The sequence below is a fragment of the Arachis stenosperma genome, chromosome 7 (assembly GCF_014773155.1).
Source record: "Arachis stenosperma cultivar V10309 chromosome 7, arast.V10309.gnm1.PFL2, whole genome shotgun sequence".
Classification (NCBI taxonomy): Eukaryota; Viridiplantae; Streptophyta; class Magnoliopsida; order Fabales; family Fabaceae; genus Arachis; species Arachis stenosperma.
In genome coordinates this window covers 82,523,261-82,595,349 of record NC_080383.1, presented here as the reverse complement: position 1 = coordinate 82,595,349, position 72,089 = coordinate 82,523,261, and the positions used below count along the sequence as shown (strand labels likewise).

General features: G+C 36.1%; 2 protein-coding genes across 3 annotated transcripts; one reads left to right on the top strand and one right to left on the bottom strand.

The window, feature by feature from the left end:
- The first annotated feature begins 40,345 nt into the window (after positions 1-40,345).
- Positions 40,346-48,210, top strand: LOC130940740 (uncharacterized). The gene is made up of 7 exons (XM_057868973.1): positions 40,346-40,516; positions 40,658-40,859; positions 41,628-41,748; positions 42,273-42,616; positions 42,736-44,455; positions 46,918-47,168; positions 47,780-48,210. The coding sequence occupies exons 1-7, from the start codon at positions 40,434-40,436 to the stop codon at positions 47,849-47,851; spliced, it is 2,793 nt and encodes a 930-aa protein (XP_057724956.1). The 5' UTR covers positions 40,346-40,433; the 3' UTR covers positions 47,852-48,210.
- An 11,240-nt stretch (positions 48,211-59,450) lies between these two features.
- Positions 59,451-68,839, bottom strand: LOC130940825 (uncharacterized). 2 transcript variants are annotated; one of them, XM_057869074.1, is made up of 8 exons: positions 68,523-68,839; positions 67,397-67,472; positions 67,020-67,132; positions 66,362-66,424; positions 66,171-66,218; positions 66,036-66,089; positions 59,795-59,849; positions 59,451-59,677 (listed from the first exon to the last, which is right to left on the bottom strand). In XM_057869074.1, the coding sequence occupies exons 3-8, from the start codon at positions 67,107-67,109 to the stop codon at positions 59,634-59,636; spliced, it is 354 nt and encodes a 117-aa protein (XP_057725057.1). In that variant the 5' UTR covers positions 67,110-67,132; positions 67,397-67,472; positions 68,523-68,839; the 3' UTR covers positions 59,451-59,633. The 2 variants fall into 2 exon arrangements, with proteins under 2 accessions (XP_057725057.1, XP_057725056.1); XM_057869073.1 differs by lacking the exon at positions 67,397-67,472 and having other exon boundaries at positions 68,523-68,813.
- Positions 68,840-72,089: the final 3,250 nt, after the last annotated feature.

Here is a 72,089-nt window from a genome sequence, read left to right as displayed (position 1 = left end):
AGATTCACTTATTAGCTCACTTAGCCTTATACATATACCCTTACCTCTACCTTGGCCCTATTACAACCTTGAAAAGACCTCATGATTTTTGTATGTCTATATTCTATAATTGTTGATTGGTTAGATGAAGAACAAAGTTATAGAAAGCAAGGATAAAAAGAAGATTAAAGTGGTTAACCCAATAAACACTGAGTGACTAGAGAGTAAACACAAAATCTAGTGAGGGTTCAATAGCTCATCACCATATATCTCTGCCTCAATTGTTGATTGTCTTGCAAGTTTGAAAAATATTTTATTTTCTCAATTGTAAAAGTGCTTTAACATTATCTAAGGTTGGCTATGCATGTATGATTCCTTGAGAATGTGAATTAATTTAACTACATGTAAAGCTTTATATATAGGTGAATAATAACTAGATTTGCATGACTCATTTAGGTAGTTGCATTTAGGATAGATTGCATTGCATGAGATTCCACCACTTTACCTTACTCTTTATCTTGGATTTAGCATGAGGACATGCTATTATTTAAGTGTGGAGAGGTTGATAAACCCATATTTTATGATGTATATTGTGCTCAATCTAAGTGATTTATTCAACCCTTCACATACTTATTCATAGAAATTGCATAAGTTTTGCTTTCCCTTCCCTATTATGTGATATATATGAAACACATGTTTTCTATGCTTTAAAAGTAATTATTTTAATTATCCTTTATTACCATTCGATGCCGTGATTTGTGTGTTGAGTACTTTCAGGTTTTATAGGGCAGGAATGATTTAAAGGATGGAAAGGAAACATACAAAAATAGAAGGAAAGCACAAATTAGAATTTTGGAGCAACCGACAGTGACGCGTCCGCATGGACGACGCGAACGCATGATTCGCACGAAAGAGAACCGACGCGAGCGCATGGATGAGGCGAACGCGTGACTTGCGAAATATAACTGACGCGGGCGCATGACTGACGCGACCGCGTAGAAGAGCAACACTCCAGATGACGCGACCGCGTGACCCACGCGGACGCGTGACGTGCGCGATCTGCAGAATTTGCAGAAGTCATCCTCAGCGATTTTTGGGCCCTTTTTGGCCCAGATCCAAGCCCAAAGAACACAAATTGAAGGATTGTAAATGGAGGAATCCACCCATTCATAAGGCGGATAGAGAATACACACTTTTTAGGATTTAGATGTAGTTTTTAGTGAGAGAGGTTCCCTCCTCTCTCTTAGGATTAGGATTAGGATTTTTAGAACTTAGGAATATTTTTATCTCATCTTTCTATCAGGTTCAATATCTTTTTATTTCGACTTCTCTTAATTGTTGATTATTGATGTTGCCTATTTGGCTTATGACTCTTCATGTTTGGATTGATTTTATTTTATTAATGCAATTGAGGTATTTCAGATTTATGATTTTTCATTTAGCTTTTTATATTCTTGGCTTTAATTGATTAATTGGTAACTCTTGAGTTGTCAAACTTATTGTTGACTGAAAATTGGAATTCTTCAAGAATTAATTCGAGTTCCACTAACTCTAGCCTTTCCCAAGGAAAGACTAGGACTTGAGAAACCAAACTTATTCCATCCACTTGACTTACCTTCATAGTTAGAGGTTAACTTAGTGGTAGAAAAATCCACCACAATTGATAAGGATACCTGGGATAGGACTTCCAGTTTTCATACATTGTCAAGAGTTTTATTAGTTATTCATTTATTAATTCTTGCAATCTATTTCTCTTGCTTAAAACCTTTTTCAAACTCAAACACTGTTTTTTCATTACCAATAATAAATCATACTTCCCTGCAATTCCTTGAGAAGACGACCCGAGGTTTAAATACTCGGTTATCAATTTTAAAGGGGTTTGTTACTTGTGACAACCAAAACGTTTGTACGAAGAGATTTTCTGTTGGTTTAGAATCTATACTCACAACGCGACCATATTTTAACAAAATTCTTTACTAGCAAAAATCCTATCGTCAAGCACCAATAAGCTCCAAACTCACAATAATCATGCTATATACATGTAAATCACCACAAATCAACCTAGGGCTCAACATAAATCAAAAGTTCATAAGAGATCAAATCCTCTTACCTTTTCCAACCGATTTGGATGGCAAAACCCAAAGCTAAGCAAGGATTAGAGTGAACCTAAACATCAAGAATCACAAAAACTCACTTACTCAAAAACCCTAAATACCCGAAATTTAGAGGAGAGGAACTGGGAGGACTTCGAAATTTACTTACCAATTTCTTATATGAGTTTTGTAGAGCTCTTCACAAGAAACGCGTAACCACTGACGGCACGCAAATCGGAACTCTATAGCTCAAGATATTAGCTTGTGAAGATGATGATGAATAGTGGAATGAAGGTTCTCTTCTTCTCCTTCTCAGCTGGGTGTGTGTGTGTGTTTGAGTGTGTTATGAGGTTAGGGTTTATTAAATGAACCTTTATATATGTTGGACTTGGGCCCAACTTGAGTCCAGTTCAACCCGTTAGCATTTTTAGCCCGTTTGGCCCAACTTCGAGCCAAACCTTTAACACTAATGCCCGGTTTTCTATTTCTAATATTTTTCTAAGGTCTTGAACTGTTTTCACTTTTTCTCGCACAGCACCGGATAGACTTGAACCGGTTCAACCAGTTCAATTGCTGGTTCGTGGTTTTTTGGGTTTTTCGCAGAAACACATTTTCTGACTTGAAAAGACCCACTGAGTCTAAAAATTATATTTAAATCCCCAAATTCTCATCATAAATTTCTGGAGTTTAATTTTGGCATTTAAATGATTTTATTCGTGAAAAATCCGGTTCTTATATTGGATTTTACGACGCTTTGAAACTATTGTTAAATTACTAACTCCTGTGAGAGTTTTTTTCTTATATTTCAGGATTTTTTAAAGCATCATGAAATTTTTAGTGACGACTTAAAACCGTTACTATATTACTACTAAAGAAAGCTTTTAAGTATATTTAGTTACTATTTAAACCGTTATAATATTTTAATGACGGTTTTTTAATTTAAAACCGTCACTAAATTACTAATTCTTGTAACAGTTTTTTCTATATTTAGTGACTATTTTAAAATGTCATAATCTCTTTAACATTAAAGCTTTCTTTTATTAATTATTACAAAAATTATTTCTATTATAAATAATAATTTATATGTGTCTACCAACAAAATAATAGATGGCATTATATTTCAACAAATCTAAACTCAATTCCATAAGTTGTACAAAAATAGTAACAATGTATTTCAAAAATTAAATTTTACAAGTTTTACATAGAGATAATCCATAAAAATAGCTCTACTTGATGTTTCTCATTGTTTCTTGTAACGACTATTCATTAGCCATCTTGTCCTTTTGATACTTTCTACTTTATTCTCTTCTGCCTAGATTAACAACAATTAAAGAACTGGTAGACATTAGCATTGTCACAATTTTTGCTAAAAAAAGTTAAACTGGTAGCACCCCATAAATCATAAATATCTTAAAAGTTATGGTTGTTAAAAAACTACATGGAATAAGATAGGACTTCATTTAGATTAATTATATCATAGAGGAAACATTTGGCAAAGGGACGAACAACTAGAAGAACTAAGCTCAAATAGTAAAGCTTAAGGAATCAGTTCTATACTATAGATATAATGCATGAAATTTGTATCTCTAGAATTGCTTGCTTATTGAATCATTACAAAGGTAATAAAAATTTTAATAAAATATTTCATCGTTCAATTACCTGAAGTTAGGGGTGGCAAAATGGGTCGAACCCGTCGGGTCGATCCGCTAAACCCACTAAAAAAGGCGGGTCGGGTTAGAATTTGGAGCCCGCCAAATTAAAAAAACTCGCTAAATTCGCACCGCCAAATTGGCGGGTTTTGGCGGGGCAGGGCTGGCCGGTCCGCCGGGTCGAAGATTTTTATTTTTTATTTATTTAATTAAATAAAAGAGTGATTACTATTATAAAATTAATAATTATGGAATCTTTAAACACTTTTTTTTTCATTTTTTGTTTTTATTCTTCTTTTAGTTATTAACTTTATTTATTTTATTTTACAATTTCGTATATATACTCAAATTATGTGACTTATTTTTTAAAATAAAGATGATTCTATTGACAAATATTATTTTGAACAATTTTATTGAAGTTAAAAATAAAAAAATAGTAAAAAAATTTATATTATAATTTGACTATTTTTTATTTGTATTTGATTTTTTAATTATTATTTTTTAGTTAATTTTAATGAATTTTATTTAAAAAAAAAAGAGTCAAGCGGGCTAACCCGCCAACCTGCCAATCCGCCATAAAGCGGGGCGGACTAGCATTTTGAACCCATTTTAGTTGACGAGACGGGCTGGTCTGCCCAGTTTATGGAGCGTGCCTAAGCGGAGCGGGACGGGTTGGGGCGTGCCGGCCCGTTTTGCCACCCTTACCTGAAGTTTAGCAGCCAAATCTTTCTTCTCCTCCTTAAGTTATCTAATCTATTTTTTAAAATAAAAAAATAAATGAAACATTGATTAGTAGATATAAGAACAACAAAATATAAATTTTTAAAAAAACAAATGCAGCAAGTAGGCTACATACCTGAGCCCTTAATTTTTTAATTGTCGATTCTTGAATAGCCTGCTTTTGGGAAATCTCTTCACCTAAGATGAGATATATTCTAACATAAAAAGGGACCTCTATGATATCCAATTGTAACTATAATAGCAATGCCACTCAAATATATTATTCATTTGTCAACACAAGATAAAAAAATAATACACTGCATATGAAAATTTTAACTAGATTTATTTATTTATTTATTATAGTGGAAGGCCCAAAAGAAAAAGAAGACCAAACATATCAAATTTTAATTGGATTTAATTTGATCTTAATGATTGAAAGTATCAAGAATTTACAATGCCATCAAACAAGGCAGTGCCACTTATTTCAAACAATTAAATAGCTTCATAACATGAAAAAACTTGAACACAAAATATGTTATCAAGTTATTTTCCATATTTTTCCCCTAATAAGTTCAACTCAACAGAGCCAAAATACAATGAGCAAGATTGATGAGCGGATAATTTATACGTTTTTTGGCATTGTTTTTAGGTAGTTTTTAGTAAGTTCAAGCTACTTTTAGGGATGTTTTCATTAGTTTTTATGTTAAATTTACATTTCTGGACTTTACTATGAGTTTGTGTGTTTTTCCGTAATTTCAGGTAATTTCTGGCTGAAATTGAGGGACTTGAGCAAAACTCTGAAAAAGGCTGACAAAAGGACTGCTGATGCTGTTGGAATCTGACCTCCCTGCACTCAAAATGAATTTTCTGAAGCTACAGAACTCCAAATGGCACGCTCTCAATGGCGTTGGAAAGTAGACATCCAGAGCTTTCCAGCAATATATAATAGTTCATACTTTATTCGGAAATTGACGACGTAAATTGGCGTTGAACGCCAAGTACATGCTGCTGTCTGGAGTTAAACGCCAGAAACACGTCATGATCCGGAGTTGAACGCCCAAAACACGTTATAACTTGGAGTTCAACTCCAAGAGAAGCCTCAGCTCGTGGATAGATCAAGCTCAGCCCAAGCATACACCAAGTGGGCCCCAGAAGTGGATTTATGCATCAATTACTTACTCATGTAAACCCTAGTAGCTAGTCTAGTATAAATAGGATAATTTACTATTGTATTAGACATCTTTTGACAGTTTAATCTTTTGACTGTTTAGTCTTTGATCATTCGGTCTGTTGATCATTCAGGGGGCTGGCCATTCGGCCATGCCTGAACCTTTCACTTATGTATTTTCAACGGTGGAGTTTCTGCACACCATAGATTAAGGGTGTGGAGCTCTGCTGTACCTCAAGTTTCAATACAATCACTATTACTTTCTATTCAATTCTCTTTTATTCTTATTCCAAGATATACGTTGCACAACACTTTGATGAATGTGATGATCTGTGACACTCATCATCATTCTCACCTATGAACGCGCGTGACTGACAACCACTTCCGTTCTACCTTAGGCCGGGCGCATATCTCTTAGATTCCCCAATAGAATCTTCGTGGTATAAGCTAGATAGATGGCGGCATTCATGGGAATCCGGAAAGTCTAACCTTGTCTGTGGTATTCCGAGTAGGATCCCGGAAATCCGGAAAGTCTAACCTTGTCTGTGGTATTCCGAGTAGGATTCTGGTATTGAATGACTGTGACGGGCTTCAAACTCCTGAAGGCTGGCGTTAGTGACAGACGCAAAAGAATCAACGGATTCTACTCCAACCTGATTGAGAACCGACAGATGATTAGCCGTGCTGTGACAGAGCATTTGGATCATTTTCACTGAGAGGATGGGATGTAGCCATCAACAAGGGTGATGCCTCCAGACGATTAGCCGTGCAGTGACAGCGCATAGGACCATTTTCCCGAGAGGATTAAAAGTAGCCATTGATGATGGTGATGCCCTACATACAGCTTGCCATGGAAAGGAGTAAGAAGGATTGGATGAAAGCAATAAGAAAATAGAGATTCGAAAGGATTCTAGCATCTCCACACGCCTATCTGAAATTCCCACGTTTGATTTACATAAGTATTTCTATCCCTTTTTATTTTCTATTTATTATTAATTTTCGAAACCCATAACCATTTAATCTGCCTAAGTGAGATTTACAAGGTGACCATAGCTTGCTTCATACCAACAATCTCTGTGGGATCGACCCTTACTCACGTAAGGTATTACTTGGATGACCCAGTACACTTGCTGGTTAAGTTAAACGGAGTTGTGTCAACACATAGTTGAAAAAGCAATGAATTTTACAAAATACAATAACAAAGGAATCACAATTTCGTCCACCAAAGATCAATTTCACAAAGTACATCCAAAGGGAAACTGATATAGAAAAATAACATAAGCTAAAATAACCAAGAAAGAATTGTTACATTAGGATACCTGATGAGCGGATAATTTATACGCTTTTTGGCATTGTTTTTAGGTAGTTTTTAGTAAGTTCAAGCTACTTTTAGGGATGTTTTCATTAGTTTTTATGTTAAATTCACATTTCTGGACTTTACTATGAGTTTGTGTGTTTTTTGTAATTTCAGGTAATTTCTGGCTGAAATTGAGGGACTTGAGCAAAACTCTGAAAAAGACTGACAAAAGGACTGCTGATGCTGTTGGAATCTGACCTCCCTGTACTCGAAATGGATTTTCTGGAGCTTCAAAACTCCAAATGGCGCGCTCTCAACGGCGTTGGAAAGTAGACATCCAGAGCTTTCCAGCAATATATAATAGTCCATACTTTATTTGGAAATTGACGACGTAACTGTGCGTTGATTGCCAAGTACATGCTGCTGTTTGGAGTTAAACGCCAGAAACACGTCATGATCCGGAGTTGAACGCCCAAAACACGTTATAACTCGGCGTTCAACTCCAAGAGAAGCCTCAGGTCGTGGATAGATCAAGCTCAGCCCAAGCATACACCAAGTGGGCTCCGGAAGTGGATTTATGCATCAATTACTTAATCATGTAAACCCTAGTAGCTAGTCTAGTATATATAGGACATTTAACTATTGTATTAGACGTCTTTTGACCACGTTTCATCTTTGGTCTCAGTTTTGTTTTATTCTTCATCTTAGGAGGCCATTGAGCACGTTTTAGGGGGCTGGCCATTCGGCCATGCCTGAACCTTTCACTTATGTATTTTCAACGGTGGAGTTTCTGCACACCATAGATTAAGGGTGTGGAGCTCTGCTGTACCTCAAGTTTCAATACAATTATTATCACTTTCTATTCAATTCTCTTTTATTCTTATTCCAAGATATACGTTGCACAATACTTTGATGAATGTGATGATCCGTGACAATCATCATCATTCTCACCTATGAACGTGCGTGATTGACAACCACTTCTGTTCTACCATAGGCCGGGCGCATATCTCTTAGATTCTCCAACAGAATCTTCGTGGTATAAGTTAGATAGATGGCGGCATTCATGAGGATCCGGAAAGTCTAAACCTTGTCTATGGTATTCCGAGTAGGATTCTGGGATTGAATGACTGTGACGAGCTTCAAACTCCTGAAGGCTGGGCGTAATGACAAATGCAAAAGAATCAAGGGATTCTATTCCAACCTGATTGAGAACCGACAGATGATTAGCCGTGCTGTGACAGAGTATAGGAACGTTTTCACTGAGAGGATGTGATGTAGCCATTGACAACAGTGATGCCCTACATACATCTTGCCATGGAAAGGAGTAAGAAGGACTGGATGAAAGCAATGAGAAAGTAGAGATTCAAGAGGAGCACAGCATCTCCATACACCTATCTGAAACTCCCACTATTAATTTACATAAGTATTTCTATCCCTTTTATTTTCCTTTTATTATTAATTTTCGAAACCCAAAACCATTTAATCTACCTAACTGAGATTTACAAGGTGACCATAGCTTGCTTCATACCAACAATCTCTGTGGGATCGACCCTTACTCACGTAAGGTATTACTTGGATGACCCAGTACACTTGCTGGTTAAGTTGAATGGAGTTGTGATCATAAATTCCAATAGAGCCAATTTTTAAATCTCATGCAAATACAAAGAGGATCACAATTTCGTCCACCAATACCTAAACAAACTATTCATACAACAAATAACCACCTACCATGACATTAAGACCCTAACCACAAGCAATCATAGAGTTGCAACCTCTAAATTATCTAATCACTACTCACCTACCCCTTGCCAGCAAACTTCGTGTCCATTTCTATTATACATTCAAACATGATGACATGAGACCCAGTTGAGTTATTTTATATCCTAATTTACCATTAATCAAAAGAGAAATTCTTGGGGCCAGCACTTTTATCAAAATCTGGCCAGCACTTAGCCAGCAAAAAAAATGAGTAATTTTTTACTATTAGATGAAATCTCACACCACTAAAAATACTATTGATGGCTAATTGATGGCTATAAATCACAAAATCTGTTGGCTCCCTAGCATTCCTCTAATCAAAATTTGTACCAGTTTCTACAAGTAGTCTGAATTACTTGCTCAAACAAAGATGAAGCCTTTTTCAGATCATTACACAGTTCCCACACAACCCTTGCCTGTATAAGTTTGAAAACTCAATTATTCTAAAATATATGGATACAAAGATATAAAAAATAATAAATTAAAAAGCACACATGAGAATTGAGAATTCAAATTCACGGAATTGTTAAAAAGGAGCAGGAAATAATCCAAAACCAATATTTTTAGCTTTTTATTTTAAAAGCAAACACTTATTTTTGTGGAGTCCAAGCCACTTTGAAATTTTCTAAAGTTTTCACTCATAGTGCCTTCAAATTTGGCTTAATCGAAGAGCTGATTAGATGAAAATTGAAACCATAGTAACACATAGTGAGAATGTCTATACCTGAACTACAATCCCAATAAATCCATAATTTCCCCATATGACCCAAACGCAATTTGAGTTTCAATTTTCAAATGCTTGAGATCTGTCTCCCAAACATCATACTCAACAGATCAGATTCTCGTTTTATCCTTGCTGCTTCATCTTATCCAACAGAAAATACTGATGGTTGACTGGATATTGCCCTCCTCTGAAAGAAATGATCAGACAAAACTTCAATTAATAAAGGTAGTGGAATTGACTATAATAGTCATTTATATACATAGTTAAGTGCCATGCTTACCTTAATCTTTATGACCTCTTATTTTGAAAAAAGAAATAGTAGATTACTCACCAATTCTCATACAAAGTATTTAAAAATAAATAGTTCAAACGATGCAACCTTGAGAGTGAGTTCTAAATAGCACCATCTTTAGAAGAGTAGAAAATTTATTTACGAATTGAGGATAAGTTGCATTTTTATTATTTCATCTAACAACCAATCTCATATGAGTAGAAATAAGCTAAGCAAGCATACCAAATAATGAGTAGTCTAAGATGAGTGCATATTAAAGTAATATAACTAATCAATTTTTAAAGTAAATTAAGGCACTAATCCTAATCTCATACTTAACAAAGAGCAAATTAGCTCTAAGTTTCTCCATATTTGCCTTAGCATTCATTCTCTCAACCTTCCCTTGCAGCTCTACCTCCCTTCAGAGACACTGACTGTGTTTCCTTCATCTCAGCTCACTTAACCACCTTCAACCACTCCACTGAATTTGCCCATTCTGCATTTGCCTACGTTAATATGCAGAACTCTAAAGCTTACGCCTTAATTTGAGTTTGCAAAATTGAACTTCAAAATCACTAAAACTACTTAATTCACAAATGCAGTTTAAAGCTTATAATAGAATAATTTGAAGTCCTTAATACTAAATAGATATCCTTTTATTCCACGAAACATGTTAAGGAATGAAAACATACACACATATTAAAACTAAATAAAGTAATACCTCATCTAAATCCCTAAAGAAGCCACCTTAAAGCAAGTATTATCTTGGATCTTGGGTTTTAAGAATACGGGTAGTATCACTTTGTGAGCCTCACTTTTTCTTGTCAATTTATGAGAAGCAAAAAGTGAATCCGAAAACAAATTTAAAGAAATCAAAAAGCAAAAAATTAGAAAAACTAAAATAAAAATAGATGATATATTTATGATAAGACTATAGATGGAACAAATGGTTATTACCTTTATAGATGGAACCATAGCAATAGCCTCCTTCACAGTTTTTTTGGGCAAAGATTACTAAGGACACACAGCTGCAACAAATTCAAGTAAACACATACTTCATATATCTTAATGTGCAAAATGTGAAACTTCGTTCCTAAACATAATTTATTAAGGGAATAGATATATTAACCCAAACTCAGCCAATTGATATGGTGTAAGAATTTTACACTTTTTTTTAAGATAAAAATTTCACAATTTTCATGCATGATGTCACAATACCACAATCCACACACACATCATATCACAAATTCACAATCCTCAACTCTAATGTTTTTAAAGTTTCAAGCTTCTTAATTCTCAACTCCACATAATGAATTATATATTAAACTCTTTGATAAGATGTACGAACTAAATTGATAATTGCATAACTAAACTACATATCACAAATTAGTAGTCACAATAATAAAATCTAGTCATGATTTGAGTAACTTATTTTTAGTAAGATAGAGTTATGAAGTTCAAACAATGTCATAGTGAAAAAATGATGGGAGAAAGTAAACAATAAACCTAAGAAATTTCAGCAACATATTGCCTTTTTATCAAATATAATATACTAAAATTTATAAGAGATACAAAGAGAGAAGAAATGACTAACCTCTCTTGCTTCATCCATCAAGACAATAAAAACTAAACAAAAGTACAATGTTTGAGTATGTAAATTTGTCATGAGAATAACAATAGCTATATGGCCAACAGCAACATAAAAGTTGTTAACCTTACTCTTTTAATTTGGTCAGAGTGATTAAAATATCTAACATAGGAAATAAGAATGAATTGATAATGAGACATAAGTGATGGTGGATTTAATGAGTCAAGAATGAGAATATACTTTAAAAAAGATTATTTAATTTTTTTATTGCAACAGCAAACAAAATGCATCTTTAATCAAATAATTAGATACTTTTTAAAAATACAACAAATATAATAAAATATTATAAAATTTGATGTAAAGAGTAATTTAAAAAAACAACAAAATACAATAAAATATTATAAAATATGATGTAAAGAACAATTTTCAAAAGCTTTTTCTACTTAAAATGTGAGTACATGAAATACATTTTTTATTTCTTTTGAAACAATTCCGATCATGTAGTGTAGTGTAAATGAGAAGAACAACTTTATCTTCAATTATTAGACATAATTGTTGTAACCAACCCAGAATAAGTAATAACAACATAAATTGTCTACTCTACCCAAAATGAGTACACTTTTTGAATATTTTCAACTAAAAATTGTAGCTAATTATCAATATAAAATTTGGTCAAGTCATCAGATTTAGTTAATTTTCATGTGAGGTCTTTCCAAGTTCGAAAGCATTCAGAGTTATTTTATGCCATTGGACAAGAATTGTGTTTCTTAAAGTGTACCAAATAAGGTACCAATCCACTAAATAAATAGCATACATTGTACATTAGTATAATTTCTATATACATATAGAAATATTTTAGATTGTTAATTAATTATATAACGTTGTTACCTGACGCGAATCTTTGGTCTAAGAGGTGAAATTTTTTTAACTTGGTAACTTGAAAGTTCACCAATACGGCCGAACGAAGTTCTTACTTGGCATCCAGATTTCGTGTTGCAATTACAGTTTTTAACCACCATTTGGGAGTGACTAAATTCTAGCTCAGATAATTAAGTTGAGTTGCAAGATAACAAAAAAAATACCCAGATTGTAACACCCCATTACTCTAAACCTTACCTCTAGCCGTAAGGAAAAGAATAACAAAGTTTCACGACAGTTCTAAAGCTCCAATAATATATATATATATATATATATATATATATATATATATATATATATATATATATAGAAGAAAATAGTAACACTAGAAACCCGATGAAAGAGTAAAAGCTCAATTTGCGTAAAGCAGAATTCACCAAGCGTGAAGTGTTCACACACAAAAACTAAGCGTATAGGTACGAACAGACAAGATATAATATATATAAAACCTTGTAGATAGCTCCAGGGTACACAAGGTAATAATTAAAATAAACAAGATATATATAAGTATAATACAAATGAGAACTAATCACAGCCTGCAGAGTTTAGGCCGGCTAGTCAAACTTAATACAACAGAGTTTTGGAGTTCAAAACAGCAACAACCTATCTCTCAAAGTTCTCAGAAAATAAAGCCTCTAAGGTAACAAAGTTAAATATACAAAAGGTGAGAGAATACTACGACAAAAGTAAAACAAAAATAAACAAGGAAAGAATCATACGCCGCGCTGTCACCATGTCCGCAATTTTACCGAGGTGAATTACGACCTACATCTGAAAATAACAACAAAATATGGAATGAGAACCGAAGGTTCTCAATATGGTAAAAGTACCCAATAATGTAAGATGTAAGGTTTCGAGACGCCGAAGGCAATCCTAGAACTTCACACCAAATAGATATTCAAGCTTAACGTAAATAAATAAATTAAATCATAAACCATAAGTAGGGTTATCTAAACTTAGAGGGTCTCTAACTAGAACTAGTCAAACCGCTGTATCCCACATCCTTCACCAACCTAACCTCTGTGTGATCCTATCGCCACCGCCTACCTAACCTCCTCAGCACCAGACAATCACAGATAATGCACGCAAGTAAAACACAAGTAGTATTCATATATCACAATTAATTCAAGAAGCAAGTAGGCATATTATACAATTAGGCAAACTCAAGTAATCAAAGCAAACAAGCACATAAAAGATGCATATGACAAATGCCTGTCCTATTGGCTCGTGATAACACATGTCGGTCCGTAAATGCCAACCCGACACATCATTCTAGATGTAGCCTTTTCTGCCACGGCAGAGATATAGTGCGCTGCACACACATGCAGCAACGAATCTGCTACGCCTAATGCCCCGCACACTCATGCAATAGGGAGTCTACTACGTCAGGAATATAGGCCCCGCACACTTCATGCAGCAGAGAAGAAAACAGCAACAACTATTCATGTAGCAGAAAAATTTGCCACGCTGGAGATATAGGCTCTGCACACTCTCAACAACTACTACTCATGTAGCAGAGAAATCTGCCACGTCGGAGATATAGACTCCGTACACTCTTAACAACAACTACTCATACAGCAAAAAAATCTGTCACGCCGGAAATATAGGCTCCGCACACTCCCATATAATCTAACAATTTCTTCATTATTCCTTTCCAAGTTCTCAACTCATCATAACCATCACATCACCGGTTTCCAACTTTTCAAATTCATCATAAGCATTCCCATTCCTTATAAATTTATTCAACCATACACTTCACAACTCAACATTCACCAATTCAGGCTAGAAATTACATAAACATTCCAAACCTGTGTCATTGTCTCTAAACTCATAACTAACAATACCCCTATTTATTCCTTTATTATTTTCCCTTGATTTAAACCCTAAAACTGGTAAAAAGGTTTTAAGTAAGTGTTATGGAAGTTTACAAGCTTGCCAGAAAGGTGAAACAGTTAAAAGCAAGGTTTTTATTGAAAACAGGTCAGTGTGCATATGCACAGGGGTGTGCGTGCGCACGCCCAAGAGAATTTTCAAGATGAGTGCATACGCATAGAGGTGTGCCTACGCACAGGAGTAAAAATTTCCAACTCTGCTCATTCGCACAATGCATGCGAACACCCTCAACAGAGTACACCTTCCAACATGTGCGTGTGCACAAGACTGTGCGTGCGCACAACTTGAAAAACTCCATTGGTTGTGTGCACGCACAGAGCGTGCTAGCGCTCCCAACAGTAGCCATATCCCCGTGTGTGCATACGCACAAGAGTGTGCGTGCGCACAGTTTCAAAAATACACAGGGTGTGTGTGCGCACAAGGCTGTGCGCGCACAAGGCTGTGCGTGCGCACACAAACCAGAAATCACAATTTCTGCAGCATTCACAAAATTCAGATTTCGGACACCAACTTTCAACGATCATATCTTTCACTACAAAATTCAGATTTCCACAAAATTGATACCGTTTTAAAGCTCTTTAAATTATCTTTATTTTGATACAAAAAGCATCAAATTTCAAAAACGGGAGCTCAGGATATGATCCGTCAAAGTTCACCAAAAATCCTTTTTTTATCAAAACCTTAAAAATTCAAATTACCACCACTCTCAACTTAAAACCAAATAAAAGCCTACTCAACACAATACCAAATTCACTCAAGAATCCATACCAAACTTTTCTCAACCATATCATCTATTCAATCATCCAAACCATTTAATACTCACATCAACTAATGCTAAATTCAACCTAATCTTCACATCAAAATTTATAAATTCCATCATTATTCAACTATACTACATCCAACATTTAATATCTCAATTTATCAACTCATTCAACACTCATCAATCCAAGCATCAATTTATCATTATCCTAACTTCATAATCCACATCATTTATCAACAATCTCAACACTTACCTTCAATTACCAACAACATCAATATTCATCATCAATCATCAACCATACCAACAAACCCTCATCAACAATAATAAGTCACAACTTTCATCATCAACCTTTATAATCATTAAATGCCAACAATCATCATCAAATTCATATATTTCTCATCCCAAAACTCCATATCATCATCACCATCATACAATTTATCTTCAAACATCAAAATCACATACAATTAAACATACACCCAAACATTCAATCCTATCTTAAGGTCAACTAGCCTAAGGTTCATGAAACATTACATATTACATAAAGGAAACCGAAACCATATCTTGGCCGATTCTCAAAATGTGCAAACACCAAAAACTTGGCTCCAACAAGCTTCCATCAAGCTCCAAACCACCAAAGCCAAACCAAAAGCCACAACCAACTCCAAAAACAAGCTTCATACATACAACATAACCATGCATTAACAACTAAAGCTTACACTACACCAAACCACAAGGATATAGAGGTTCCTTACCTTATCCAACAGTGATTGGGACAAAGCTCGACAATTACCCGCTTCTAGAGATCACCTAAACAACCAAAACTACAAAATCTACTAAAAAACTATAACCTAAAAACGTAGAAATCTAGGGCTGGAAACTGGAGCTTGAGTTTCGATCTTACCAGCAAAACATATATAGAAATGAAGAGCTTGTCAAAAGCTTCGCAGAATGTGGTGATGAATAATGTCACCTCCTTTCTTCTCCTTTCTCTCTTAATCTGCGCCTCTCTCTCTCTCTCTCTCTCTTTGAGGTGAAAAATGAGCTGAAAGCTCATTAGTTAGCCTTATATATATTGGGCCTTGGGCCCAGGTCCAACCCGTTAGTGTTTTTGGCCCATTTGGCCCACTTTGGGCCAAAACCTTTAAGATTAGTGCCCGATTTTCAATTCTAAATTATTTTTGTCCTTTTAAAATAATAAATCAATTTTCAAAATCTTATTTTCCAAAATACACGGTACTGGAAAGATTAGAGATGGTACTACCGGCTTAAACTCCGATACACATTTTTACAAAATTCTTTCGCAAGAGATACATTTTCCAACTTAAAAAATTTATTAAAATCAAATTTCACCTTTATATTTTCAAATTAAAACTTCTAATTTTTTAATTTAATCCAGGCACTTAAAATTTATCATTTTATTAAAATACTTATACCGATTCTTACAAAGATGCTTTAAAACAACCACCACTGATTTTTAGACGAAGCAAGAATCAGTAATTAAAAGCATGAAGTAGTGTTTCTGATTGAGAATTTCAGCAGAATATTTTTAAGTAGCTGTTAAGTCACTAACCTCGATACTGGGCGATACTGGACCTCGTTTATGTCGACTTCGAAGCTGATCCGTGCTCCTTTACCTTTTCTCTTCCACTAAATCTTCTTGCCATCTCTTTTCTTATGCTGGACGCAGCTCTTGCTGTCATGGCTTTCAGAGGGTGATCATGAGAATAGAATAGGGGAATGGTTTAGATAGAAGAAGGTGGTCATGAGAGTAAAAAGAAGAGGAAGAGAGACTCACAAAGGGGGGAGAGATAAATGAGTACTAATATTTGATTTCTAGAGTCAAATTTGGCAGAAAAATTTCCTCTCAAATTTGGGATTGCTAAAATGTGAGAACTGAAGGAAATAGAGATTCTTTTGGAAGGGTTCAACACAACTGAAACACAGGCAATACAACCATGAATTTGAAAATCGAATTACGGCGCCAAAACCAAACCCCTATTTACCAGGAAAGAACGTGGCTGGCAATCCATTGTTAACCTTAATCCACCAATCAGAAGTTAGCATTTCTGACTTCTTTCGCTAAATTGTGGTTTTGGGATTGCTGCAACATTGCCTCCCTTTAACTCACTGGACAAACCTCTCCCTCCCCCCTCATCGGATGTGTATTCACTCAATTCACTCAGTGTTTAGGGCTTAATTATTCAATTCACCTTTAATTATGTTTCTCAAAGATTTGCAAGTCATCTAACAATCAACAATTATTTAGTGCATGCATACAAATATCAGGAGGATTTATCCATGGGTTATAATGGGGCTAGGGTCAAGGTAGGATGCATGTGGTCAAGTGGACTTGAAATTTGAATCTTTGATTAACCTAAGCTTCCCACCTAACCTATGACATCCTATACAATTCAAAGCAAACCTAACTACTCATTCTTCACTTTTTCACACACTCATGTATTCTCTTTTTTATCACCACACATATGCATTGACTCTTATTGACTTTACTTTGGGGCATTTTGCCCCTCTTTTTATTACTTTTCTTTTTCTTTTCTTTTCTATATATATTTTTTCTTTTATCAATTTTTTTTACTAAAATATATACAAGAACATCTGCATATAGTTTAACATAATTCATACATGAGTATGTACCTAATTTCTAATATTTTGACAAAAAATATAAAAACACCCTTTTATCCCAACCAATGTTCCAAAACTTCCCAAACTTAAATGATAAACACACTCACTAGCCTAAGCTAATCAAAGATCCAAACAAGGGACATTTATTATTTTTCGCTTAAGGCTTATGATGTGCTAAAATTAAGAATAAATGGGTTTAGCATAGTGGTGCACGAAATTGTGATTCATTCTTTTCACAACTCAAACAGTCCCCGGTAATGGCTCCAAAAACTTGGTGCTCAATACCATGGTCTAAATATAATTTCACAACTTCGCACAACTAACTAGCAAGTGCACTGGGTCGTCCAAGTAATAAACCTTACGCGAGTAAGGGTCGATCCCACGGAGATTGTTGGTATGAAGCAAGCTATGGTCACCTTGTAAATCTCAGTCAGGCAGATTCAAATGGTCATGAATGATATATGAATAAAGCATAAAGATAGAGATACTTATGTAATTCATTGGTGAGAATTTCAGATAAGCATATGGAGATGCTTTGTCCCTTCCGTCTCTCTGCTTTTCTACTGTCTTCATCCAATCCTTCTTACTCCTTTCCATGGCAAGTTGTATGTTGGGCATCACCATTGTCAGTGGCTACAGTCCCGTCCTCTCAGTGAAAATGTTCAACGCACCCTGTCACGGCACGGCTAATCATCTGTCGGTTCTCAATCAGGTTGGAATAGAATCCATTGATTCTTTTGCGTCTGTCACTAACGCCCAGCCTTCAGGAGTTTGAAGCTCGTCACAGTCATTCAATCCTTGAATCCTACTCAGAATACCACAGACAAGGTTTAGACCTTCCGGATTCTCTTGAATGCCGCCATCAATTCTAGCTTATTCCACAAAGATTCCGATTAAGGGATCCAAGAGATATCCACTCAATCTAAGGTAGAACGGAGGTGGTTGTCAGGCATACGTTCATAGGTGAGAATGATGATGAGTGTCACGGATCATCACATTCATCAAGTTGAGGAACAAGTGATATCTTAGAACAAGAACAAGCTGAATTGAATAGAAGAACAATAGTAATTGCATTAATACTCGAGGTACAGTAGAGCTCCACACCTTAATCTATGGTGTGTAGAAACTCCACCGTTGAAAATATATAAGAACAAGGTCTAGGCATGGCCGTAAGGCCAGCCTCCCAATGATCTAAGAACTAGACGTCCAAAGATGATCCTAAGATCAAAAAATGATCCAAAGATGAAAATACAATAGCAAAAGATTCTATTTGTAGATAACTAGTAGCCTAGGATTTACAGAAATGAGTAAATGACATAAAAATCCACTTCTGGGCCCACTTGGTGTGTGCTTGGGCTGAGCATTGAAGCATTTTCGTGTAGAAACTTCTCTTGGAGTTAAACGCCAGCTTTTGTGCCAATTTGGGCGTTTAACTCCCATTCTTGTGCCAGTTCCGGCGTTTAACGCCGGGCATTCTTGAGCTGATTTGGAACACCGGTTTGGGCCATCAAATCTCGGGTAAAGTATGGACTATTACACATTGCTGAAAAGCCCAGAATGTCTACGTTCTAACGCCGTTGAGAGCGTGCTGATTGGGCTTCTGTAGCTCCAGAAAATCCACTTCGAGTGCAGGGAGGTCAGAATCCAACAGCATCTGCAGTCCTTTTCAGTCTCTGAATCAGATTTTTGCTCAGGTCCTTCAATTTCAGCCAGAAAATACCTGAAATCACAGAAAAATACACAAACTCATAGTAAAGTCCAGAAAAGTGAATTTTAACTAAAAACTAATAAAAATATACTAAAAACTAACTAAAACATACTAAAAACATACTAAAAACAATGCCAAAAAGCGTATAAATTATCCGCTCATCACATAGGCTCAAAGTTGGCTAACAATGGAAGATAAAGGGTAGGCTATTTGGGTAAGTGAGCTATTTGAAACAATGGCCTCAATCATATACATCCATTCATACACAAAATAATGGACATATAGAATCATGCAAATCAAATATTATAATCATAAAAGGAGTTTATCATACAAGAACAAACTTTATGGTTGAAGATGTGCAACCATACAATTAAGGCTCAAATCTCACAAGGTATGTTGTTCTAACTCTTTTCTATGTTCTATGAAAAATACTTCAAGTAAGTTTGAAAAACAATTTCTCAATTCAATTAATGGCATGCCCTAAAAGGGATTTTATGAAAATTTCTTGTTGTTTTTACCAAAATTATTCAATCTAACATGCAACATGCAAATAGTAAAATTACCCTAACACTATAAGCATTAAAGAAATATTTACAAACAAACCAAACCAAACAAAGTGCAAATAAGACAAAAATTGCAAAAATTGAAGAAAAAAGAACAAAAAGAATATTGCAAAGTGTCTAAGAAGAGGAATTTTACCCCCCTCAAAGATACCGATCCTCCCCCACACTTAAATTCTGCACGGTCCTCCGTGCATGCACATGATCTGGGGATGAAAAGACTATGAGCTGGTGGGCTCCGAGGGCTCCAGTTGCTTTGTAAACAAATAAACGACAATTGAAAAAAAGTAAGATGTGTGTGGTATGATAAAAAGGTAATGTGTGTATTCTAAGTGTGTACGGTTTAGAACACAACACATTGGTCAGTTGGAAAGGCAACCACATAATCAAAAGAGATAGCACAGTCCTCAATTAAGTAGCCTAGGTTGCAAGTAAAGAATAAGTAAAACTAAAGGTACAAGCAACCTTAGGTAGCCACAAAAGTGAATTGAGTATTTGATATTGGTTATTAAATTGCGCACGTGAAAGTGCAAGATTGATATAAAATAGCACAATAAACAACAACCAATCCCATAATGAATGAAAACTCCTTATTCATCATGAAACATAATGAAAAAGTCACATGAAAAGGTACTTGTTACAAAAAGTGATAAGTTTGATAAAAAATCAAGTTAAGTCACTCAAACAAATGCAAAGCATTAACAAGGAACAAGTACCAGACATGTAATGAATTTGATATGAAAATCATAATGAACAAGTAAGTTTCAACTAAAATCACTTAATTCAATGCACTTATATAATTTGTCCTAGTGGTACAATCAAAACATAAGTATTCAAACCCACTAGGTGCTAGTAAATTAAGGCAAAGTATAAGTGCATTGGTGGAAACTTCAAGCAACAAGAAACCTAATCAATATCAAACAAACACGTGTAACTTATTCAATCAACAAGCAACTAAACTAAAACTAATATAATTACTAAAATAAAAATGAAATACAAACAAAACAGACATGAACAAGCGTAAAATAGGGTGAAAGGGGGAGAAGAGAGAGGAAAAGAAAAGAAGGAAAGAAGTAGAGAGGAAGAAGAAGGGAAAAGAAGCATAATAGTGAGAAAACAGGGCTGTGCGTACGCACAGACACGTGTGCGTACGCACACTATGAGGAAAAAGGAAGGTGTGCGCTCACACACTCTATGCAATCGCTCCTGGCAGAAGAGGGAGTAAGAAGTGTGCGTGCGCACAATGGCGTTCGCACGCACAGAAGATTTTTTTTACTGAAGCGTCACAATTGCCAGCTATCTCGCCGTCTGTGCGTACGCACACAGGTCTGTGCGCATGCACAAGAGCAGAAAGAAGCGGATGCGGACGCACAAGTCGTGCGAATGCTCCCACCAGAAGGGGTGTAAGCTGGTGTGCGCATGCAGAGATGGGTGCGCGCGCATATAACGCAAAAATTGGGGTTGTGTGCGTACGCACAAGTGTGTGCGCACACACATGCTCTGTTTTTCTCAAAAAATTTTAGTGCTCAAAGGCACCAAACTTGATGTCCAAAATAGTTTTTCAACCCCAAAACATATTATTCATCAAAAACATATAATCTAAACTAAAATCTAATCAATTAAGATTGAAATTAAACTAAACCTAAGCTATTTACAAGAGACAAAATGCAATAAATTGAAACTATGTACAAAGAGAGGGTTAGAAAGGTGTTACCATGGTGGGGTGTCTCCCACCTAGCACTTCTATTTAGAGTCCTTAAGTTGGACTTTATTGAGAAGCTCTAACAATGCTTGGGTTTCTAAACTCTCCATTGATTGTCCCAAGCTTTGATGGAGTGTCCCACAAGCCATGAGCTTCCAACAAGAAGAACAAAAAGCAAACAAGAAAAATATATTCACAATATCAACATATTCACAATATCAAACAAAAAACAAGATACTCACATACTAACATATTCACAATAGTTAAAAACAAGCAAGCAACATATGTACAATCAACCAAAAATAAGCTATTTATATATTAACATATTTACAATAGTCAAAAACATACACCATTACAACTCCCTGGCAACGGCGCCAAATTTGACAAAGAGAATTCTTGTATGATTCGAATCGATCAAAACAAGAATCAATTCGTCGGTAACATAGTCCAAACCAACAATGAATCCTCATAATCAAATATTAAATTCAATACAAAATAACCAGGAGTTTTAAGTCCCAGGTCGTCTTCCCTAGGAGTTGCAATTAAGTGTTTAATTATTGGCTATGAGGGAACAAGGGGGATTGGATGATGGCAAGGAAATGTAAATAGCAAGAAATGTAAATATGCAAGAAAGTAACTTGATATGCAAGTAATTAAAATGAACATGCAAGTAAAAGCAATGCAAATAGAAATTAAATATTAAAAAGAGCTCTTGGTGAGGATTGGGTAATTAAGGCTTGCTATCCTAGTTGTGGATCACAAACATGGTGATTGTGTGGGGATTAATCCCAATTAGTCAACCCTACATCGAGAGTAATTCAAAAGGTCATAGTTAACCTCAATCCACAAGTCCTAGCCAACTCACTAATTAACTTAGTAAAAGATTAGCTTTAGTGGAAACCAAGTTAATTAACAACCCTCACACAATGTGGAATGGACATCCACCACTCAAGTTCACCCAAACCACCAAGAGTGAGAAAAACTATGTAAAAACCCAACCAAGCATTTTATTAAACACTTGGTGGGTATGAAAAGAAAGCATAGTAAATGACAAGAAATAGTAAATGCTACAACTACCAAGCAAGAAAAATAAAGATAGCAACTCAATAAAGCAATAAAAGAGGCATGAAATATAAAATTTCATTAAATGTAAATTAAAGTAACAAGAGTGCAAATACATAAAAGTGGTAAAAATGGAGAAAATGACAAGACAAAGTAATAAAATTAAGACAATAGAACAAAGAAAGATAGAAGAAACTAGATTAAAACAAGAATTAAAACAAAAAATTACAAAGTAATTAAACTAAAAACCCTAGGTTCTAGAGAGAAGGGGGAGCTTCTCTCTCTAGAAAACAATCTACATAATACTAAACTAACCCTAATTTCTCCCCCCCCCCCCTTTCACATGGAGTGAGGCCTTGTCTAATATAGGAGGAATCAGCTTCAGAAGGTCCAAAAATTAGGCTCTCGAGGCCCAGAAATCGCCCCCAGCGATTTCCATTAAATGAGTCATGCATTGGGACCTGTGCGTACGCACACTTGCTGATTTTCTTCTTGTGCGTATGCACAAGAGGTCGTGCATACGCACACATGGTTTTGTGGCTCTTGTGCGTATGCACAGGTGGTTGTGCGTACGCACACTCCAATGTGTGCTTCTCATTTGTTTTTTTCATGTTTTCTCCCTTTTTGCATGCTTTCTTCCACTTCTACCAAACCATTCTTGCCTCTAGGACCTGAAATCACTCAACAAACATGTCATGGCATCGAATGACATAAAAGTGGGATTAAAATCACTAATTTAAGCTCAAAATAGCATGTTTTCACATTTAGGCACAATAAAGAGAGAAAACACAAAAGCATGCTATTTACATGAATACATGTGGGTTTATGTGATGAAATCCACTCAAATCAAACCAAAATATATCGTCAAATATGGATTCATCAGGGGGTTAACAATTATCTTTATTTGTTTTGCTGTTGTTGTCCCTAGTTTGACAGGAATGTTAAATGTTGAGTGGAAGAAAAAATTGACATACAGTTAGAGTCCTAACAGCAATGTGTTAAGGGATAACAAATTGGAACAGTTATGTGTAAATGTATGTGCTGTAAACATTATTAATTATTAAGTGAAATGGAAAATTGTGTGTTCCTGTATTTTGACATACATTATTGGGCATTATAACAGTTTAAATTAGTTTGATCAACCAATAAATAGAAGGCTCAAGTTGCCAATTCATATAACTGAACTCCTGAAAACTCATTTTAACCATTGAGTAGGGAGAAGTCTTAAAGTAGCTTCTCTTAACCATTACAATATCCAAACAAATCTTAAAGATAGCCAACAAAAGATAACACAAAATATATCAACATGAAACTAGAAGTCTTAAAGTAGGTTGTCTAAAGTATTACAGGGACATCAGCCCTTGGTCATTGCTACTTTCATTACAAAACATAAAGTAAACATTAAAATCTACTATAAATTCATCCCAATGCTTTCCAGGCCCTAGGTGGTATTTTGGCCATGTACTTCAAGGTTCTTCTTGATGGACTAGTAACTTGTTGTGGATGGCTGGGGTTAACTGATGTTGCTGCTGCATTTAGCTCTCTTGGAGGAGGTTTGTGACTATTGGGTCCCTACAACTTGTGTATTGTTCTTCCTCTTTGGCTGAAGTTTTGTTGCTGCTTTTTTTTATTGTCTTCGCTGCATTCTTGCTAGGGTTTGGAGTCCTAGTTGTGCCAACACTCTTCTTGGCCTGTGGAGCAGCATTCTGCTATAACTAGTAACAACAAACAGTAACATCAATAGATTGGGTTCAACAAATTAATAATAAATAATCATACAAGGGTAGTCTAAATTGATATCAACTAACAAATTTACCTTTTTGCCGAGGCCTCCACCTTACGTTTTCTAGGACAGGTTCTTTTGTTGTGACCAAGTGCAAAATAGTAGGAGCATTTTTGTTGTTGTCCAGCCTTGGATAATTTAGACAGTGGGTCCATTGTTGTGTGACTCATCACCAACCTTGTTCCTGCTTAATTTTGGGTGCCTTATTGGTTTTCTAAACACTGGTGGCAGCACATCATTATTCTGAGTCCAGTCCCACAGATTTGGTCCATTCACAGGGTAGATTACATGTTGATAGTCCACGTAGGTCTCTTTCTTATAGCACTTGTTCACATAGTTCTTAACATCTAAACACATTTTTCTAATGCAACTCGTGGCATGCTCACAAGGGTAACATGTTAGTTGAAACTTTCTAGGGGAAGCACTCATGTAACTTTAAGTTCACAATAAATTTGTCTCTTTTACCTTGGCTGCTGGATACCTCATACTTGTCTTTACCCGCATAGATGGCCAACCACTCGCCACCCTTATCAAACTTTCTTTCAATTTTCTTGTTTATTTTTGGCAAAATTTCTCCAGCATATGTAATTATACTTTGTCTGTTGTCAGCCCACTTATTCATTAGATAAACTCTAATATCTTATAATATAGACACTATAGGTTTTTCTCTAGCCTCTACAATAACAGAGTTAAAATACTCACACGTGTTGTTTACAAGTGTATCAACTCTAGAAAAATAATTAAACCTGGACTTGCTCCAATACTTAGCAGGGATCTACATGAGATGATTATAAGCTCCTTGATCAACCAGCTGAATCTCCTTCATCCTTCTCTCCCACTCCTGGACATATATTGCCTTTGCAGCTTTCCACATCATCATTTTTAGTTGTACCCCTGAGAACCTTTTTCTGAAATTACTTTATAAGTGCCTGACACAAAATATGTGATCTATGCCAGGCAGCAACTTATCAAAGGTAGGAATTAATTCCTTAGAAACAGAATTTAAAAATAGCACAAGTCAATAATAGCACAACATAAATTAAACACAAAATCAATAAAACAATTTTAGGTCAAAACTGCTTAAGTTGAGGGTTACCTTTTGTTGGTCGCTCATGAATGTACACCATATGATCTTTTCAACACCCAAATAATCACACAGATTAAACAAAAATCATGTCTACGAATCTTTTGTCTTTGCTTCAACAACAGCATAGGCAATTGGCAAAATCTGACTCCCATATTGAGTCTTGATGAAGAAACCATCAAGGCCGATCATGGATCTGCACACCATGAAACTCTGTTTGCAAGCATCTAAGCAGATATAGATCCTCTTGAATCGTAGTCTTATGTCCTTACCAGGGATTGGTATCTTTAGCTGAAACTCAGAAGGTTTCTGCACTTGTATCCGAACAGTGCTACCTGGATTCAACCTGAGTAACTTGGCAGCATAGTCATGTATCCTCCTATATTGCTCTCCATAAGTACCATTAATCTCATCCAACGCTTGCTGCTTCACTCTGGCAGCTTTGGTCTTTGTGAGGTCAACATTCCATTTGGTAAGAGTCTTCTTTATCAAGGTTATCAATTTGATTTTAGGGTTCTCATAAATCTTCTTCATAAAAGGCTTACTCAGCCACTAAGAACTCATGATACCAATCTTGGTTGCCTTACTGCATGTGTATTTTTTTATAATAGTTGGTCAATTGCCATGTATCCTCTCTCTTCATCTTATGGCAGTATATATACCACTTGTAACCTTCTTGGCAAATAGTTTTGCACCTATGACTATCACACTTTGAGAACCATATTCCTCTGCCACTATGCACAACATAGCTACTTACTCATTCCTTAAAAACATTCCTATCTACATACATTGTCCCAACCTCCTATTTATACTCCTTCATATTCTTCAAACTCTTGTGCAATGGGTACTTCCTCAACAAGGGATCCCCTTCATCATCACTTATAGGGACATCCCATAACTCCTCACTTTCATACCCATCATCTTCATCCCTTAGTCTAGTAGCCACCACTTGCTCCTTTTCCTTGTTAACACTGGTACTAAATTCTCTATGTACTTTCTCAGTTGGAATACTCTGTTTCATCTTTTGGGAGTCTTCCATAGTTGTGATATCAACATCATATAAACCCCATCACCATTCCAATCGTCATCGCTGTCATCAAAAGCTACCTCCATTACACTATCTCCAGAGCTGTTTTCACTCCACTGTTCATCACTGTCTCCCTCATCAGTGGCATCATCTTTCTCTGGTTGGTAGTCATCATCCTCAAATTCATCATCACCTGAAAAATCTGACCTCTCTTCATCATCATCCTCTAACATATTAGTTTGGACTTCTGTCACCACCTTGGGCTTCTTACCCACTGGTGCACGAAATTGCAATAACACTTTTGCAATCCCGCACAACTAACCAGCAAGTGCACTGGGTCGTCCAAGTAATACCTTGCGTGAGCAAGGGTCGATCCCACGGAGATTGTCGGCTTGAAGCAAGCTATGGTTATCTTGTAAATCTTAGTCAGGATATCAGAAATTATCAGGATTGATTGTAAAAAGTAAAAGAACATGAAATGGTTACTTGTATTGCAGTAATGGAGAATAGGTTGAGGTTTGGAGATGCTCCATCTTCTGAATCTCTGCTTTCCTACTGTCTTCTTCATCAAACACGCAAGCCTCCTTCCATGGCAAGCTCATGTAGGGTTTCACCGTTGTCAATGGCTACCTCCCATCCTCGCAGTGAAAGCTAATGCACGCACTCTGTCACAGTACTGCCAATCACCGGTTTGGTTCCCTCCCCTACCGGAATAGAATCCCTCTTTTGCGTCTGTCACTAACGCCCAGTAGGTTACAGGTTTGAAGCACTTCACAGTCATTCAATCATTGAATCCTACTCAGAATACCACAGACAAGGTTTAGACCTTCCGGATTCTCTTGAATGCTGCCATCAGGTCCTGCCTATACCACGAAGATTCCGATTAAAGAACCCAAGAGATAACTACTCAATCTAAGATAGAACAGAGGTGGTTGTCAGGCACGTGTTCATAGTTGAGAATGATGATGATTGTCACGGATCATCACATTCATCCGGATTAAGAACAAGTGTTATCTTAGAATCGAAGCAAGCATGATTGAATAAGAAACAGTAGTAATTGCATTAATCCATCAAGACACAGCAGAGCTCCTCACCCCCAACCATGGGGTTTAGAGGCTCATACTGTGGAAAGAAACGTGTACAAAATGTTATGGGGTCATCCGGTACGGATACAATGTCAAAAGATCCTATAAGTAGTAAACTAGTGTCCTAAGGTTTACAGAAATGAGTAAATGACAGAAAAATCCACTTCCGGGCCCACTTGGTGTGTGCTTGGGCTGAGCAATGAAGGAATTTCGTGTAGAGACCTTTTCTGGAGTTAAACGTCAGCTCTCATGCCAGTTTGGGCGTTTAACTCCAAATTTTATGCCAGTTCCGGCGTTTAACGCTGGAATTTCTGTAGGTGACTTTGAGCGCCGGTTTGGGCCATCAAATCTTGGGCAAAGTATGGACTATTATATATTGCTGGAAAGCCCAGGATGTCTACTTTCCAATGCCGTTGAGAGCGCGCCAATTGGGCTTCTGTAGCTCCAGAAAATCCTCTTCGAGTGCAGGGAGGTCAGAATCCAACAGCATCTGCAGTCCTTTTCAGTCTCTGGATCAGATTTTTGCTCAGGACCCTCGATTTCAGTCAGAAAATACCTGAAATCACAGAAAAACACACAAACTCATAGTAAAGTCCAGAAAAGTGAATTTTGATTAAAAACTAATAAAAATATACTAAAAACTAACTAAAAGATACTAAAAACATACTAAAAACAATGCCAAAAAGCATACAAATTATCCGCTCATCACAACACCAAACTTAAATTGTTGCTTGTCCCCAAGCAACTGAAAATCAAAATAGGATAAAAAGAAGAGAATATACTATAGACTCCAAAATATCAAAGAAACATAGCTCCAATTAGATGAGCGGGACTAGTAGCTTTTTGCCTCCGAACAGTTTTGGCATCTCACTCTATCCTTTGAAGTTCAGAATGATTAGCATCTATAAGAACTCAGAACTCAGATAGTGTTATTGATTCTCCTAGTTAAGTATATTGATTCTTGAACATGGCCAGTGTATGAGTCTTGGCTGTGGCCCAAAGCACTCTGTCTTCCAGTATTACCACCGGATACATACATGCCACAGACACATAATTGGGTGAACCTCTTTAGATTGTGACTCAGCTTTGCTAAAGTCCCCAATTAGAGGTGTCCAGGGTTCTTAAGCACACTCTTTTGCCTTGGATCACAACTTTATTCCTTTCTTTTTTCTCTTTTTTTTGTTTTTTTTTTCTTTTTTTTTTCGAAAAAAAACTTTTTTTTTTCACTGTTTTCACTGCTTTTCTTGCTTCAAGAATCAATTTGATGATTTTTCAGATCCTCAATAACAGTTCTCTTTTTCCTCATTCTTTCAAGAGCCAACAATTTTAACATTCTCAAAGCAACAAATTCAAAAGACATATGCACTGTTCAAGCATTCATTCAGAAAACAAAAAGTATTGTCACCACATCAAACTAATTCAACTAGTTTCAGAGATAAATTTTGAAACCCTGTACTTCTTGTTCTTTTGTGATTAAAGCATTTTTCTTTTAAGAGAGGTGATGGATTCATAGGACATTCATAACTTTAAGGCATAAATTTTATTAATTATGAACTAAGAACAAGACTTAAATATAGATATAAGATGAAACTAAAAAAAAAATTATAAATAGAAAATAAAACAAAAAAAACGCAAACATAGGCTTCTAATGATAGAGGTTTTCACAGAGTTAGGACTCAACAACCTTGATTTTGAGAAGTGGATGCTCCCTCAGCTTGAGAGGAGAGCTTTTGGCATTTCAATTCTTGGATTTCACGCCCCTGCTCCTCTTGCTCCTTCCATTGACTTCTTGGTGATTGGATGTTCAATGGATATGAATTCATCTGCTTCCATGTTCACCCCAGCCTCTTTACAGAGCAAGGAGGTCAAGCTTGGGTAGGCCAGTTTGGTCACAGTGGAATTCCTATTTGCAATTGTGTAGATCTCACAAGCAATCACATGATGCACCTCCACTTCTTTTCCAAGCATAATGCAATGAATCATCACTGCTCTCTTGATGGTGACCTCAGAACGGTTGCTAGTGGGCAATATGGAACGCCCAATGAAGTCTAGCCAACCTCTTGCAATTGGTTTGAGGTCTCCCCTCTTGAGTTGGTTTGGGACACCCTTAGAATTGGTTATCCACTTAGTTCCAGGGAGGCATATGTCCTCTAGAACTTGATCCAACCCCTTATCTACTCTCACCATCCTCCTATTAAAGGAATCAGGATCATCTTGCAGTTTAGGCAACTTGAAGATTTCTCTTATTTTGTCCAGATGGAAGTATATAACTTTCCCTCTGACCATGGTTCTGTAGGTATGGTAAGCAGTTCCAGTCATTCTCTGCTTATCTGTCAGCCACAGATTTGAGTAGAATTCCTGAACCATGTTCCTTCCAACCTTTGTTTCAGGGTTGGTTAGAACTTCCCATCCTCTGTTTCGAATTTGCTCTTGGATTCCCGGATATTCATCTTCTTTCAGATCAAATTTAACTTCCGGGATCACTGACCTCAGACCCATTATTTTATGATAATGGTCTTCATGTTCTTTGGTTAAGAACTTCTCTTCATTCCAAAGATTCTTTGGATTATTCTCTTTCTTACCTCTTAAATTGGTTTGTTTTCCCTTAGGAGCCATGATATTGATGAATCTTGGCTTAGTGATTCACGGAAAAGCACACCAAACTTAGAGGTTTGCTTGTCCTCAAGCAAAAGGAAAGAGAGAAGAGAGGGGGAGGAAGAGAAAATTCGAATGGTGTGGGCAAAAGGGGGTTCCAAACGTGAATTTATAAGGGAGGGGAGAAGAGATTTCGAAAAAAAAACAAAAATTTGAAAGGAGATTTGAGAAGATATGAAAAGAAACTGAGAAAAGGGTGAGTTTTTGATTTGTGAAGAAGATTTGAAAGTGAATAATGAAAGGTTGAAGTGCATTTATGTAGAAGAGTATGGTTAAAAAGAGGAAAGTTTGAAAAAAATTGAGTTGAAAACAAAAATGTGGTCCCCCCCACCTTTCTGGCGTTAAACGCCCAGAATGGCACCCATTCTGGCGTTTAACGCCCATTTGCTACCCCTTTTGGGCGTTTAACGCCCAGCCAGGTGCCCTGGCTGGCGTTAAACGCCAGAAATCCTTTATCACTGGGCGTTTTTCCAAAACGCCCAGGATGCTGCACACCTGGCGTTAAACGCCCAGAATGGTGCCCATTCTGGCGTTTAACGCCCAAAATGGTACCATTACTGGCGTTAAACGCCCAGAATGGTGCCCATTCTGGCGTTTAACGCCCAAAATGCTCCTTACTGGCGTTTTTTCGCCAGTAAGCTCATTTTCTCTGCTTTTTGAGCTGAATCCTTCTGTAACTCTGTGAATTCCTTCATTTTTGATACTTGCCTCTGTAAGAACTAATCATACACCTTCCTAATGACTGGGTTGCCTCCCAGCAAGCGCTTCTTTACTGTCTTTAGCTGGACTCTCACTGAGAATCACTCAAGTCTCAGTTTTGAGCATTCCTGCTCAAAATTTCCTTCAAGATAGTGCTTGATTCTCTGTCCATTAACAATGAACTTCTTGTCAGAATCAATATCCTGAAGCTCAACATATCCATATGGTGATACTCCTGTAATCACATACGGACCCCTCCACCGGGATTTGAGCTTTCCTGGAAACAGTTTGAGCCTGGAGTTGAAGAGCAGAACTTTTTGTCCTGGCTCAAAGACTCTGGTTGACAATCTCTTGTCATGCCACTTCTTTGCCTTTTCCTTATAAATTTTTGCATTTTCAAAGGCATTGAGTCTGAACTCCTCTAGCTCATTCAGCTGGAGCAGTCTTTTCTCCCCAGCTAACTGTGCATCCATGTTTAGGAATCTGATTGCCCAGTAGGCTTTATGTTCCAGTTCCACAGGCAAATGACAGGCCTTCCCATACACCAATTGGTATGGAGAGGTTCCTATAGGAGTCTTGAATGCTGTTCTGTATGCCCACAGAGCATCATCCAAGCTCTTTGCCCAATCCTTTCTTCGGGCCATTACAGTCCGTTCCAGGATTCTTTTTAGCTCTCTGTTAGAGACTTCAGCTTGCCCATTAGTCTGTGGATGATATGCAGTTGCCACTTTATGGCTAATTCCATATCTAACCATAGCAGAGTATAGCTGTTTGTTGCAGAAATGAGAGCCCCCATCACTGATTAGTACTCTGGGAACACCAAATCTGCTGAAAATGTTCTTCTGGAGGAATTTCAGTACAGTCTTGGTATCATTAGTGGGTGTAGCAATTGCTTCTACCCACTTAGATACATAGTCCACTGCCACCAGAATGTACGTGTTTGAGTATGATGGTGGGAATGGTCCCATGAAATCAATTCCCCATACATCAAACAATTCTATCTCTAATATTCCTTGTTGAGGCATGGCATATCCGTGAGGCAGGTTACCGGCTCTTTGGCAACTGTCACAGTTACGCACAAACTCTCGGGAATCTTTATAGAGAGTAGGCCAGTAGAAGCCGCACTGGAGAACTTTAGTGGCTGTTCGCTCACTTCCAAAATGTCCTCCATACTGTGATCTATGGCAGTGCCATAGGATCCTTCGTGCTTCTTCTCTGGGTACACACCTGCGGATCACTCCGTCAGCACATCTCTTAAAGAGATATGGTTCATCCCAAAGGTAGTACTTGGCATTTGAAATTAGTTTCTTTCTCTGCACATAACTGTACTCTTTGGGTATGAACCTCACAGCTTTATAGTTTGCAATATCTGCAAACCATGGAGCTTCCTGAATGGCAAAGAGTTGCTCATCTGGGAAAGTCTCAGAGATCTCAGTAGAAGGGAGGGACGCCCCAGCTACTGGTTCTATTCTGGACAGATGATCAGCTACTTGGTTCTCTGTCCCTTTTCTGTCTCTTATTTTTATATCAAACTCTTGCAGAAGCAACACCCATCTTATAAGTCTGGGTTTTGAATCCTGCTTTGTGAGTAAGTATTTAAGAGCAGCATGGTCAGTGTACACAATCACCTTTGATCCCACTAGGTAGGATCTAAACTTGTCAATGGCATAAACCACTGCAAGTAACTCTTTCTCTGTGGTTGTGTAGTTCTTTTGTGCGTCATTTAGAACACGGCTAGCATAATAAATGACGTGCAAAAGCTTGTTATGCCTCTGTCCCAACACTGCACCAATGGCATGATCACTGGCATCACACATTAATTCAAATGGTAATGCTCAATCTGGTGCAGAGATGACTGGTGCTGTGACCAGCTTAGCTTTTAGGGTCTCAAATGCCTGCAGACACTGTGTGTCAAACACAAATGGTGTGTCAGCAGCTAACAGGTTACTCAGAGGTTTAGCAATTTTCGAAAAATCCTTGATAAACCTTCTGTAGAATCCTGCATGCCCCAGAAAGCTTCTGATTACTTTAACATTGGCAGGTGGTGGTAATTTTTCAATTACCTCCACCTTTGCCTTATCCACCTCTATTCCCCTGCTTGAAATTTTGTGCCCAAGGACAATTCCTTCAGTCACCATAAAGTGACATTTCTCCCAGTTTAAAACCAGGTTAGTCTCTTGGCACCTCTTCAAGACAAGTGATAGGTGGTTAAGACAGGAGCTGAATGAGTCTCCATATACTGAAAAGTCATCCATGAAGACTTCCAGGAATTTCTCTACCATATCTGAGAAGATAGAGAGCATGCACCTCTGAAAGGTTGCAGGTGCATCGCACAGACCAAAAGGCATCCTTCTGTAGGCAAACACGCCAGAAGGGCAAGTGAATGCTGTTTTCTCTTGGTCCTGAGGATCTACTGCAATTTGGTTGTAGCCTGAATAGCCATCCAAAAAGCAGTAGTAATCATGACCAGCTAGTCTTTCTAGCATTTGGTCTATGAATGGTAAAGGAAAATGATCCTTTCTGGTGGCTGTATTGAGCCTTCTGTAGTCAATACACATGCGCCACCCTGTGACTGTCCTTGTAGGAACCAGTTCATTTTTTTCATTATGAACCACTGTCATGCCTCCCTTTTTGGGAACAACTTGGACAGGGCTCACCCAGGGGCTATCAGAAATAGGATAAATGATCCCAGCCTCTAGTAATTTAGTGACCTCTTTCTGCACCACCTCCTTCATGGCAGGATTTAGCCTCCTCTGTGGTTGGACCACTGGTTTGGCATTATCCTCCAATAGGATCTTGTGCATGCATCTAGCTGGGCTAATGCCCTTAAGATCACTTATGGACCACCCAAGAGCTGTCTTGTGTGTCCTCAGCACTTTAATCAGTGCTTCCTCTTCCTGTGGATTTAAGGCAGAGCTTATAATCACTGGAAAAGTGTCACCCTCTCCCAGAAATGCATATTTCAGGGATGGTGGTAGTGGTTTGAGTTCAGGCTTAGGAGGCTTATCCTCCTCCTGAGGAATTTTCGAAAATTCCTTTGCCTCCTCTGGCTCTTCCTGATCAGTTTGAGCATCTTTGAAGATGTCCTCAAGCTCTGATTCTAGGCTTTCAGCCATATTGATCTCTTCTACCAGAGAGTCAATAATGTCAGCGCCCATGCAGTCCTCTGGTGTGTCTGGATGCTGCATTGCTTTTACAGCATTCAACTTGAACTCATCCTCATTGACTCTCAAGGTTACTTCCCCTTTTTGTACATCAATGAGAGTTCGTCCAGTTGCTAGGAAAGGTCTTCCTAGAATGAGAGTTGCACTCTTGTGCTCCTCCATTTCCAGCACCACAAAGTCAGTTGGAAAGGCAAATGGCCCAACCTTTACAATCATGTCCTCTATTATGCCTGATGGGTGTTTAATGGAGCCATCAGCAAGTTGGAGGCATATCCTGGTTGGTTTGACTTCTCCAATCAACCCAAGCTTTCTGATAGTGGATGCAGGTATTAGATTGATGCTTGCTCCAAGATCACATAAAGCTATCTTGGTGCAAGTGCCTTCTAATGTGCATGGTATCAGAAAGCTTCCAAGATCTTGAAGCTTTTCTGGTAAGCTTTTTAGAATGACTGCACTGCATTCTTTAGTGAGAAACACTTTTTCAGTTTCTCTCCAATCCTTCTTATGACTTAAGATTTCCTTCATGAACTTAGCATAAGAAGGTATTTGCTCAAGTGCCTCTGCAAATGGAATCTTTATTTCAAGAGTCCTTAAATAATCTGCAAAGCGGGCAAATTGCTTATCCTGTTCCGCCTTGCGGAGTTTCTGAGGATAAGGCATCTTGGCTTGATATTCTTCAACCTTAGATGCTGCAGGTTTATTCCTTACAGAAGTGGTTGAAGAAGCCTTGTTAGAGGGATTACTGTCAGCACTCTCAAGTGTCTGATTTTCCCTTGGCGTTTGGACGCCAGGAATGGGTGGAAAATGGGCGTTTAACGCCAACTTTTCCCCCTTTTCTGGCGTTTGAACGCCAGAACTGGGCAAGGAATGGGCGTTTAACGCCAGCTTTCCTTTCCTTTCTGGCGTTTGAACGCCAATATTCCTCTCTGGGCTCTTACTGTCCTCAGAGGGATTTTGAACAGTGGGTTGGTTGTCCTCTGTTATTTGTTCCTTATTTGGCTTTTTGCTCTTTTGAACAGTGTTATTCAAGGTCTTTCCACTCCTCAATTGAACTGCTTGACACTCCTCTGTTATCTGTTTAGATATTTGCTGTTTTGCTTGATTCAACTGTAGTTCTATGCTTTTATTAGCAACTTTAGTTTCATTGAGCATCTCTTTAAATTCTGCTAACTGTTCTGTCATCAGGAGTAGTTGTTGATTAAGCTCCATTATCTGTTCTTGAGGATTAGAGTCAGTGACTACTGTCATGACTTCCTCTTCTGGAGGGAACTCATTACTAGAGTACAGATACTGGTTTCTAGCAACAGTGTCTATAAGCTCTTGAGCTTCTTCAATTGTCTTCCTCATGTGTATAGATCCACCAGCTGAGTGGTCTAAAGACATCTGAGCTTTTTCTGTAAGCCCATAGTAGAAGATGTCTAACTGTACCCACTCTGAAAATATTTCAGAGGGGCATTTTCTAAGCATACCTCTATACCTCTCCCAGGCATTATAAAGGGATTCATTATCCTCTTGTTTAAAGCCTTGGATGTCCAGCCTTAGCTGTGTCATCCTTTTTGGAGGGTAAAAATGATTCAGGAATTTGTCTGATAACTGTTTCCATGTCTTTATGCTTGCTGTAGGTTGGTTATTTAACCACCTTTTAGCTTGATCTTTTACAGTAAATGGAAACAGTAATAGTCTGTAGACATCCTGATCTACCTCTTTATCATGTACTGTGTCAGCAATTTGTAAGAACTGTGCCAGAAACTCAGTAGGTTCTTCCTGTGGAAGACCGGAATACTGGCAATTTTGCTGCACTATGATAATGAGTTGAGGGTTTAGCTCAAAGCTGCTTGCTTTGATGGGAGGTATACAGATGCTACTCCCATATGCAGCTGTAATGGGGTTAGCATAAGACCCCAGAGTCCTCTTGGACTGATTAATTCCACTTGAGTCCATAATGGACAAAAGGGAAATGATAATGATTGCAAAGAGATAAATCTTGTTTGTTTGTTTTTTTTTTTTTTTGAATTAAACGAAAAATAAAATACAATAAAATAAAATAAAAGGAAAATAAAATAAAATTCGAAAATTAAAAATAAAATAAGATCAAAGCAAATTGAGAACTGAATCAATTAGTGAAAAAAAAAGATTTTGAAAACAGCAATTAAGAAGATATGATTGAAAAATTTTTATGAAAAAGATTTGATTTTTAAAAAGAGGAAAGAGAAAAACAGCAAAAAGACACCAAATTTAAAATTTTTAGAAATCAAACACTAATTTTTTCGAAAATTTTAAGAGAAAAACACAAAGAGGACACCAAACTTAGAATTTTTATGAATCAAAAAGGGACTAAGACTATGCAAAAACGAAAATTTTAAAAGAAAAATAAAAGCATGCAATTGACACCAAACTTAGAATATGAAACTAGACTCAACTAAAAGACTCTAAACCAACAAAAAAAATAAAACAGTCCTAATCTAAGCAACAAGATAAGCCGTCAGTTGTCCAAACTCGAACAATCCCCGGCAACGGCGCCAAAAACTTGGTGCACGAAATTGCAATAACACTTTTGCAATCCCGCACAACTAACCAGCAAGTGCACTGGGTCGTCCAAGTAATACCTTGCGTGAGCAAGGGTCGATCCCACGGAGATTGTCGGCTTGAAGCAAGCTATGGTTATCTTGTAAATCTTAGTCAGGATATCAGAAATTATCAGGATTGATTGTAAAAAGTAAAAGAACATGAAATGGTTACTTGTATTGCAGTAATGGAGAATAGGTTGAGGTTTGGAGATGCTCCATCTTCTGAATCTCTGCTTTCCTACTGTCTTCTTCATCAAACACGCAAGCCTCCTTCCATGGCAAGCTCATGTAGGGTTTCACCGTTGTCAATGGCTACCTCCCATCCTCGCAGTGAAAGCTAATGCACGCACTCTGTCACAGTACTGCCAATCACCGGTTTGGTTCCCTCCCCTACCGGAATAGAATCCCTCTTTTGCGTCTGTCACTAACGCCCAGTAGGTTACAGGTTTGAAGCACTTCACAGTCATTCAATCATTGAATCCTACTCAGAATACCACAGACAAGGTTTAGACCTTCCGGATTCTCTTGAATGCTGCCATCAAGTCCTGCCTATACCACGAAGATTCCGATTAAAGAACCCAAGAGATAACTACTCAATCTAAGATAGAACAGAGGTGGTTGTCAGGCACGTGTTCATAGTTGAGAATGATGATGATTGTCACGGATCATCACATTCATCCGGATTAAGAACAAGTGTTATCTTAGAATCGAAGCAAGCATGATTGAATAAGAAACAGTAGTAATTGCATTAATCCATCAAGACACAGCAGAGCTCCTCACCCCCAACCATGGGGTTTAGAGGCTCATACTGTGGAAAGAAACGTGTACAAAATGTTATGGGGTCATCCGGTACGGATACAATGTCAAAAGATCCTATAAGTAGTAAACTAGTGTCCTAAGGTTTACAGAAATGAGTAAATGACAGAAAAATCCACTTCCGGGCCCACTTGGTGTGTGCTTGGGCTGAGCAATGAAGGAATTTCGTGTAGAGACCTTTTCTGGAGTTAAACGCCAGCTCTCATGCCAGTTTGGGCGTTTAACTCCAAATTTTATGCCAGTTCCGGCGTTTAACGCTGGAATTTCTGTAGGTGACTTTGAGCGCCGGTTTGGGCCATCAAATCTTGGGCAAAGTATGGACTATTATATATTGCTGGAAAGCCCAGGATGTCTACTTTCCAATGCCGTTGAGAGCGCGCCAATTGGGCTTCTGTAGCTCCAGAAAATCCTCTTCGAGTGCAGGGAGGTCAGAATCCAACAGCATCTGCAGTCCTTTTCAGTCTCTGGATCAGATTTTTGCTCAGGACCCTCGATTTCAGTCAGAAAATACCTGAAATCACAGAAAAACACACAAACTCATAGTAAAGTCCAGAAAAGTGAATTTTGATTAAAAACTAATAAAAATATACTAAAAACTAACTAAAAGATACTAAAAACATACTAAAAACAATGCCAAAAAGCATACAAATTATCCGCTCATCACCCACCTTGGCTTGAGCAGATGATTGGGTCTTGTGCATAATAATTGGACCAGGTCCAATAGTCTCTACAGTAGGTGCAGCAGCCTCACCACCTTCTATCTCTTGAACTTCCTCAATTGTACAACCTTTCCTAGCAGTAGTACCATCTTTGTGAACTATAAGAAGCTCCACCATATTGTCCCTCATTCCAATTCTGGCCATATCCATTGCATCTTTGTCTGTGTGAAGCATCTTTAGTCTTATATCTGTTTCATTATTCAGAGACTTATACTACATTGTAGCAATGTTCTCTGCCACATATCCTTGTTCGACCACTATCTCAGTTGCCTCGAACCTACTCCACCTATTTTCATCACACTAGTCCACTATCGAAGTCTCATTCCACATAATGTAAAGGTTCACTACCAAACCCAAACTTCTCCCACGATGTATCTTGACACTAAAATAACTCATTCTCTGAACAATCTATCAGACAAATATAACAGACTTTATAAAATTTATTGATAAAAAACAACAAAAATGCATAAATGTAATCATTAGGGCAAAATAAAAACTTTCCAAACAAAACAAGAAACTAATATGGAACTATAAAATAAAATAATCACACACAGAGCATCATTACATATCAACATGCATTAAGATGAAAATCAAATGGGTTGAGGAGATTTGATAACGAAATACCTGACACGATCTTCTTCAGGAAAAGAAGGGTTTCAAACTAACTGCTTCTATGGACCTTTAATATTACTGAAGGACAATGTCACCTCTCTAGCTGCGAATTGCAACCCTTGGGTGACGATCGGTAGGGTTTGTGGGTTTCTTTAATCGTTTCGTACTTCACAAGAAGAAGAAGAAGAAGAAGAGTTAGAGTAAGTATGCATTCTGTCCAAACGTGGGAACCACAACACGTCTATTAACCCTTGCTCCCTCTTGTTTGCCGCGTCAGACACGACGTTAACTATTTCACTCCCACTTAACGACAAAACTTGATTGATGCAAATCAAAACTATTTTGGACATAAATAGGACACTTGTTGAAGACTAAAATAGAATTCACCCCAAATGTAGGGGACCAATTTAGTACTTTAGCCTTTGCATCTATATTTACTAGAGTTTGCACATTTGAATCAATACGATTTGTACCTATATTTTTCAAAATTTACACACATGAATTGGTAAAATTTATTTGTTAAAGACAATTTAGTGTTTGTGCTGGGCTCCAATAATTTCTCATAAAAAAAACTTAAAAACATTGTAAGGATATAATACATTATAGTGTTTTAGGCATCATTCAATATATAGTGTGCAAATTGTTTAGTAAAATAAAATAAAGAATTATGGTCATCAACCAAATTTTTTGAATAATTATGCAACACATTAGCAAAGATAAAAGAGAAAGAGTAACGACATAAGATTATGTGAGAAGAGATAAAAAAATGTGTAAAATAAATATTAATTTATATAGTAAACATGAGTAGAAGTGAGAATAAAAAGAGAAAACAAATTCAGTTTTATCAATAAATTTATATATATTAAAGAAAAATAACATTACTATTAAAGGTATAAAGTAACCTACATAAAAATAAAGAATAAAAATGATTAAAAGATAAGGTTAAACACTACATAAGAAAAATAAAAAATAATATGATGGTAGAAAAACTATAAAATGACAATTTAACTAAAATGTATATATCCCAATATTAGCGGTTATGTAATATGTTAAGAGTTTTATGTATTATTATTTAATTTTTTTATACATTATAAATAAATTGATAGATAAATAAAAAATGTTTATAAAATATTTTTTTCAAATAAAATAATAGACAATTGATATAAATTAATAATTTTTATATTATATTTTTTATGTCATATTTTTTTATAGAATTAAATAATTTAATATGCAAAATTATAAGATTAATGCTAGATTCATTACACAAATACTAGTCATCATTATAATAATATAAATGTAATTTTAAGATAAATATTTTTTTCTATGTTATTACAATAAATGATATGATAATTTTATATGAAATTTAAAATTTTGTGTCATTTATTTATCATAATACTACTTTAGACATTTTTTAATATATTATAATAAATAGATATGTAGGAGTAATCCCGAAATTGCACTAAAAAATTATGTAAATGAAATTAATTTAATTTGTTATGAGGATTAACTTATTAATTAATTATTTTATTTTAAAAAATTTTCCTATGATTGACTTAGAAGGGAAATTTGTCCATAAGGGGTAAAAGCGTCCAAGCAGAAGTAGCCGGGGAGAAGAACAACAGGGGGTATAACCGTACAACTAAAGAAAAAATGAGAGGTAACTACACAAACCAGGAGGGAAGCAAGAACACCCACGAGAAAAAAAGCATCAAAATTAAAGTAGTAGAAGAAGATGAACGAAGATGGTATCACCTCTGCGAATCCCAATTCCTCTCTTCCCAAACCTCCCTCTTCATCTCCAACTCCTGCTGCTAGGTCCTCTCTCTCTCTAGCCCTATCCTTAAAAACTTCCAATTCAATTTCATACTATCTAATTTCTTCTCTAGGGTTCTTCAATTTTCCTCTTTTGTGCTAATTTGTAATTTTTATTACTATTTTGTTTTTTATGTCTTTCAGCTCTGCTGGGGCTTCGTGGCCTGCCGTTCCGGCGAATGTTGCTGACGGAGAGGGCCGCCAGAATGGCAAATCAAGCGCCGAATCGGATTTGGCAGCTGCCGCCGGCTTCTCTTCGGATTCAAACCTTTCGTGTAGGCCTTGGGAGCGTGGAGATTTGCTCCGGCGCCTTTCCACTTTTAAACACGCCGGAAAAATGCCCAAGGTTCGGTTAGATTCTTCTCTGTTTTTGGGGTCTTATAGTGTGATTGAATTGTTTAGCTTGTGGTTTCAATTAGTTTGTATTGTTGGTGATAGTTTGTGGTCAGAATCATAATGAGAATAAAGTTTACAAATGGAAAGAAGTGATTTGGAAAAATTAATTGAAGCAAAATGCATGGTTACTGACGTTCGTGGAAGTTTTAGAGCTGAGTGTTATGCTGGGAGCAATAGTTTGGGAGCTGTGACTTTTATACTTGTGTTCAGAAGATTCTATGTAGGTTGGTTATTTGTTGTATTGTGGTGAAGAAAAAAAAGATATTCGAGAGACAAGAGGGAACTGTGAGAAATGATTCAAGACGAGAATTTTGAGAGAGGTTTAACCATATCAACAGAGGTTTAACCATCCTATTGCTATGTGTAACAAATCACTAACTACTTGTCATGGATAAACTTTTTAAGAGTGTTTTAAGTTATTGAATACAGGCACATGGGTAGCTTTGTATCTTAAGATGCCCCCTCAACAAGAGCTTCGTGGACAATGCACAGTTTAACCTGTCTCATTCTAAAATATACATTATCATTCAGAAGAATAGGGTTAACAAGGATTGAAATCTTCAATACTTGGCCATAGAGACTTTTATACCATGTTATACAATGATTTTGTAGAAGCTTAAACAATTTGTTAAAGATAAATAAATAATTTTATCTATTAATACAATAACACTACATAACATTCTTGTAACAGCCATATAACATCATTATATTTTTGCAGATTGCTGGCTCATTGGCTTGTGCCAAAAGGGGCTGGGTGAATCTTGATGTTGCCAAGATTGAGTGTGAGGTATGCCATGCACAGTTAGATTTTGCTTCATCCTCAGCTAACTCTTTTGAAGGTGAGCATATTGCTATGGCTGAAATTTTGCTATATATATATATATATATATATATATATATATATATATATATCTTGGTGAATTGCTTGTGCCACTAGGTTTTGATCCAAACTCAAACTCTAGTATATAAGTATCAATTTATATTGGTGTATGTATTTCTTCTGAATGACACTTTTGGCTAGTTTGCTAGCAGCGGTTAAGTATTGTGTTACATATATCAGATGAGATATAATTTGCAAGCTTCTGGTGAGTCTGGGGTGCTTTTTGGAAACAGGACATGTTTTGGTTGGGAGCTCAAGCTTGGTTCTATCTTTCTGGACACTCATCTATTTTCGGGGATGACACTTGACAATATAGCTGAAACTGGACTTGCATTAATTTCCTATTTGATTTCATCACCTTACTATATCCTTCTTGTTACCCATAATTTTTAGGTTCTTACTGCCTTATATTGTTTTTTCTGTCATTTGATTCCATTGGTACTTTCTGGGTTTTGATTTTTGTTTTTTGTATATCTTTTGAAGCTGATGGTTCCAATGAAGAACTTTCTAAACAGCTTGATAGAGCTCACAAAGCCACTTGTCCTTGGAGAGGTAATAGCTGTCCAGAAAGCTTGGTGCAGTTCCCTCCGACTTCACCTTCGGCTCTAATTGGAGGTTATAAGGATCGGTGTGATGGACTCCTGCAGTTTTACTCCCTCCCGGTTGTATCGCCGGCTGCTGTTGAGCATATGCGAGTTACACATAACTCTCAAATTGACCGGTTTCTTGCTCAATCGCAAAGTCAGACAGCTGGGGAAATAGGCTACAGAGAAAGTGCTTCTGGAATGGGATTTGCTGGAGAACAGGCTCTTCATTCATATTCTTATGTAAGATTTTATTGTGATAACTTTTTCCATCTAATTGTTTATTCAAGTGTATTCTATTCTGGCCTTTTTACCCCCTTGTTTTATTATTTCCATCCTAAATTAATCTTCCATTTCAATAGGCCCAGAAACTCATAAGTCTTTGTGGATGGGAGCCAAGGTGGCTTCCAAATGTGCTTGACTGTGAAGAGCAGTCTGCCGAATCTGCTAAAAATGGTTGCAGCTCTGGTCCAGCCAAAGGCTCGGCTCAAAGCAAGAAGGAATTTTCAACTTCATGGATAGATGCTGGGGACAACGATGCACTAGGTTCAGAATTCAATTGTGAATCTAGGTCACCTTTGTTAGATTGTAGCTTGTGCGGAGCCACAGTTAGAGTGTGGGATTTCTTACTTGTCCCTCGGCCTGTTCATTTGGCTCCCTGTGTCATTGATACCCCTCAAACAAGCAAGAAAATGGCATCAACACGAGGAATAAGTGCTGCGAGTGGGATCAATGAATGGGCTGCTGTGGATGCTGTTGAAAAAGAGCCATTTGGAGATCATGATGAGGCTACAACATCTGATAAAAGGCAACTTTTATACAATAAAAGCTTAGATTTAAATCTTAAAATGGCTAGTGGGCCATCTGGTTCACTAATAAATTTGACTTCAACCTTGGAACATGTGCAAGATACCAGCGAAGGAAGAGATTTAATGGCTGGACGTCCTTCTGGAAGTGAGGTCGGTGGTCGCTCTGGATCTTATGAACCACAAGGCCCAAATGCCCGCAAGCGCAAGTTGGACGATGGTGTAACCACATCTAGCAAGCCACAACAGGTGGGCAGTGCTGAAAGAACTATAATTGACGGTGATAATAATGAAGTCACTGGTGGTCAACAGCATTCAGCTGGCCCTTTTAAGCGAGCCCGTGATGTTACTCATTCAGAGGCATTCCTAATTCCACCGCGAAAACCTTCTCGTTCTCTACCCAACCATTCATTAGATGTTCAAATAGAAGGTGATGCTAATATGGTTAACGAAGCAAATCCAGAAAGGGATCACGTTGTTGGCAATCCATCTACTAGAGATTCCACCCATGCTTCCTCTATTATTGCGATGAATACAGTTTATCACAGCTCAGATGAGGAATCTATGGAAAGTGTTGATAATTGTCCTGTAGATGTTAATGACGTCAACTTCCCTTCTGTTGATTTGAATGAAACATCAGAGTTAAATAGCAGTTATCAAGGACAGCAGAGTGGTTGTTTACAACCACTTTTAGAAAGAGCAGGAGGTGAGACAGGTGTTAGCAGTTCTAATGCTTGTGGAGAAGTTTTGAACACTGAGATGTTTACTGCATTAGCTAGGGATGGGCCTAGCTTTGGTATTAGTGGAGGAAGTGTTGGCATGGGTACATGTCATGAAACTGAAATTCATGGAACTGATATCTCAGTTCATAGAGGTGATAGTTTAGGTGATGTTGAACCAATTGCTGAAGTAGTTGAAAATCAGGGCCAGGATGCTGAATTTGCACGTTCAAATGGCCTTATTGTCGATTTTGTGCCTGAGGAAGCTAGTAAAGGAGATCCTCAAAGAGATAGTCAAGCTGTGGTGTCTCAATCTACCCCAAGGACTGATAGTGGCTCAAAAATATTAGTTTTAACAAAGGTAGAATCCATTGAAAGTGGTGAGAAGACAAATAGCAGTCTGCAGATGCTTGGCCATGAAAATGGTGCCCACCCATCACTTTCTTGCAATGCTATCATGTGTTCTGCCTATGAAGTATCCAAAGAAGAAGTCACTCAGAATGGGAAGGATGATGGTGCATGCCATGAATCAAGCTCTTTACTTGCAGATGTTGTGGGTATGTCTAATTATAATATTTTGATTATTTTTTCTCTTTCACTCAATACTGAAGATGATGATCTCTCTTTTGCTTGTTATTCACTCTGAGTTTTTGAATCTTACTGTAATATGATAACTAGTTTCTCTAGTGAAGAAATTATGTGATGCTCATTTGTACGAAGTTATTTAAAGGAAAAAAGGCCAGCCCAATGCAAAGCATCCTGCATTATGTAATTTCAAGGGAAGGATTGCATCCAAATGGTATAATAATTTAGGCATTGTAACCTGGTGCAAGCATCAGTGACTGATTCCATGGCTTGAATCCGTGATGTCACACGGAGACAACTTAACTGTTGTCCCAAAGTTCCCATTCAATTATACAAAGTTATTAGGCTATTAGAAAATTCTAAGGTCAATTTCAAAAGTAACATAATTTCAGAATGACATATGTTTGTAACTAATTTGTCAAGCTGGCAAAGTAGTGGAGTGAGAAAAGTATTCTGTTATGGGAGAGGTGAGAGGCATACAAGTGAAAGGGGAGAGATAGTGAGGAGATTATCTTAGAATTTTGGAATAGAACAAAACTTGGAGGGTGCCAAATACTTGGTGTGCACTTTTTTCATATGATTTATACAGAAAATAAACATACCAGGAGAGGGAAAGTAATCTGGGCATCTGGTGTTCTTCCTAATCCCATGTTTGTTACTATACAAGTTTATACCTATTTGATACCAGTTTCTTATGGACTCTGTTCATTTCCCCCCCAATATTTGTATACTTTTTAAATGTTATAACATTTATTAAAACTGCATTAACTGTTATTTTGCTTTGGTTTAGCTATTCTGCTATTTTGTGTAAATGGTTTTGAGTGAAGTGGAAATAACTTATCCAAAATGAGGAACAAGGGTAATGTTGCAGATTAGAATGCTAAATTTGCAATTGATGTCATACATAAGGTAGCATTTGTTTTGAGGTACTGAGACAGAGACTGAGATTCAGTATTATGTTTGTTGGTTTAGAGACTGGTACTAAAATTCCTGTTTCTATTTCCAAAATTTCAGTATTTCAGTACCTCTAAAAAGTAGGGACACAGGGGACTAAAATTTTTAGAGATGGAGACTGAAACTTTAATAACATTTTATACTTAAAATACCCTTATTTCAATTACTTAATTTCAATTTTACTCTTTGTGCAAATTAAATTAGAGTTTCATTCTTGTTTCAATTTCTGTCTCCCATTTTGCACCAAACAAAATACTGAGATTTATTTTAATTTTTGTTTCTTAGTCTCTGTCTCTCAGTCTCAGTCTTTCCGTCTCTGTCTCTCCACCAAATACTACCTAAGGTAGCGTTTGTTTTTAGGTACTGAGACAGAGACTGAGAGACTGAGACTTAGTATCGTGTTTGTTAGTTCAGAGACTGGTATTAAAATTTCAGTATTTCAGTACCTCTAAAAAGTAGGGACACAGGAGACTGAAATTTTTAGAGATGGAGACTGAAATTTTAATAACATTTTATACCTAAAATACTTTCATTTCAATTAATTAATTCCAATTTTACCCTTTATGCAAATTAAATTAGAGTTTCATTCTTGTTTCAATTCCTGTCTCCCATTTTGCACCAAACAGAATACTGAGATTTGTTTCAATCCCTGTCTCTTAGTCTCAGTCTCTTAGTCTCAATCTTTCTGTCTTTGTCTCTCTACCAAACGCTACCTAAGAGAACACAGAGTTTGTACTCCTGCAAAGCTTCATTAACCTACAGCTGGTTTAACCTGATAAATAGATAATTTACAACTGCAGAATCCCACAGAATTTGAATGCATAATTATAGATGCAAATCCCGTAGAATTTGCAGATTCGAATGAGCGAATATTCTACTAATATGGTGGCAGATATTCTGTTAATGTTCTGTCATAATATCCAATCAATTCTATTGACAGAAAATTCTCAAAATTGCTCTTGGTGATATATTTCATTTGAAAATTTTGTTAATCAATATCCTTCTCCTTCATTGTGCAATTTGGATGGCTGGAATGATTCCCCCTCCCCCTCTCTTCCATCCCATTTATAGTGCCATATAATTGTTGATATCGGACAATATTACATATTAATAATTGTTTTTACATTCATGACTCATTATTTATAATGTTCTTACATTATGAAATATGAAATATAACTTCATTGTGAATTAAGTTGATTTCTTGGTGGTTGCATTAATAATTACGGAGTCAATTGTGGATTGTTCTTAAAACAAGTTAAATTCATTTGTTTAAGCACACTAGCAAAGTCTCTAATCTTGTGCTGAAATCAAGTGCTGCGGATACCCAAACATTCTGCCCCTATTTGTAGAACCTCTCTTTTTGCTACAAATTTTTCATATAATGCTGACTAATTCATCTAAGACATCTCGCACGTGATTGTCTGCCTTCCTATTCTAGTGGCAGTGTGCGTTAACAATAACAATTGGCTCTAATCTTCAGGGACTCCTTATAGAGAGAACATAAATGGGGGTGTTGAATTTGACCCCATCAAACTGCATAATGATTGCTGTCCTTGGGTGAATGGGGATGTTGCTGCTGCTGGTTGTCATAATCCTACCTCCAGTTCTGGTCTTGGTACCATAGCTCTGTGTGGCTGGCAGCTGACTTTGGAAGCTCTGGATTCTTTCCAGTCACTTGGACATCTTCCAGTGCAGACTCTGGAATCTGAGTCAGCAGCATCCATGTGCAAGGTTTGTTCTGGTTGTCTCTCTCAGTATTGTCCCTGATAAAATAGAGAACCTTTCAGTTAGATGTTTAATGCTGTTATGAGTGTTCTTGTTTTCATATAGTATATTCCCTGATGTGTAATTAAAAAAATGGCTACAAGGGACATAGATGTGAAAAAAATAGATACGAAAAACAACTGAACTTGGACTTTGCATAAATGGTCTCTTAGAAACAGTGACGTAGGATGATAAGAAGCTTTTTGACGAGAAGCTTTTGGCAGGGCAGCTGCCCCCTGCCCTTGAGAAGCTCTGTTGTTGACTTGCTGCTTAGAAAATAGAAATCTAAATGGCTTGGAACTTGGGCCTTTCTATGTATGACATAAATTGCAATTTCTTCAAATGTGTAAAGACCTTCAAAATTACTCTTAAGAACCCACTGAGTAACCAATGAAGCTTTGCAGCATGTTTGGTAATCACACATCTTGGAGAAATGATATTATTTTTCTTAATATATTTTTTTGAAGCTGTCTGATGAAACCCTTGATTATAAGCTGTTTTGAGTTTAAAACAAGTTAATTGAAACACACACATGTTGGATGTGGAAGATTCTCCAGCTTGACGTCTGTTTGTCACAGGGTGAGCGGTTCACCTCTGGCAAGAAGCTGTTGGCACACAACTCCTATGTAAGAAGCCGGGGAAGAAACTAAGGCGGCGGAAGCTGACACAAGCTTAAGTTCCTTCTCCGAGAAATGAGTATCATTCTTGTATGCATATTTAAAGCCATTATTTTATATTGGATATTTCTCCAATCTTCATTTCCAGTTTTGATGCTATATTAGATGTTGGATTGGTTTTTCATTAGTCCAATAAAAGTTGTCGTTGCATCAAAAGCCTTGTTGAGGTGTAGAAATTGATGTAGGATTATAGATAAATGTCAGCCAGTGGTGAAGAACTCTCTTCGTTTACAAATAATTGTAATCTGACAATGTACCTATAGACTGTGTTTGGTTATGGCCGGAAGAAAATAAGACAGACATCAATACACAAATAGACATAGACATGACTATACACAACCTGTTTTTGGTTTGTTTGGTAAATAATAGATAACACAATACACAAATCATAATTATATTAAAATGTGAATATTATTCTTCTCTTTCCATCATCAACACCATATCACAATAACATCATATTTACGGTCCCATCTCAATTAGTTATTTTTATTTTAAGATTGGCGTAGTCATTATAAATATTTTCAACAATTCAAATATAGAAATAACAAAATTCAGATATAAATTATTATAAAAAAAATTAAAAATGAAAATAAAGGAAAAGAAGAAAGTTATGGAAGTTGCTATGTCTTCTCCAAGAAATGATGGTGTTGATGTCTTCTTTTTCAGAAGGAGATTAGATTTGTAAGATGATATGGAAAACACCGTAAATGGCTTAAATAGGAGGGAGGGAGAGAGAGAAGGAAGGAACGATTAGATGTTGTCATGAGAGAGATGCAAAAGACAGCATATTCGTGAGGATAAAGGAGAAGGACAACATATTGGTGAGGGTAAAGGAGAAGGAAGGAACGATTTGGGGGAAGGATTTGTGTCCAACGTAGAAAATTTGGGCTTTTTTATTGATATATGTATAGAAAATTCTTTATTTTCCAAAATACGTACGGATGAACACTCCTCTCAAATTGCACATGACCAATTCACAACCCTTACTCACTCACAACCCTTACTCACGAAATGAAAATAGGCACCATTTTAAGCAAGGTGGCCACGAAATGGATGCTGGCATCTGATACACGTCATGCCAAGCTCACCAGTCACGAAATGGAGCACTTCAAGGCTGGCACACACAAAGTGATATAGAATAGTGGATATGTCATGGATTTCTGAATATCTAAGAACATGCAACCTATTTATTAATCAACTACAATCATTCAAAAATAGAAAAATATCATTTATGTTCAGTAATTTTTTAATTAAAATTAGTTTCACAATAAAATTGATTAACTCAAGATGATAAACCATTAACGACTCCTTTAATGTTATATTTGATTGATTGGTCAAGGGTCTTATCGGATGGTGATGGTAATGAGGACCTTGAATCATCCAAAACTCGGCTCATTTTATAAACTATTGTGTAGGACAAGCCTCACGTACCACACATTACTTGTTCAGATTGGCACAACCGGAACCAGACCACAACAAAATAAATGACGAGTTTTAGTATCAATTATAGGTGTCAGGTAACAGACAGTGATACTTAATTGATAAATGTTATTTTTTCGAAGAAAAGTCTTTTCTTGTTTGAATTAAAGTCTCAGCATAAATGTTAATCTTTGTTGTTAATATATTTTTATCATTATAATCATTGTCTTCAAAATTTAAACTCTATATATCAACTTCATTCTATGATTTCAGCTAAATCATAGCATCTTCTTTATACTCTTTTTTCTCTCAATTTTATTTTTTTCTTTCTCTACGCTAGTTACACTTCTAGTCCTACGTGAGTCAACTATTTATAATAAAATTGTATAATATAATAATATAAATTTGTACTATATAGTATTTTTTATTATCATTGAAAATTTGATTCAAAATAATAAAATTATATAATATAAAATTATACTATTTAGTATTTTTTTCATTATCATTGATGATTTGATTTTAAATAATAAAGTTATATAATGTAATAAAATTATATAATATAATTTCAGTTGTGGAATGGACCAATTCGTATGTGCTGCCAGTGAGTTGGCCACTTCGTGTGTGTCAATTTTGAAGTGCTCCATTTCGTGGCTGGTGAGCTTGGCATGGCTTTCGTGGCCACCTTATATGAAATGGTGCCTATTTCTATTTCGTGGGTGAGGATTACGAATTGGCCATGCGCAATTTGAAAGGAATTTTCATCCGTGCGTACTAAGAGAAATAAAGAATTTTCCATGCATATATCAATAAAAAAAATCGAAAATCCGTCTCAACTTGATGAAGAGATACAAAATACACACAATCGTGTACCATGGTGTCTTAAAAAATTGTCTCTCTCCAACTAAATGGTAGACGTGTGCCAGTGTTTTAAATTGGACACACCCACTAACCAAACACGGTCATAGTGTACATCTTTTCTTTTGTTTTCTTTCTCTTTTTTTTATTTTTGTTTTTATGTTTTTTTTTTGTGCTTTTCCTCAAATAAAAGGAGAATATCCTTTTTGTTAGGAAAAGTCTATAGTTTAGACATAAAAGTTCTTATTTGGACATCTTGATTGAACTATTGGATTTCTCTTTTAAATTTTCTGGCAAGGATATTTGTAGTAATTAATTGAAATTTTAGCATGGGCTTATTGATGCCCACATTTGACTAATTCGCTAGAGAGAGAATCTTGTGACTCTTTCTATCGTGCAAGTGCAAGTGAAAGTGGAATTGGTTGGATTAATCTACTTTTTTTTGTAGGTTATATATTTAGTTATGTAACATTTTTTATTGTTTCTACATGGTATAAATTTGGTTAATGTAATTTTTTCTGTTTGTATTCACATCCCTTTCTTCTATAGAAAAAGTGGTTTATAGACCTTTATATTCAATTTTGACTTATATTTCTATAACTAAGATTCGATTTGTATGATTGATTAATACTAATAGAAAATTAACTACTATGACAAGGAAAAATTTAATTTCAGAGGAGGAAGAAGAGAAAAAAGAAATAGAATAAAAATGTTACTTGATTGTTGATCCTTATAAAAAGAAATAAGCAAAAATTTCATCATTAAGTCAGCAATGGAAAATTCATGAAAAATTAGAATCATTATTGTGTAACAGTAAATCTGCACATTTTTGTCAACGTCGTTTTTGGATTGAAGACCAAGAGAAAATTATTAGAATTTTGGGTTATCTAAACACATACTTCATGGAATGGTTAACGCATCTTTGTTGTTTAGTGCAACAAGATCAAGTTGGTAAGTAAAGGTAAGTTAGAAGTTTTTCTTCCATGTTTATTTTTATGATCAATGACCACAGGAGGGCTCCTTTACCATTTCGTACAAATGTTTTATTCTATTTGTACAAAAATAATAAAGGAGTGATTCCAATATCTGCTTGTGCATTACTTGTCAACCCTTCTTATTAGTTATTGTTCAATTGAATTCAAATTGGAATTAAAACTCAAAGCAAATGCAGGTTGATGTTTTATTCGAAAACTAAAATTGTGAGAATCCAATTTTGATTGTTATCTTTTAAGATAAAGGATAATTAATAACAAAGAATCAAATTTTTTAATTGAGTTGTACTTGTTCATTTTGATGAATTTATCATATGAATGTCTACTTTATTACTTTTTCAAAGTTCATTGTCTGAGGAATACTTATTTTATGTTACGATTTCGTTAGCAATCATAAAAGATAATTCTCCTTTAAAATATCCATATGTGTTGCTACCTTTTTTCTCGATAAATTTTGAACTCACTAAGTTCCTAATGAAGGAAGTGAGAGCTATCCTCAATCAACAAGCATAATACAACCATGAAAACAAGCAACCAAAGTTAGAATAAAACAATACAATATTAATTCCCTAAAGACCTTAAAAGCAAGTAAACACCAAGGAGCACCCGCAAAACAGAGGCCATAAACACCTTCATCTCAAATTCAACAAGTCTTCGACCAGCATATCCCGTGATGATCAGCTGCGCTATATCCTCGGAAGTGGCAGAAAGGCGACATCCGAAAGGATGTGTCGAGTTGGCATTCATAGACCGACAAGCGATATCACGAGCCAATAGGACAAGCATTCATCATATGCATTTCTTATGTACTTGTTTGCTTTGACTACTTGAGTTTGCCTAAATGTATAATATGCCTACTTGCTTCTTGAACTACTTGTATATACTTGAATATTATCTGTGTTTTACTTGTTTCTATTAATTGTGATTGTCTGGTGTTGAGGAGGTTAGGTAGGCCGTGGCGATGGGATCGCACGGAGGTTAGGATGGCGAAAGTTGTGGGATATAGCGGTGTGATTAGTATTAGTTAGAATCCCCTAAGTTTAGATAACCCGGTTTATGGTTTAAATCCTTTATGTATTTATGTATTTTGTTCTAAGCTTGAATACCCGTATGCGATGTGAAGTTCTAGGATTGCTTTCGGCGTCCTGGGGCCTTACATTTTACATCATTGGCACTGTTACCATATTGAGAACCTCTGGTTCTCATTCCACACTTTGTTGTTGTCTTTCAGATGCAGGTCACAACCCACCTCGGTGAGTTGTTGGTTGGTGACAAAAGCAGAGGATCCGGATACCTTTTGGAGTCTTTTTGGTTTGTTTTGTATTTGTCTCTCGCTTTTGTATTTTTGTTTGGGCCTAGAGGCCTGTATTTGAGAGAGAACAAAACTTGTATAAACCATTTTAAACTTCAGTTTTCTCTTGTCTATATGTTTGGCTAGCCGGCTTAAACTCCGCGAGCCATGGCTAGTTTCTTATGATACTACACTATTATACTATTATCTTTGTTTATATCACATCTGTTCTTGTGTTTTAAGTTGGACGCTTCGTTAGTTCGCTTTGCGTTTTTAAATCCTCTGTTTGAGCTATATCTTTCATCAGGCTTCTAGATTATATATATATATATATATATATATATATATATATATATATATATATATATATATATATATATATAAACATTAGAACTGTCGTAACCTCTGATTAACCTTTGCTTTACGGCTAGAGGCAAAGCTTAGGGTAATTAGGGTGTTACACTCTACACTTAATCCTCTCTGAACCTCTTCATTCCTTCCTCAACATATTCATCAATGAACTGAGCTTGATATGGTCAATTTTTGATGGTACAATACTTCTGCTCACTATATCAACTTGCTTTTTGGAGGTTAATTACCCTTTCTACAACCTTCCTGTCCTCCCTATAGCCATCAGCGTTCTTCGTCCCGTCCCTAACTGTCCCCAACATGTTATTTTCCTCTATTTGTCTTTTCTTCTCTACATAGTCTTTTGACTCGTTCTAGTGGTGGTTAATTTTTCTTTCGCTCCGATCATCGTTCTTCTTAGCTCTCTATGCATTCAACCATGTGCTATTTCCATCCCAATTGTCTTAGTTATGTTGCATAAACCTTGCATTCAAAAATTCATTCCTTCTGCCCTTAATGGACACATCGTTCATTCGTGCCACTACCTTTGAAACCTCCCCCAAAGAATCAACCTTACAAAAGTAAATGGCCGTAAGTGTCCTTTCCTTTTTTTTTCAAATAAACATATCCACGATGCCTCCTACTCACCCAAAATCTCTATATAGAGCACTCATACTTATTTCATCTGGTAGGTTATCAACGAACATCGAATGCATAGTCTTTTCCATCTTTTCCCACACCTTGTCTCCCTTTCTTCTATCGATGCTTTTGTAATTGTCAATTGTTTGTCTTGATCTTTGACATTTGAGCTCTCCTTCCACACTAAATATGCCAGTCGCCTTGTCTGTCGCTTTTGTCCACCCTCTCCATCACGGAAGCTCCAATCGTTCTTAAAGTAGGATTTATTTCTTCTCTTTCTTATCTCTTTCATCCTGTTATGTTAATGAGCTTCCCCATATGTGCTACTATTTTACTATTAAGAAGAAATTGTCCCTTGTACATATTGTATGATAAAATATTATATGGGTTAAGTGCATTTTGGCCCTAACATAGAGGTCAAAAATTTATTTCGTCCCCAACTTTTTTTTCGCTACAAAAAGGTCCCAAAGGTTTAACTTCGTTTTAAAATCGTCCTTCGGACAAAAATACCCCTCCCTCCCCTCTTCTTCCTCAACATTAACTAGAAGAAGAAGTAGAAGCAGAAGCGCAAACGCAGAAACAGAAGCAGGCAAAAGCAGAAACCCAAAGCAGAATAACAACAATCAAACAACAACAATCAGCAAAACAATAACAACAACAACAACAACAACAAGAACAACAACAACAATGGATAATGAAATCAGAGCGACAACAAAAACAGAACCAAAAGCAGAAGCAAAAATAGAAGCAGACAGAAGCAGAAGCAACCAAAGCATGAACAATAACATTGGAATAAAAGGAATAAGCAGAAGCAACCAGAAGCATTAACAACAACAACAACAATGAAATCTTTAAAACATGAAAAATTAAAAAAAAAGGAATAAAAAATTGAAACAAAGGGAAGGGTTGCAGCGGTGGTGGGGGAGGAGGGGCTGCGGCGGTGTTGGCGGGCTACATATCGCCGCGAGGAGGACACTGTGGTGGTCGGCGGCGTTGTGGAGGGCTTCGTTCCTCTCTTCTCTTTCTCTCTCCCTCTACTCTCTCCTCTCTTGCCGTTAGTGTATGTGCTGAGGAAGAAAGAAGCAGCGGCGATGGCGTGAAGTAGCGACCTTTCCCCTCCTCCTCTCTTCCCTGGAAACAACCACCCCTTCCCCCCTCGCGATTCTCTTTCTCGCTCCCTCGTCCCTTTCTTTCTTTTTTTCTTTTTGTTTTATTTTATTTTATAATTTTTTAGTTAGGGATAATTTGGTAATAAAAATAATAAATTTGGTAAAAAAAAGACAATTTTAAAACAAACTCAAACCTTCGGGACCATTTTGTAGCGAAAAAAAGGCCGGGACGAAATAAATTTTTGACCTATACGTTAGGGACCAAAATCATACTTAACCCTTATTATATCTATTGTATTATTTTTTTGTTATTCTACTAATTATTGCATTTATTCAATGGATCCACAAACAGTAAAATATTTTGTTTCTATTTCTATCCCTATTAGCTGAAACCGACACTTTGATTTTCTTTTAAGTAATAGTTCCAGTAAGTCTTGAATGAGCTCCCTGAAAGCTTGATGTAATTAAACAAATTTTCGCCTGTGTTTGCGAGCTATATTTCCTCGTTTAACTCTGGTCATTAAGTAAATAATACTTTGATGGAGTAAAGTATCATTTTGTTTTCCAACGTTTGGGATAAGACTTAAAGTTGTCTCTAATATTTAAGTAGTGTTATTTAAGTTCTTAACGTTTTAAATTTGTCTTAATATTATCCTGTCGTTAGTGATCTATTAACGGAGTTGATAGTGGGATATAATTAAGATGATTTTAAAATGTTAGGGACTTAAATAGGATGAAATCGTTGGAAAAAAAAAGTGATACATTACTTTTAGAAGAATGACCAAATCAAGTAAAATAAAAGTAAATTTTAACGAATTGAATTGCATTATGAATTCAAGATTTGTATTCATCATGAAATATTTGTAAAACGACTAATAGATAAACTTCGGAAAAAACGAAAAAAAAGAGTATGATACATATACAATAAAGTTTAAATAATATCTTTTTGTCTCTAATGTACCGAACTAGTTTAATGTTTAATTTAAATTTTATTTTATTTTTAACTTTGAAATAAATTTTGATTTTATTCTTCAATAATACTAATTTTTTTTTACGGTACATAGTTATTCAATTATTTTTTAATTACATCTAACTAAATTACTCTTAATCATATTACTTTCATTATAAGTAAATTTATATTTTTTAATTTTACTCTTTAAGATTTTTATTTATCATGGAATGCTTGTAAAATAGCTAGTACATGAACTAGCGGAAAAAAAAAACAAAGCATAATACATATACAATAAAGGTATAATTTATACTTTATTGTATATGCACCTTTTTTTTTTCTTTTCTGAAAATTTATCTACTAACCATTCTACATCATAAATAAAAATCTTGAATTCGTAACGCAATTGATTCCGTTAAAATTTATTATCATTTTACTTGATTTGGTAATTCTTCTAAGAGTAATATATAGTTTTTGTCTCCAACATTTTCAACCTATTTAAGTCCCTAACATTTTAAAATCGTTTCAATATTGTCTTACTGTTAATTCTATTAACAGATTACTACAACAGACAACATTGAGACGATTTTAAAATATTAAGGACTTAAGTAGGACAATTTAAACGTTAGAAACAACTTTAAAATTTACTCATTACATTAAAGACAAAAAAGATACTCTACTCTACTTTGATGAATAACAAATCAAATTCTACTCTACTTTAATGAATAACAAATCAATTTTCTTTTCACTAGTTCTTTTTCTAATTTATTAATAACAAAAATAAATTCTTCCAATGAAAAAGTAAAACATCAATGGCTTCAATTATATTTTGATAGTTCACTTGTGCCTTTTTGTTCATGATGGGAGCTTCACTGGCAATACGTATTGGATGTTTTAAAATGTTTTCATACCAAGGCAGAGATAGAACCTCCAAAAATTTGGTTAAGAAAGAATGAATCTTTTTTGTTCAACCACATTCCCGAGTAATCTATTACATGTCTTGTTCTAATTGGTTTGGTGATTTGCCAAGGTCGACACGATAAATAGATAAGTTGTGCAACCGTCAAAGCCCTGCACCTTTAGCCAATTTGCATTAATGGAGTGGTTAGCTCACTCGTCCGCGTAAGTAATATCAAGAGTTTAAATTCTATTTTATGTATGCAACAATTTATTAACCACCAAAAGACTCTTAATAAAATTTAGATCTCCGACAAATTAATATTTTGCCTATTAAATTAAAAAACACCATAAAAAAAAGAAAATACACATTTTTGTATCCTTCATTGCATTTTCAATCACATCAGATGTAGCATCCATCAACATTAGTGTTGTTACCTTTTTCATTTCCAAAGGCTATATAAAAGATTAATAGTTAAATTAATCCTTAATAGATGTTTTGTTCTCTAAATTCGTGTGAAAATTTATTTTAATTAAATTTGTTTTTTAAAAATTATAGATTGATTATTTTTGTCCTTCCATCACATTATTAATAGTTTCTATCAATAATTAATGATATAAAATATTAATTGACAACATATATGATACCTTTCATGTTCAATTGGACACTAAATAAATATGTTTAAAAAAATCTAATTTAGTGTCGTTAGATTATATTAGGATTAAAGTTTATATAATTGAAAAAATAGACTAAATTGATAAATTTTCATAAACATATTTGTTTAGGGTCCAATTAGATATATTAGGTGTCATGTATATTATCAGTGAATATTCTACATTATCAACCATAGACAAAAATTGTTAATGGAGTGATAGAAGAATAAAAATAATTAATTTATAATTTTTAAAGTGTCAATTTGATTAAAATTTTAGTAATAAATTTAAAAAATAATCCATCTTTAAGAGACTAATTTAACTATTAAATCGTTATAGAAAAGGGATAAAATTCATATGTTGATTAAATGATTAGCAATGTTTCCAAAAATGGTTATAAATTGTCGTTGAGAAACTGTAAGCAATCCCCATTATGCTATTCTGTCCATTTTCTTCACCATTTCCAAAAGTGAAATCGTTGTCCATTTACACTCATGATTGTGGGTAAGGGTGATAGAAAAAAATAAATAAAAAAAAACATAAATTGGAATTGAATAAAAAAAATTTATTGAAATTAATAGTTAACAAAAAGATAAATTGAAATTAAATACAAAGAGAATCACTCAATTTTTAATTTAATTTGTTGATGTAATAAAAAAAAGACTCCTCAATCTAATTTATTTAGACTATGATTTTATCACGAAACCAAAAAAAAGAAATTTTCACACCTTTAATCACTCAATATATGATGACTATAGTAGTTTATGAAGTATTTATAACTTATTACTAGATTAAAACAAAAAAAATCCTAAACCCACAAACAAAACATAATTTAGTAACTAAATAAATAAAATTAAAATATATCAAATTAAATTAAACATTCTAAAAATATAAACTAATAATTTTTAAATAATACTTAAACTTTTCATATTACAAACATTTGAAATACATTTCAAAGGGTTTTTATGGATATAGATAACCTGATTATCCATCTAAAATCAATCCAATTAGATTATATTAATTTTGAATTGAATGGGTAATCCAATACAATCAAGTCAGATCCAATACAACTCAATTAAGATGAGTTTGAGTATTAGTTCTAAAATTGTGGAACCCGAACTATGTCAATTATCTGATTAGTTTAATATTAATTAAAAAATAAAATATATACATCTTTATTTTTTAATCCAAAAGTCTTTAAAATTATGATAATTATTTAATTTTAAATTGATGATGTAACGTTTTATTATTATTATTATTAAATTTTTTTATAAATTTCCTTTTTAATTGGGTATTCAATTAACCGAACGAATTCAAATCGGATTTAATTAGTTGGGATCTACTCAATTTAAATTTAATCGATTTAGCTTTCATTTTACCGATTTAGCTCTCATTTTACCCCCGATTCAAACTAAACCGACGTATGAATACCTTTAATTGTAAGACATGAAATCACCAATTTTAATTTGGTGACGTAACAATTAGAATGACCAATAGTATGAAGACATTTCAATATTCTATTTTGCTAAAAAATAATCATATTTGGATAAATTTTTGAAATCAGACTATGATCAAAATGAATAATTTTAAGCAGAAAAAAACTTATAAGTGAAACCACTATTTTGAAACTTATAAACAGAAGTCTTATTTTTAAATTGTAATAATTTTATCAATTTAACCTCAAGTATCAAATATTAAATAATATAAACTATTATTTCAAATCCATTTTTGTAAATTATACCGCTTAAAAATAATTTTTTCACACGTTCGAAAACCAATACATGATCTTAAAACCATTATTGTTAGCTAAGATATCCAAGTATATTAGTTCTCATATGATCGATTAGTTTAAAAAGCAATTATATAAATAAAATAAAAATATTACTTGTACACTAAAATTAACCACCATTATATGTACAAATACATATAGTTTAACTTATTTTCAATATGTATTTTTATATTCTAACATATATTTTATACTAGTAGCTGATTTTAGTGTACACCTAACATGATAATCCATAAAATTAGGCAACAACTCACATGCATTGTCAAATTATTTAACGATTCGTAAATATTAACTTTATATGAAGACAAATGTAAATTTTCACCATAAAATTATTAAAATAAGTTTAATTTTTAAGCATTCCCAAATACATATTAATTCTACCATTTATACCAATGATCACCATATATTACAACATCAACTACATAAATTACATGACGCAATTGTGCATATCAGAATAAGTTCTTAATTTAAAATCTGTACACCATTTTTGCCAAAAACAAAAAAGGCCAACGACACGACGAGAGGATCACTCTTTTTCTTTAATTTTTTACTATTAATAATTTATCGCCTTTTATCTTCCAGAGGGGGGAAAAAAACAATGAGGATAAGGGTGAAAAAGGAGGCAAACACAAGAATCATAATCCCAGTAAGTCTTTTACAGCATATAGCTGCAAGTTCAAATCATTGGTCTTTTGCTAATATATGAATACACAAATTCAACTTTCCTTTATTGTTGAAAAACAACGAAAGGTCATACCTACACAGGTATCAGAACAATGATTGTCAGCACATCATGAAAAGACTGATTTGCTGCTTTTACTCGTTGGATGGAGAATCCTCTGGTGGAACGCTTCGCCCTTCTACAGAAACAACGGAATTCGCTTGGTCAGTTTGTTTCGATGATGCTCGAAAAAGGGAATCGAAGAAAACCAACCAGTTTCATTGAACAATCTAAGCTTTTGAAATAATAGACATACCTTCTCCTTCAGGAGCATAGGGAGATTTCCGGTAGCGTGTTTGTTGTTGTGTTGGCTGAAATTGGCAAATGTGTGATTAGATTTAACTTTGTTCAAATATGAAAAGTAGGTGATTAGGGGATTTGAGGCTTTAAGTTTTCAGCAATTTATTTATTTATTTATTGAATTACTAAAGAGCACGTGTGGTAACCAATATGCCTAAACAAAACTATGGTATCAAGGTTAATTTGTTTAGATTTTCTTTTTTGCTGATAGTGAAGTGTGCAGAAGCTATGAAGACATCTGAAATTTACCAACTATGATTCTACCATTGCAATGCAAAGCAACAACAAAGCAGAAATGCCGCAGAAGCTGCTCCCAACTGTAAAATTAAGTTTCTGTTGGATTAACTTATTTATGTTTATAAAATCTTATCATCGGAAGTTTCCTAGAGAAAAAGGGAAATGCTAATCATATAACTCACAAGCAAGCAACAACTAACAGTTACAACCCTACGTTTTTCTCCCTAATCTCTCTACATATTTGGAAGGGTATTTGATAGAATGTCCCTTAGAAGAAAGGATTTTTTTTTTTTTTGGGGGGGGGGGGAGGAGGGAGGAGGGAGGAGGGAGGAGGCAGTTAAACAAATAAGCTCTGAATCGCACAATTAAATTTTCACCATCCAATCCGCATTACCATTATTTGCTTATATTTTAGTTATCCATGTTGGGGAATAAGAGTATTTTTACTCTTCACTCTTACTGATATAGCTTGATGTATGGTTAGTTAGGTTAATATCTTTATTAAGGACTCAGTTGTATTTTCTCTATGCTGACTAGGACTAGTTAGTTACATTGCTAGCAGTAGAAGTAGCTCTTAGGCCTTTACTATATATATAGTCTAACTGTATAGTGTAAAGGTGTGATTCCCCATTATAACAAAATCACTTCATCAATTCACATGCTTCACTCACTCAATTTCTCCCTCACCCCTATAGAAGCACACAGAAATTCACCTCTCTAAGCTCATTTCATCATGGTGCAGTGGACGTGGATCGAGGTGGTGTGCGACGAGAAAGTTTGAGATCGAGGCTAGTGAGTGTGATTTTGAATTCTTCTTTGGATTTTTTGATCTGCGATTTGGCGCCATGGAAGCGTCACACCAAAATTCCAAGGTTAAGGTGAATCCAAGCACGTATAGTGCTGAATCAGTTGCTGCATTCATGAATCAAATTGCAGAATTGCAATCTGAGCTCCGAAAGGCTCGTAGAACCTCAAATCCGAGCGCAAATCCTGCCAGTCCTTATGTCCTCCATCCTTCCGCAAATCCTGGTATCTCTATCACTCCTGTTATCATGACTGGGTTCGAATTATAATGACCGGTGTAGATCTATGACTTTAGCCCTAAATGCTAAAAATAAACTGCGATTTGTTCTGCAATTTGTTGACGGAACTATCAAGAAACCTAGCGAATCTGATGTAATGTTTGAACAATAGGAGAGATGTAACACTTACATATTGGCTTGGATAAACTTGTCTTTAAGTCCTGACATCTCACGTAGTGTAATCTGGAATAATTTGGCTTATGACCTCTGGAGAGACCTGAAAAGGAGATATTATCATGGAGATCGGTTTCGGTTCGCTGAATTAGAGGAAGAACTATATGCTGTGAGGCAAGAGAGTTGTCAGTGATGAATTACTTCACTAAACTGAAAGGACTTTGCGAAGAGCTAGACAGTTTTCAACCAGTTCCTTCATGTGATTGTGGTGAGACTTGTAAGTGTGGACTTGGAGTGATGCAAAAATACAGCATAGAAGGCTATGTGGTACGGTTCTTAAGAGGATTAAGCTAACAGTTCAGTGGAGTTCGATTGCAAATTATGTTAATGGATCCTTTGCCACACATTGATTCCACCTTTTCCCTGCTTACACAGCAAGAAAGGCAGCTTGTCAGTATTGATGGTGAACCAAGGATACTCTTTAATGCCTCCCAAGCAGAGAGCCAAAGCAGTGCACGAACTAGTGAAGGGAACCCTGCCAGAAATTCTGAAAATGCCTATAGAGGATGAGGTCGAGACAGGTTCAGTGGTGGAAGAGGACAAGGGCGAGAATGAGTGCAATGTACATATTGTAGGAAGGCAGGACACAATCGATGTGTGCTATAAGAAGCACGGTCTGCCACCACACCTCAAGGAAAGGTACAGTGATGGTGCTGCAACTCTCAATTATGCAGCCACTGAAGAGACTTGTGATGAAGACAGTGCAGACCAAACGCACAAGGTTGATGATTAGGTTCTGGAGTTCACTCAGGATCAAAAGCTTGCTTTACTTGCTCTCCTTCAACACCAAGAGGTGCAGCATGTTCATAGCACCAACCAAATTAACACACAAGCTCCAACAATGAGGGGTAAAAGAGTGGCTCAAATTTTACACTTTAAATCACACATGTTGGCAGAGAACAGTGGTGATGAAACAGAAAAATGGGAATCTTGGGTGACACTGGTGCAACAGATCATGTGTCATATTCACTTCAAGATTTAGATTCTTATTTCCATATCCCACCTGTAATAATGAGACTCCCCAATGGATCATACACTATCAGCAGCATAATGGGGACTGTCTCTTTCACTAATGACCTATACCTCACAAATACACTATATATACCTACCTTCAACTTCAAACTTATTTCTGTTTCATCACTCACTACAAATTTAAAATGTGAATTGAAAATTTCTGATACTGTTTGTGAAGTACAGGATTTGTCAAAGAAGATGATTGGTGGAGCTAGAGTTGCTGATGGACTTTACATTCTACAAAACTCTGCACATCATGCATTCCATATAGCACCACAGATTAGTGCACCTCCAACAATAAACAATGTAGTCTCAAGTAGCACATGGCATAATAGGCTCGGGCATCCACCCTACACTAAAATGCTTGTAATGAAAGAAAAATTTCCCTTCACAGATTGCAAAGCACATAAGGATCCTTGTGATCCATGTCACTGTGGTAAGCAAAAACGGTTGCCATTTCCTCTTAGTTCTAGTACAGCAAATTTTGTTTTGATCTTGTTCATATGGATATTTGGGGACCATTGAGTGTACCTTCCCTTGGTGGACAAATAATTTTTGACCGTTGTTGATGACACAAGTAGATTTACCTGGATTTACCTTATGAAACGAAAATCAGAGGCTTCTAAATTAGTTAAAACATTTTTTCAATTTGTGAAAACTCAGTTTGAAAAATCAATTAAGGCCATTCGGTCAGACAATGGACCAGAAATTACATTGCTTTCTTTCTATGCTTCAAATAATATTACTCATCAAACCTCTTGTGTGGAAACACCACAACAAACTGGAATCGTAGAAAGAAAGCATCAACATATCTTAGAAGTGGCCCGAAGCCTCATGTTTCAGTCACACGTCTCTGCTTGTTTTTGGAACTATGCTCTTAAGCATGCAGTGCACCTCATAAACAGATATCCAAGTAGCCTTCTTAAAGATCAGTCTCCCTTTGAAGTTTTGTATAACAAACTTCCTGATATTTCCCATCTCAAGGTATTTGGATGTCTTGCTTATGTAAGCACCTTGACTGCCCAGCAATCTAAATTGGACTCGAGAGCACATAAATGTTGCTTTCTTGGATATCAAGAGGGTACCAATTACCAAAGGTTACTTGTTAATTGATTTACGAACCAGAAAAATTTTCATCTCTCGTAATGTCATCTTTTATGAAAATCATTTTCCTTTTCTTACATGCAACACACCAACTTCCACCGAGCCCCCTGCACCGGTGTATCCCCCTTCCTTAGATCCGTTCTCTTATGACATTCCCTTGCATGGTTCAGCTTCATTAGACTCTAATGTTCATTCTCGTCCTCCGGACTTCTCTTTACATGAATGCACTAGTTTTGGCACTGACGACACTCCTGAGGTTCCCTCTCCATTAGGTCTTGAATCAAATGATTCACCATTCCCCTCATCTCACACCCCTACCTTTCCGCATGACACATCCCCATCATTGCCTCCTCCACCTGTAGGTCCTGAAGCCGAGTCAGTTTCCCAGCTCATTAGTCCCATTCTTAGGAGATCAACTAGAGACCATAGGCCACCCTCTTATCTTCAGGATTATCATTTTGTGAATTCCATCAGTGGCACTTGTACTCATTGCAAAAATCCATTTACAGTATCATATCAAAATTTAAGTCACAGTTTTCAAAGGTTCTCTATGGCCATCTCCCAAAATACCGAACCACAGACTTTTAAGGATGCTGTGTCTCAGCAATGTTGGAGGAGCGCCATTAAAGCTGAGCTGGATCCTCTTGAGCAGAATCAGACTTGGGAGTTAACTCCTTTGCCGACAGGAAAAACTCCAATAAGTTGCAAGTGGGTCTTTCAGGTTGAATTTAATCCGGACGGCACCAATGAACGGCACAAGGCCAGGCTTGTTGCCAAAGGTTTTACCCAAATTCCAGGAGTTGATTATATTGATACCTTCAGTCCCATTGTGAAAGTCACCACACTGCGTGTTGTTCTTTCTTTGGCAGCTGTCAGAAATTGGTTTCTCAAGCAATTGGATGTTAATACGGCTTTCCTCCATGGAGAGCTTGATAAAGAAGTCTACATGACACTCCCTCCAGGTCTTGATGTTGCTAAGCGAGGGTTGGTTTGTCGCTTGAAGAAGTCCCTTTATGGCTTGAGGCAGGCTAGCCGTCAATGGAACTTGAAACTCACTTCTGTGTTACGTGGGGCTGGTTTTGCTCAGTCTAGACTTGACCTTTCTTTGTTCACTAAGCACACTGCCCATGGGATCAGCATCATCCTGGTGTACGTCGATGATCTCATCCTCACTGGGGATTCTCTTGCAGAAATTAACAGCGTTAAGCAACTCCTTGATGATCGTTTCAGCATTAAGGATTTAGGTGATTTGAAATACTTTCTCGGGATGGAGGTGGCTCGTTCTGGCAAGGACATTGTCGTTTATCAGAAGAAATATGTCACTGATTTCCTGAGTGATTATGGGCTGCTTGAGTGCAAACCGAGCTCTACAACTATGGACTATGCTTGCAAGCTCACCAAGGACAGTGGCGATGTTCTTGCGGATTCGACACCTTTTCGAAAGCTTATCAGACGCCTACTCTACTTGACTAACACAAGGCCTGACATTTGCTTTGCTGTTGACAAATTGAGTCAGTACCTTGATCATCCACGATCCGGGCATTTCTCTGCCGCTATGAGGATTCTTAAGTACCTCAAAGGTTGTCCAACTACAGGTCTTTTCTTCTCTTCCACCTCTGATCAGCACGTTATCGGATTCTCTGATTCTGACTGGGCCTCTTGCAGTGATTCCTGGAGATCGGTTTCTGGCTATTGCTTCTTCCACGGTTCCTCCCTCATCTCGTGGAAGAGTAAGAAACAATTGACGGTGGCCAAGTCCTCCACTGAAGCAGAGTATCAAGCATTAGCGCATGCTACTTGTGAGGTGCCATGGCTCTTTAATCTGTTCAACGAATTACAGCTCCCGCTTTCCATGTCCATCAACCTCTATTGTGATAGTCAATCGGCGTTGCATTTGGCAGCAAATCCCGTCTTCCATGAACGGACAAAGCACATCGAGGTTGATTGTCATATTACTCGTGAGAAGATGCAGATCGGTCTTACCAGGCTTCTTCCAATTGCTAGTCAAGAGCAGCTTGCTGATATCTTGATGAGAAACCGTTAGTGCCTGGCCAATTTCCGAAGCTATTTCTCAAGCTTGGACTGCGCGACCTTCACAATCCAAGCTTGCGGGGGGAGTAAGTATTTTTACTCTTCACTCTTACTGATATAGCCTGATGTATTGTTTGTTAAGTTAATATCCTTATTAAGGACTCGTTTGTATTTTCTCTATCCTGACTAGGACTAGTTAGTTACATTGTTAGCAGTAGAAGTAGTTGTTAGGCCTTTACTATATATATAGTCTAACTGTATAGTGTAAAGGTGTGATTCACCATTATAACAAAATCACTTCATCAAACTCACATGCTTCTCTCACTCAATTTCTCCCTCACCTCTATGGGAGCACACACAAATTCACCTCTCTAAGCTCATTTCATCAATCCACATGATACAATCCAGTTTAGCCATTAGACACAAAAGCTTTGTATAAATTCAACAACCATCAGGCAGCACACTATTCACACACATTAGAATAATGAATCTTACTAAACCTTACAAAGCAACATTACCATCCTAAATTCAGGTATGAGAATATTGGTTCAATACCTGTAGTTTAGGTCTAAGTTCTTCAAGTGGTCCCTTAGGCTTCTCGCCACCTTGCTGTTTAATGTGAGAGCACATTCAAGCGTAAGAAAAATTAAATATATGCAATTATTACATAGTAGGGTCTGCAAGAAGTACCTTTCCAAGTGCCCAATCGGCGGAATCAAAGTAAGCGCGCTCATGGTCCTGCCATGAGAAGTTAGATTTGGAGTGAAAATTAACATAAGTATATGTCAGTGAACATTAAGAAAATCACAAGTATTGACCATCTTGAATTCAAAAATAGAAGTGACAAATAAATCTACTCATAGAATCCTTGAGTCACATACCTTAGATATGAGAGGTGGCTTTTTGGGCATCATTCCTCCATATTTTTTCTTTATAGCTTCCTCCTACAAGGTTTATAAACTAGTAAGGCAGAAAATAAGAAATTCTTTTGGCGGTAAATAATCTCATAGTAAAGGGACTATGTTAAGGACTTAGGTATTATGGGGTGCCCAAAGTCTTACACTGAGTAGCATGGATGCTTGATGTTGTATTTATTAAGGAGTGGTTCCTCCCCTTAGCAGCTAACTTTTAAGATGTGGTTTCTTGTTTCCCACTTTTTTAGATACTTAACAATGATATCAAAGCCTTGGTTGTCGGCACATGGAAAGGGCTACCTATAGGCTGGATTAAGGCGAATACCAAATACTGAAAGCCAGACACCACTGAGTCAGTGTCGATAGAATTAAGCCGCCGTGGATGTCGGTTTTCTAGGGGCGGTGTATTGTTTAGGGACTTGGGTATTATGGGGTGTCCAAAGTCCCGCATTGGGTAGTATGGAATGCTTGATGTTGCATTTAAGGAGAGTGGTTCTTCCCCCTTAACAACTAGCTTTTAAGGTGTGTTATTTCCTACATTCCTTAGATACTTAATAGATTATTTCATTGAAGGTCACATTTAACTTTTGATTTAAGAATGCAAGGAGATTGATATGGATACCACCTGCTTCTGGGATGACGGCATGTTACTCGACTCATTAGATGCATTGACATCCATTTGTTGTTGTTCTTTGTTATCCTCTACGTTTGACATGAGGCCCTTTAGTGTGTAAAAACCTGCAGTTTCAAGAATATGTCATCTTAGTAGAAAATTCCTACTTTAATTATTCTATTTTCATTTTCAGTTGTATGTTTTCAGAATTTTGAAAAGAGAAAAAGAAGTCAAAACAGGAAATAAAAAAGAGAAAACAAGACTTTACTGTTTTTATTTCTTTTTCTTTTCACAATTTTGAAAAATAAACCAGTGAAAATGAAAACAGAAACTGAATTAGCGATACACTTGCAAATAAGTTCCACACTCTAATAATGACTACAACTTACAAATAAGTTCCACACTCTAACAATGACTACAACTTAGAGAGCTCTTTAGATTTCAGAGCAAAGAAAGCATCAGAATCTATAGCAAAGAAGGGGAATTTGGATCAATATTGTCAGACATTCAAGTCAACAGTAACAAACTAACTTCATTGAAATATGGGCAAAAGAAATAAACGAGTGTTGATAACATAGTAAGCAACCACCATTTCACCCATACCAAGAGACATTGATTTACCAATTAACTTAAAGCATACAAGGTGAACAAAATACACATGTTGACCAAAACAAATTAATAAAAAATATAAAAACTTGTATGGACAGCACAAGAAACAAGCATATATAGTCATATACTCAAACTAATTGAGATCTTGAATACCTAAACAGCTAAGACCAGGCAGCCATAGTAACCATAAATATGTTCAAACCCTTCGCAATATAAACATGGGAAAACGTTAGCTGAAAATTTTATTTTTTAACTTTATGGTCTTTTCCACCTGTATTTAGACCGAAAATCTAACTAATCCGACTAGAGTTACTGTGAATGCCTTCCCCAACCCAGGTTTTACACTATGATCAACTAGAAATATATATATTTTTTTAATTTCGAAATGCATAACACGAAGTAATTGAAGAGAAAAACAAACAACTAAATAAACGAGCAAGCAATCGAAGTTTACAAGGAAATTGCAAGTTCAGTCCTTAGCAACTTAAGCTCAAATCATATTAACCTAAGCTTCTCATCATTTCTCCTCCAAATCAATTAACGAAAACACTTCCTCAAACAAATGGTTTCAATCTTAATCAACTACAGCTAAAATGTAAGCAAAGATCAACATGATGATAGCATTAGCAAGGTCCTCTAACAAATCAAGCAGGTCCCAATCTTTTCTTTTTTGGGCATACAAACACATTTCAACGTTACAAAAAAAATAATAAAAAAGGATTTATTGAAGCTCAACCCCACAAAAATCCTAGAGCTTCAAACCCCACATAAAGTATCTGGGTTCTAATTATAACAGCTAAAATAAAAGGGTATTCATTAAAACCCCAAAAAATTAAAAGAATAGTAGACAATGGGTTGAAGCAAGAAAGAAGGTTCAGATTTGAAGGGAGGCAGTGAGTGACTCACCGGCGAGGAGGTGCGTAGGGAACACAACCTCAATCAGCGGATGCTCCGAATCGATCGTGTGTTGGTCAAGTCGGTGTTCTCTTCTCTTGTATGTCTCAGTCTCGGATCCGATGCCAATTTCCAGCAGATTTTTCCCCTTTTATTTTATTTTAGGGCTGCACTACGGTACAGATCAAGTTTGTGAAGATGTACAGAGAATCCTGAACTTTTCGCCATTGTGCTACACGTGGGCTGCTTGTCTCCCTTTTGGGGATCAGCGTGCCTTCCCTGGATTCGGCTGGACGGATGTTATGGGCTTTTAAAGGCAGCCTGTTGGTTAAGACTTTATGGAAGCATTACCCAATGTTGGGTTAGCTGATGATGAACAAGGAGTTTCTATATCCTCTTTAGTTTGTATTTAGTCATTTTTTGGATTTTGTTCCCGATTAACCACCAAAAAAAAAAAGAAGAAAGGCTCTTGGAAAATCATGTTTTCTATAATTAATTTTTGTCATATTTGGACCATCTTTATTATGTAGACAATAAAAAATCTAAATAACCTAAACAACATGTTAAAAATTTAGTTCAATAAAGTTAAAAAAAAATTTCACCCAAATTACTCAACCAAAAAACTCCATTTAGTTGTTCAAAAATTTTAATCATTTATTATAACCTAATTTACTAAAGCACCAACTTCTCTCCCAAACCCTTTATCTTTGCCGCCTCACCAATCAGCCATTTTTGCCAGGGCCACTCTCCCTCACCAGACATCATCGTCACCTCATGGGTTGTTCATGCCATTACTTGGTCGCCAACCAGCCCCTATCGTCACCGTCGAGATCCTCCTCAACGCTGCTAGTTCGTCAACAAGGACTCTCATCAGCACTTAAGGATAACCATCCACTTAAGGATAAAAATATTCATCCGTATACTCAGTGAATTGAACATCCAGCATATTTTAATTGTATCTAATTAAATACATTTCAATCAATAATCATCCAAAAGAATTAAAGTAGTCGTCTGCATACATACTAAAATGAGCATCCAGCATATTATGGGTTGACTATAACAAGGTGGAAACAAGGGGTGGACGCCGTTGCATTATGCAGCGTCGGAGGAGCAATTAAGAGCCGTGGCGACTGATGAGCGGATAATTTATACGCTTTTTAGCATTGTTTTTAGGTAGTTTTAGTAGGTTCTAGCTACTTTTTAGTATGTTTTTATTAGTTTTCATGCAAAATTCATATTTATGGACTTTACTATGAGTTTGTGTGTTTTCTGTGATTTCAGGTATTTTCTGGCTGAAATTGAGGGATCTGAGCAAAAATCTTATTCAGGTTGAAAAAGGACTGCTGATGTTGTTGGATTCTGATCTCCCTACACTCGAAATGGATTTTCTGGAGCTACAAGAGTCCAATTGGCGCGCTCTCAATTGCATTGGAAAGTAGACATCCAGTGCTTTCCAGCAATATAATAGTTCATACTTTGCTCGAAGATAAATGACGTAAACTGGCATTTAACGCCAGTTCCATGTTCCATTCTGGCGTTAAACGCCAGAAACAGATTACAAGTTGGAGTTAAACGCCCAAAACAGGTTACAACCTGGCGTTTAACTCCGGAAACAGCCCAGACACGTGAAAAGCTCAAGCCTCAATCCCAGCAGACACCAAGTGGGCCCCGAAAGTGGATTTCTGCACTATCTATCTTAGTTTACTCATTTTCTGTAAACCTAGGTTACTAGTTTAGTATTTAAACAACTTTTAGAGATTTATTCTGTACCTCATGACATTTTTAGATCTGAACTTTGTACTCTTTGGCGGCATGAGTCTCTAAACTCTATTGTTGGGGGTAAGGAGCTCTGCTGTGTCTCGATGAATTAATGCAATTATTTCTGTTTTCTATTCAAACACGCTTGTTTCTATCTAAGATATTCATTCGCACTTCAATATAAAGAAGGTGATTATCCGTGACACTCATCACCATTCTCAATCTATGAACGTGTGCCTGACAACCACCTCCGTTCTACCTTCGATTGAATGAGTATCTCTTGGATTCCTTAATCAGAATCTTCGTGGTATAAGCTAGAATCCATTGGTAGTATTCTTGAGAATCCGAAAAGTCTAAACCTTGTCTGTGGTATTCCGAGTAGGATTCAGGGATTGAATGACTATGATGAGCTTCAAACTCACAAGGGCTGGGCGTAGTGACCGACGCAAAAGGATCAATGGATCCTATTCCAGAATGAGTGAGAACCGACAAATGATTAGCCGTGCGGTGACAGCGCACCTGGACCATTTTTACTGAGAGGACGAATGGTAGCCATTGACAACGGTGATCCACCAACACACAGCTTGCCATAGGAGGAACCTTGCATGCGTGAAGAAGAAGACAGGGGAAAAGCAGAGATTCAGAAGATAAAGCATCTCCAAAACTATAACATATTCTCCATTACTGCATAACAAGTATTATTTAATCCATGCTTTTTATTTACTACCAATCAAAACTGAGAATTATTATTATCCTGACTAAGAGTTACAAGATAACCATAGCTTGCTTCAAGACAACAATCTCCGTGGGATTCGACCCTTACTCACGTAAGGTATTACTTGGACGACCCAGAGCACTTGCTGGTTAGTGGTACGAGTTGTGAAAAGTGTGATTTATAATTTTGTGCACCAAGTTTTTAGTGTCGTTGCGAGGAATTGTTCGAGTTTGAACAACTGACGGTGAATCTTGTTGCTTAGATTAGGAAAATTTTGTCTTTTGAGTCAGAGTCTTTTATTTTCTTTTCAAAAATATTATTTTTTTTTTTAATTTTTAGTTTTTCTGTGAGTTAGTGTCATGTTTTAAGTTTGGTGTCAATTGCATGCTTTTCTTTGTCTTTCAATTTTCAAATTGCATGTTCTTTGTTCTTCTTTGATCTTCAAGTTGTTCTTGTTAATTTTTCTTATTTGATCTTTAGTTTTTCTTGTTCTGGTCTTTTCTTGTTTTTCTTGTAATTTTTCAAAATATCAGTTTTCAAAAAAAATTTATTAATTAAATACCTTATTAAAACATGTTAAATTTATAGCTCAATTGGCTAGAGTGTTGTGCTTATGTTCTTGGTAATTGGCTATCTTCCTTTTAAAACTTTTCAAAAATAATTTCTCTTTGATTAAATCTTGTGTCAATTTTTAAGTTTGGTGTTCTATCTTCATGTTCTTGTTGTTCTTGTGAGTCTTCAAAGTGTTCTTGAGTTTTCCTTTTGTTTTGATCTTAAAATTTTTAAGTTTGGTGTTTCTTGGTGTTTTCCCTCCAAATTTTTCGAAAATAAGGAGCATTAGATCTAAAAATTTTAAGTTGTGTGTCTTTGTGTGTTTTCTCTTTCATCATAAAATTCAAAAATAAAAAAATATCTTCTCTAACTATTTTTAAGCAAAAATTTCGAAATTTTTCAAAAAAAAAATCATATCTTTTTCAATCATATCTTTTTTTCAAAAAAATCAAATCTTTTTCAATTTTTTTAATATTTTTGAAAAAAAATTTTTAAATTGATTTTCAAAATCTTTTTCTTTCTTTTACATAATTTTCGAATTTTTGGTCCTAATT

What these genes read in the sequence shown, in the direction of transcription:
- LOC130940740 (XM_057868973.1), top strand. Translation starts at nt 40,434, where the DNA reads ATGAACGAAGATGGTATCACCTCTGCGAATCCCAATTCCTCTCTTCCC. An exon ending in CTCAGCTAACTCTTTTGAAG is followed by an intron (nt 41,749 to 42,272) that starts GTGAGCATATTG and finishes TATCTTTTGAAG; the next exon opens with CTGATGGTTCCAATGAAGAA. An exon ending in CTCTTCATTCATATTCTTAT is followed by an intron (nt 42,617 to 42,735) that starts GTAAGATTTTAT and finishes CCATTTCAATAG; the next exon opens with GCCCAGAAACTCATAAGTCT.
- LOC130940825 (XM_057869074.1), bottom strand. Translation starts at nt 67,109, where the DNA reads ATGTCAAACGTAGAGGATAACAAAGAACAACAACAAATGGATGTCAAT. An exon ending in AGCCACCTCTCATATCTAAG is followed by an intron (nt 66,219 to 66,361) that starts GTATGTGACTCA and finishes TTCTCATGGCAG; the next exon opens with GACCATGAGCGCGCTTACTT. An exon ending in CCGATTGGGCACTTGGAAAG is followed by an intron (nt 66,090 to 66,170) that starts GTACTTCTTGCA and finishes CACATTAAACAG; the next exon opens with CAAGGTGGCGAGAAGCCTAA.